This window comes from Vitis vinifera, chromosome 8 (assembly GCF_030704535.1).
Source record: "Vitis vinifera cultivar Pinot Noir 40024 chromosome 8, ASM3070453v1".
In the NCBI taxonomy this organism is placed as follows: domain Eukaryota; kingdom Viridiplantae; phylum Streptophyta; class Magnoliopsida; order Vitales; family Vitaceae; genus Vitis; species Vitis vinifera.
The window spans coordinates 5,770,257-5,842,345 of record NC_081812.1 but is presented as its reverse complement, the minus strand read 5'-3'; the positions used below and the strand labels follow the sequence as shown (position 1 = coordinate 5,842,345).

At 33.8% G+C, this 72,089-nt stretch overlaps 4 protein-coding genes across 6 annotated transcripts; 3 read left to right on the top strand and 1 right to left on the bottom strand.

The window, feature by feature from the left end:
• Positions 1–28,453: 28,453 nt before the first annotated feature.
• Positions 28,454–36,990, top strand: LOC100255650 (nuclear transcription factor Y subunit A-10). Of its 3 annotated transcripts, none has more exons than XM_002263757.4 (6): positions 28,455–28,721; positions 29,281–29,610; positions 33,168–33,286; positions 33,372–33,440; positions 35,357–35,497; positions 36,095–36,990. In XM_002263757.4, the coding sequence occupies exons 2-6, from the start codon at positions 29,349–29,351 to the stop codon at positions 36,494–36,496; spliced, it is 993 nt and encodes a 330-aa protein (XP_002263793.1). In that variant the 5' UTR covers positions 28,455–28,721; positions 29,281–29,348; the 3' UTR covers positions 36,497–36,990. The 3 variants fall into 3 exon arrangements, with proteins under 3 accessions (XP_010653263.1, XP_002263793.1, XP_019076993.1); XM_019221448.2 differs by lacking the exon at positions 28,455–28,721 and adding an exon at positions 28,822–28,952; XM_010654961.3 differs by lacking the exon at positions 33,372–33,440 and having other exon boundaries at positions 28,454–28,721.
• Positions 36,991–42,428: 5,438 nt separating this feature from the next.
• On the top strand, positions 42,429–42,842 carry LOC104880000 (self-incompatibility protein S1). Its single transcript, XM_010654981.1, has one exon. The coding sequence runs from the start codon at positions 42,429–42,431 to the stop codon at positions 42,840–42,842; it is 414 nt and encodes a 137-aa protein (XP_010653283.1).
• Positions 42,843–44,165: 1,323 nt separating this feature from the next.
• LOC100255531 (33 kDa ribonucleoprotein, chloroplastic) lies at positions 44,166–46,819 on the top strand. Its single transcript, XM_002264091.5, has 4 exons — positions 44,166–44,675; positions 44,764–44,865; positions 45,928–46,236; positions 46,333–46,819. Exons 1-4 carry the CDS (start codon positions 44,277–44,279, stop codon positions 46,456–46,458), a joined length of 936 nt encoding a protein of 311 aa, XP_002264127.1. The 5' UTR covers positions 44,166–44,276; the 3' UTR covers positions 46,459–46,819.
• A 455-nt stretch (positions 46,820–47,274) lies between these two features.
• Positions 47,275–54,712, bottom strand: LOC100260602 (uncharacterized). The gene is made up of 12 exons (XM_002264055.5): positions 54,624–54,712; positions 54,483–54,503; positions 54,296–54,396; positions 53,776–53,833; positions 53,604–53,647; positions 53,411–53,491; positions 53,032–53,102; positions 52,798–52,908; positions 50,793–50,875; positions 49,321–49,537; positions 47,918–48,001; positions 47,275–47,582 (listed from the first exon to the last, which is right to left on the bottom strand). Exons 1-12 carry the CDS (start codon positions 54,643–54,645, stop codon positions 47,513–47,515), a joined length of 963 nt encoding a protein of 320 aa, XP_002264091.1. The 5' UTR covers positions 54,646–54,712; the 3' UTR covers positions 47,275–47,512.
• Between the last annotated feature and the right edge of the window lie 17,377 nt (positions 54,713–72,089).

Here is a 72,089-nt window from a genome sequence, read left to right as displayed (position 1 = left end):
CCAGAACACACTAGACAGGGAGTTTGAGTTTGCTAGAGCCAAATGATTCATGGAAATAGAAGAATTAATCCATCGAATAGATTGAGTCCAAGAGTCCCTGAAAATTTGTCCAAAAATACCAGAAATTTCCAATGTCACAGCCCTATTCCAGTGGACCGAATGGGACATTAAGTATAATAGAGGCCAGGAATTTATGCTAACAATGGAAATAACACTGGAGAATCTGCAAATTAAATATGTAAGGGAAGTAATCATCAAACCTTAACTGTTTGGTGGATTGGATGCACAAATGAAATAATATAGTTTGGATGCACAAGCTATATATGTAACTGTTTACCAGGAAAAGCAGAAAGAAACAAAGAAAATGACCAACAACATAAAAAGAGACTAGCACTAAGATTGTCTCTATGGTTTTCTCTTGTGGGTGTCTTTTGTTAATAGAAGCAATAGTATATTTAGAATAATCTTTGAAGGACATGCATATATAACATCAGCAACCATGGATACCGTACAACAAGAAGAATAATGCTAACATTACACCAGCAACGAGAAAAAAGGGTGACGGAAGAAAAGCAGGTAGAAGAAATGAAGTTATGTAAATAGTCCTTCAAGGTTCAAACACGCGTACATACAGAGAATACTTGAGAGGCAATAATAGTGAGGAGACTCGCTGGTGATGATGTCTGAACCGACTTCCTCTTCTTGCTTGGTGAATTTCAGATTGAAGCTGAGAGGATGCTGCAATTCAACCACCATTCTGCTAATAATCAGACTCTAGCTCCTCCCGGCCAAAAGGGTATATGAAGAAGAAAGAGGCTTGGTGTTGGTCTCTTGTAACATAAGAGTCACAAGCTGTGATAGGTTGCATGCAACAGCAGTAAGCTTAATATTGAGCCAAGTGGATTCTCCACTGCCTTCCACTTAAGCTTTTGTTTCCTAGTGGACCGACACAACTCACCACCTCCCACTTCTCTCTGCTTCCCACTTGTCTGTAGCTTGCCACTCTTCCTCTCCCTTACTGCAAATATGAAGGAAAGAGTAAATCTAAAATAATGAAACATACTAGCTCTGTTTCCGCTCTCAACAACAATAATGTAAAACTGCGGTTTTCTCTCAATCTTCTGCTCCTTCCATTTTCCATTTTCTATTTTCCATTTGGAATAAGCCAGGCGGTAGGCGGTAGGCGGTAGGCGGTAGGGGGTAGGGGGTAGGGGGTAGGCGGTAATGCTAATGGAATTAGCTTTCCACTTTGGATCATTCTCAATTGTTTTAATTTTGACTGATAAAGCTTTTTGGTTTTCTAAATAAGAAAATTATATTTTTATTGTTTTAAAAATGTTTTTGGCGGTAAATTTAAAAAACGTGTTAATACTTAATAAATAAAACAGTTTCCTTCTAAAATCACCATCTTTTCAAATACTTCCCTCCGTTTATTTTATTTATTTATTTTTTTTTGATGTAATGAATTCTTTGAATTATAACGTTAACTAAAAAAAAAAGGCAAAAGAAAAAAGGATTATATATTTTTCTTTTTATTTCAGGAAATGTAACTTAAAAATCATAGAAATTTAAGTAAAGGTATAATATTACAAAAAAAAAAAAAAAAAGGAAAGTAATAACTAGCAACTGACATATGCCCTGATCATCCAAGTAAACTTAAAAAAAATGAGATACATAGAACATGTTTACAAATTACCTTTGAAAATAGTTCTCTTAAAAATAAATAAAAAATTTGTTTTTCAAATTTGAAGATATGTTTGATAATTTTTTAATAAAAAATATTTTTTTAAGAATAAATTTTAATTATTTTTAGTTGTTTTCATTTTTTCAAGAATTGTTTTATAAAATAATTATATAAATACAAAAAATGATTAAAAATAAAATTTTACAAATAACATTGTAGACCCTTATTTTGGGCTCCACTTTTTCTCACTCTTGGGGACCATCTTTAGGGGGTGTTTTGATAGCTAGGGAGGACACATGGCACAAGGAAGATATTCTGGTGGTTTGTTGAGAGTAGCAGAGAGTCTTTGTAGGTGAGGGCACGTTTCAAGAGGTGATTGCTACTTCGATTGGGTAGGTTAGTGAGTTGTGAGGGGAGTGCTGAGGGAGCAGGTGTGAGGTAGAGGAGAGCTTTTGTTTTTTGGCTAGTGTGAGAGACTTGAGAGGAAAGAAAAATTTTAGAGAGAAGGGAGTTTGGAGCTGCAAGAAACTGAGAAAGGGGAAGGTGTCTGAATGAGCAAGTAAGAGAAGGGAAGAACATTTTAGCGGAGTGTGGGTTGTTAAGGAAAGGAAGAGAGGGTTCTCTCTAGTGAGTGTGTCTTAGGCAACGAGAAAAGGTTTAAAAAGAAAATAGAGAGTGCAAAGAGTAGGCAAGTAAGGAAAGAAGAAATTTTAGCTTGAAGAGAGAGTAGATTCCAGGGAGTTGAGAGAGAGAGCAGATTTTAGGGAACTGAAAGAGAGCAGAGGCTTGAGAGGTAAGAAAATTGGAAGAAAATAGAGTGAAAGAGAGGTGAGCAGTTTAGCTGGTGAGGTTTGTCTGGAGAAAGGCTCATAGAAAAGTAGAAAGAGAGAAAACATAAAAGAAGAAACCAGAAAAATGAAGAGGATGACAGAAAAGCCAAGCCATCTTTGCTTCAGAGGATTTCACAAGTAAGTTTTCTATGTAATTCCTGTTATCTCCCATATCGCACTATTCTTCTTTCCTTCTTTATTGTGTTTGGGCTTTATTTGCTACATTGTTTGTGAGCTTGATGTTTTTTATCTATCTCTTATTCCTTTGGTTTGGTGTGAGAGTAATATTTCTTTTCAATTCCATTGTGCCTTTGTGATGTCCCATATTGAATAAGAGAGAAAGTTCCTAATGTTATATATGTAGAGGTTCCTCTCAATCTTGTAGACGCATTGTAAAACCGTGAGAACCCCTTTGGGCTTAGAGCGTGCAATATCTACATGGTTGGGTGCAGGTAATTACAAATGGTATCAGAGTCAATCGTCAAACTAGATATGGGGGTTTGTTTGGTCCCGTAAGGGGTGTTTATCTGTTTGACCCCGCAATCCCATAGGACATAATGAGAATGTTGTGTCTGCATTGGGAACGTTTGTGATGTCCCACACCGGATAAGGGAGAAAGTTTCTAGTGCTATATAGGTAAAGACTCCTCTTAACCTTGTAGAGGCGTTTTAAAATCGTGAGGGTTTCTTTGGGCCCAAAGAGGATAATATCTACACGATTGGGTATGGGTCGTTACAACCTTAATGATCATATCTCTATTCTTTTCTTTAAATTTGGATTTGGTTGCTCTCCACAAGCCTTTTAAGCATATGGATTGATCATGAAATGGTGTTTGGTTTGAAGGGCTTGTTTGTTATGTTTTTGTTAATTGCATCTTTTCTCTCTTTGTTTCTAGGAAAATGAGTTTGGAAGACTATGTGAGGGGGTTGTTGTTTATGATAAAGTTGGTGTGGTGTTATAAGTAGTAGTGTTAGCCACCATTTCATTATGGAGAAGCATGTATGAGTGTCTACCATGTCCAAATACATATTCTAGCAAGCTCTATAATTCTTTCCTAAATTCCAAATTGAGCAGTAATGGTGAAGAACTGCACTAAACTTCAAAGATTTACAGTCTCAGGTCTATTGATCGACCCAACATTTGTGTATATTGGAAAAGTATGCCAAAAAAAACCTAGCAACCATTTTAATGGTTTTTTTTATGTATAATTTTTAGCTGCATCCCCTGGTTTTAACAGTCACGATGAACGCATAAGTGCTTCAAATGATCCTGTGGATCATGTTGATAAGATAGTTGGTAGTGGTTGTGATTTTGATGTTTCTCAAGATGATCTTAGTCCTATAGCTAATATGGAAAAAAGCAAGTGAGCTTCAGATGGGACATGACTTTCAGCATGAAGATGGAGAGCTAAACGAATCAATTGAGTGCACTTTGGGAAGACCTTGGTAGTGAGAACGGTGAAGGTGAACAAGGGAATTATGGGTCAAATGACAAAGGCACGACTAACTTTGGTCTTTCTAAATGCCATGTCATGTTGGTTAAAGTCAAATGAGCATAATGCAAGAGATAGAGAGTTTCTAGCACTAAGAGTTTGGGTTTGTGAGGAGGACAAAAGTAGATTGTTGAGTCTGTTATGAAGTTGTACATTGAGGCTACTGATGGGTCTTCCATTGAAAGTAAAGAAAGCGTTCAGGTTTGGCAATATCAGGATGCAGACCTAGGCTTTGGATCCATCATGCAATAAAGCTTCTAAATTTGGTTCCTAAAAATCTTCTTGTAAGATTGTTGAGGGTCTTAGATCGTCAATTTCATCGAGTTGAAGGCTTGTTTATTGATGAATGTGAACATTCATATACCAATGCAACATCATCAGTTTCCTGTACTTTGGAGTCTATTCATGCAACACTAGCAGTGATGGCATGTGTGGTAGGAAGTTTAGAGACGAGCTTAAACAAACTTTATAGAGGTGTTATAGGGATCTCAACTGGGCTTGTGATTGGGTATTATCTCTTCATTAACGTCCAACCCACTGATGTCCAGGATCCTATTGTTCGTTCTCTAGTTTAGTCAGATTCAAAAACTCCCCAATGTTTGCTTCCAAACACACCTCGATAGGTGAAAAATCCGGAATATGGTTGAATTGATTGATTTAACTAATTTCTAGAAGAAAAAAAATGGTCTTATCTAGACAAGGCAACTTGCAAGACTGCGAAGAACATAGCAAGGCCTATCATTGCAGAGAAAATTCCAAAATACAAAATTAATTCAACTGAATTTGAAGCATCCACCTTGGTTTCTCTACCACCTATATTTCAAGGAATGAAAGTCTATGTTACTGATGAAAAGGTGTTGATTATGGACCTATACCAATGGAAATAGACAAATTGATCAGCATGAATTCAATGAGTGTAGGAGGAAGGTTGATGCTCGTTGACATGGCTAGTCCTAAACATATTGAGCAAGATAGTCAAACTAGATTGGAAGTAAAAATGCAAATAGGGCCTTCCTCCAATTTAAGGAATTGATGAGCACATTTCTAGAGTAATGTTTTAGAGTTGTTCTCACTCTAATGATAAAGAAAAGTTCCAAAGTAAAGGTTGGGTTGTGATAGATGGAAGGAATATTTGGATTAATAGGTTTGTCATTTCTCTTAATATTTTGAAGTCTCTTGGGCATAGATGCCACCCAGCTTCGACCCTCTAGCTCCAACCAATCTACGTCATCTCAGCCACTTCTCTATTGCCATTGGCACCGGTCCATTTGCATGAATACGCAGAAGCATAGTTTCATCCCTATGTGTGGTAGCTACTACATTGGTGGTAATTCCCAATCAACCAAACAAGAACAATGTGGTGATGATGACAACCTTTCCCACTATGAAGTATCTACGGAAGTGACGTTTAAGTTTGGCCACTCAAGGAGTCATTGAGAATAAAGTTGATCAAATGGAAATCAAGGTCCAAGGTTTGGGTTTGATGGAACTTGGTCGCCAACCTCGTCTCCATTGGAAGACCTTAAATCACATATGCCCTATGGGAGTCCCCATTACTCGAGCGGTTTCTAAATGGATTCAAAATCACTTGGTTCACCCATTGGAAATAAAGCTAATACCCTAGTTACTGATGAAACTGTTGATAAACAAGAGAGGTTGGAAAAAAAGGGAACTGAAAGAAACTACTAAAATGTCCTGTACAATTTCTCTAACCCTAGCAGTGATGCCCTAACTGGAGCCTACTCTTTGCAACGCTTTGAACTTTCTGAAAGTCTAGTGGAACTCCGCAATGAGAATGTGATACACGTGAAAACCTTGGATGAAATGTCTTGTAGGAAGAGTGTATAATAAAGTGTGTGTTTTTTGTGTTTTAGCTTGTCCCACATAGGAAAAAGAGGAACATCTTTAGTGGGTATAGTAACTAACCTACTTTCCTTAGCCTAATGGACTTGTGGGGAGGTGTAGGGGAGCCTCAAGCACCCAAGGGGCCCAAGCCCATTTCAATGAGGTTTCGCGCAATTTGGGTCAAAATCCCTTAATGCGTGTCACGTATACACACGCATCCTACGCGGTTTGTGCGTTAGTGGTTCCAATTTTATGGGAGAGACCCATTAAGACTCTGCGTTCAAATCCACTACAGCAACCACGTTCATCACTACACCTGTCTATACAAATCTCATCTATTGAGTGCACCTAAAGCGAAATTATACTGGTTGTTGAATTTGGAGGTAGACGATTGGTTCCCTAGTGCACCGAGCTTGTCTTTAAGGAGGGTGGATCTACTTTAAGGACAGTGCTATCTCAACCAACAATACTGATAAGTTTCTGTTTCCTTTTTCTGTTCTTTGATTACTTGTTTTAGGGTAGGACAAATTCACTATTTTCCTTATATCCATAAGACAACATGTCCAAGCTAAGAAAACAACTACTTCAATAGGTATTTACTCAAAGCACCATCAGTACTTTGCATGACGAATTTTTGTGACCTCATGGAACCATGGAGATTCTAGAAGTTAAGGACTATAAGCCTTAAAAATAGCCTATAGATGAGGAGAGAAAAAGTTGGTAGAGAATGCAGTCCAGAGGTGAGAAGCTGGATTCGAATGCATGAATTGCTTGGTTCATCAAAAGAGTTCCTAAAACTAGTATCTTAAGTCAGAGATGGCATTGGCGATGGTTGAAGATACTAACTCCAGACATGACCAACTTACTTCTATGTCTAGAAAAGGCATTATCATTGGTTCCTCACCCTTGTCCTATTCAAGAAGGAAAAGATGAATTTATATGAATTTGCAATGAGAGGTGCACAACCTGTTTAGTCTCCTCACTTGTCACTCAGAGTGCAATATCAGCATGCACGCACTTTTCCCCTCCTTTCCCCGTGCATGTGACCCATGCATGCATGGCCAACTTCCCCATCTTGGTTTGTTTTCCCTATTTTGGTGAGAATTTATAGGTTTTAAATTAAATTTTCAAAATTGTTTTCAATTGAATAATCTTAGCTTTCAAAAATTCATTCTCAAACTTTCCTTAGGCAAATAAAATTTTGATTTTAATAAATCATTTACTACCATATTTCTCTTTTCAACATGCATTTTCATATTTTCTTTGATTTTTAATCTTTTTATTAATTTTCTCTTGATTTTAAATAAACATGAATAAATTTTATGATTCTAAAATTAATGGAATTTATGGGATTAATTTATGAAAAATCAATTGGTGGGCCCAACATATGATTTTTCTCCTTTGATTATTAATTACTATGCTTGATTGACTAACAACTAATCTTTGCTTAGCCCTATGACTTGCATGAGTTGTTTTACACTCATCATTATACATTAACCATGTTTCTCATGTAGAATGTTATTGCTCGATGCTAAGGTACACTTTAGTTTCCATTTTATTTATTATTTTACGCTCTATGCATGATTTACCTTATCTCATATTTATTCATTGGTATCCATCGATTAATTAGCCAATTGTCATACTTGCCTCGACTTTATTAGTAGAGACCTGATTTTAGGGTTTAAAGGGGTGTTATGACTTATTATCATACTTTTTCGATAAATAACCTGACCCTTGGACCCAGACTCGATATTTCTCAAACATGCTTTTCCTTTCTAGGAGTGACACTTATGATTTTTCTTTCTTATTTTTTTTCCTTTAAAAAAAAACAAAAACAAAAAAAATCCAAAACAAAATCATTGGTTTTATTTATTTTCCCTCAATATATATATATATATGAACATTTTTATGTGAGCTTCAATATGCTTTGTTTTTAAAAACAAAATCTAACTTTTCTCCTTAATTTATAAGAAAAGTTCAATTTTTCATTTTTCATTTTTTATTTTATTTAAAAAAAATTCTAGAAAATAATTTTTTTTTATAAAAAAAATCTATTTTTTAAAACATTTTTCAACATTTTTTTTAATTTTCCCCTTTAAATTTTTTGAAAAAATTTGAACTTCTTAAATTTTCAAAAAAGAAAAAGAAATTCTTAAAAATAACTATTTTTTTTTACAACAAATCCAAAATAAATAAATAAATACACACACACACACACACACACACACACACACACACACATATATATATATATATATATATCAAAGGTGCATGTGGTGATCCAAGCGAAAAAAAAGAATCTTAAAGGTTCTTTTTTAGATTCCATGGTGGTTAAAAAAAAAAAAGTTTCTTGGAAATTTTTGTTTTGAGATCCATGGTTGAATAGTGATGTTAACTTTAACTTAAAATAGAAACTACCTCACAGTAGTTTCTTAGGGCAAACCACATATGGATTCGAATCTTATGAAGTCAGGAATCCAATGCTTCAAACGAATCACAATTCGGATTTGAAAAGAGGGAGATATGGCTAATTGAAGCAAGGTTGTGCAAAGTGCATGGCAGCAAAATGATGTCAATTTTGAGCCAAAATTGGGGCTACTTCCAGTAAGTTTCTTGGGGAAAATCACATATGATTTTGCATCTTAGGAAGTCAAAAATTCAACACTTCAAATGGATTGCAATTCGGAGTCGAAAGATATGGCTAATTGAAGCAATGCTACACAAAGAACATGTTGCTACGGGATTGCATATGGATCCAATTCCTTTTGGTTGTTTGGGCTAAATTTTGGGCCTCTCCTTTTGGGCTCTTTTTTGGTAGCAATTGGGCTTTTTGGGTTTTCAATTTTCACTAACCCTATCTTTGGTTGCAATACTATTTTTGATCATTTGGATTTTATGCAAATTTTAATTACCAAATATGCAACAAGATTCCTAAAAGCCATGAGAAATATTCTTTTTAATTTTTCCTTTGTTTTTGTTATATGCTCTTGATTAATTGCATATGTGGTCTTAAGATATTTGGTACTCTTTATTGGAAATAAATTTTATACATTTTCAAAATTAGAAAACTTATTTAAATTGAAATGTGCATGGTTAGAGAATTTTATTTTAAGAAAAAATAAGTTGGAAAAGGATTGAAGAGCTTTCTTTTCTTTTTAAAATTAGTTCTCAAAGAATTTAAGTTTATTTAAAATCTTCTCAAATCTTTGAAATCTCTAAGAATAAAATATTTCTTTTAAGGAAAAACTCTTGTTTTTTCCAAATCTTTATAAAATAATATTTTTCCTATTTTACACAAGATCTGGTTTAAAGAAAATAAGTTAATACTTGGAAATTCATAATAGATAATTTATAATTAAGAAAGTTACCAAAATAAGTGTTAAAATCTAAAGAAAAGTATTTTGGCATTCTTAGTAGATTTTTATGAGAATATTTTTTAAAAAAAAATTATTTATTTAAACTAGTTATTGTTAAGAAAATTGTTATTTCTTTAAAACTATCTGTTTATTAAGCTTTAGGAGGTTTTCTTGTTCTTTCTTGATGAGAGAAGGAAAACTATACTTATAGTTGGTCCTCCAAGCTCTCTCTCACAGAGAGAAGGAGAAAATTATTTTGTTTAGATTAGTTCAATGATAAGTAATAAGAGAGCAATTTTTTTAATATAGGAGTCTCGGTTTAAAAGATAAATAATGGATTTGGAAAATCTCATGATAAAGAATTTATGATAAGAAGGGTTATCAAAATAACTTTGGAAAGTTTTAGTAATTTAATGAACGTATAAAATATTTTGAAAATACTTTCCATAATGGATCATTTAGTTCCTTTTTGGAAATAAACATTTTTTGGAATTTTTCATAAAGAATATTTTATCAATTAAGGAATTAGTACAATGTTCTATTTTAGGTAGTATTTAATGGAATAAATTATTATAAAAATTCCATGGAAATATTTATTAAATTGGAAAATAGTAAGGAATAATAAAAGTAAATCTTATGAGGATCTTTTAATATGAGAAGCAAAAGTTCCTTTCTTGGATAAGGTGCTCTCAATATTATTCAAAATCTCAAATCGGCAATTTCCTTACTGTACAAGAGTTTCCAATTTGAAAAACAAATATTTCATAAATCTTCATTAGAAATAATTTATCATTAAAAGATTATTACCAAAAGGCTTAGTAATTTGATGGAATAAATTTCTTTGAAATTTTTCCTAGATAAAATATTTATTAATTAGAATTGTGTATAAAAGGAGAATTTTATGAAAATAAATTTTAAATTTTGACAGTGAATATTTTATCATTTTTTTTTTTTTGAAAATAACTCTCATGAAATTTTAATTTTTCATGTTCATATTTTTGTATTACACTATGTATCTAATTAGGAAATAAATATTTTTGAAATTTTTCAAAGTAGATTACTAATGGTTTTAAAATACTCTTATTTGTCTCAAAAGATTAAGTGGGAAAGGGATTTAGGCAAACCCATGGCCTCCACTATTGAGTCCATCTTGATTTGGGTTCATCACCACCCTCACAATGGGTTAGCCTTAAGAATAAGAAGATATGAACTCTCCACATGGATGAGACTAGATATGTTTGTAGTGGGAGCAACCACCCCTATGGTGGGGTTCTTTACTAGGTGACATTGATAGTTCAAGGACAACGATTATACATTTGACATTAGATATGAAATAGTAAAATCACCTCATGTGGTCCTATTTACATATTCTATTGGCCAAATAAAAGATATGTTATCTTGCCTTTAGATGTCTTTATGGTTAAGGCAAGGAGATCAATTTGAGAGGGTCTCTAACTAGTTATAAGGTCATGACCTACCCCACATAGGCTTGATTCTTATGATACTAGGATACCTTGCAAAAGGGCATGTAATTTGAGAGTGCTACATTTTTGTTAAATTAATTACGAATTGCTTTGAATGTTTAATTATGACATATGCTTGGTTACATTCTTTATTACAGATATCATGTTGGTTTTATTATCACTTTCTTTATCATAATAGGTTAAGCTCAACTAATCAATTGAACTAATTTTATTTTGGATATAGTAACTAATTGCAAGCAAGTTAATTTAAGAAGTAATCAATTGGACTAATTTTATTCTGGATATAGTAACAAATTGAATATAAACTAGTTTAAGAAGAGTTTGTTATTCCTTATGAACTAACCTATCAAAAGGAAAGAGTGGTATATCAAGGTGGTATTAGACAAATCAAAAGACCAAGTGTCTAATACTTTGATCTTTGGATAATATGTTGCAATAGCAACACATGTCTATGACTAGAGACTTTGATATTATCTTTCTAATTTGCAATAGTTATTTGGTGATAAGGTTAGGTAAGCTTTGACAAGCTAATTTTATGACTGTTATGAACACTAGTATTCATATGATCTTAGAGACTTTGTCATTTTCCTTCAAAGTGACTAAGGGGATTCTTAAAGATTATAGGGTGTTCATATGGAAGTCAAAGGTTCTTCAGGTTCTTCTGTCAAGAAGAAGAATAAGAACACCAAATAAAAAAGTTCAAAAGAAAGAATAAGAGAGCAAGCTCAGGGATAAGTGATTCCTTTGTGACCTTTTAGGACACTAGAAAAAAAAATGTCTAGTCTACCTAAAGGAAAAAAAGTGAAGTATACATCATTTTCTCATTATTAAATATTTAGTGGTGGATTTCACTATTTATGGTGGATAGATTTTAGGCCCACTATATGTGAGTCCTTATAAGATATTCAACAAGTGAAAAGGTTAAATGATGGGATTCTACTTTTCTTAGCTTCAAATGTGAGGTTAGTTGTGCAAGTTAGTGGAATGTAAGATTTTCTTCTTTTATATGTATTCCATTATCACTTTGCCAAATGATGAGAATAGTAAGATCTCAGAATTAAACCTAGCACTAATTAAACATTTGGCACCTAGTCTTAGGCCATATTAATCTAAATAGGATCCAAGGATTGGTAAAGTTTGGACTCTTTGATTCTAAAAGATCTTCCAATTTGCAAATCCTATATAGATGGTAAAATGACTAAAAGGATTAAAGCCAAGGAATGTTTGGAGTTAGTGCATACTAACCTGTATGGAACTTTTAGTGTCCATGCATGAGGAGGGTATGGGTATTTCATCACTTTTATTGATGATTACTCTAGGTTTGGATATGTACATAGAAAATTCGATGCCTTAGATACATTTATTGAATTTAAGGCAGGATTGGATAACCTAATGGGTATACATACCAAGTCACTTCGATTAAATCAAGGTGATATGTCTATTAAGTTTGATTCTCTTCATTGGAGCACGAGATTATTTCCTAGTTATGTGCACCAAGGTCTCCATAGCAAAGTGGAAAGGTGGAAAGAAGATATCAAACTTGGATGTACATAGTGAGATCATGAATAGATTTCTCATCTTTTCCTAGATTTTTTGGGGATATGTCTTATATACTATGTAATACTTTTTTTTTCTTAAGAGATATATCAGTTTATAAGATATCTAAGAGGATTTTTAGGTTATTACCCTTATAGTCAGGATCATTAAAAGATATTTGTTAACACAAATGTCAGATTTTTTATGAAGACTATGATAAGGAATAAGGCAGAGTGATATAGATTGAAGGATATATTAGAAGATATTCTCACATTTGCATAGGTTACTATAGATCTAGAGGGTTAAAGACATACCATTCCTATGATTTCTAGTACACCAGTACCTCATCATAGTGGGAGGTTTATGTCCCATAGATTATGATGAAGCAATGAGTAGTGTTTGTGCTCACTTAAGGTAAGGAGCTATAAAGAGGTAGTTATAATCTTTGTGGTCTAACATAGTTTGGGTTCCTGTAGAAGCACCAAAATGGATAAAACTCATAAGTGTAAGTTGGTCTACAAAAGAAACACAAAAATAGATGGAAAACTTGAGTTTATGTGGCTAAGACTATAGTTAAAGGTTATAGTTTGAAACTTTTTTTCAACTATGGAAAACCTTTTCAACAGTAATCATACTCAAATCTATCAGATAACTCATATCTATTATAGTGTGTCTCATTTATGAGATATAACAACCAAACATTTTCATAGCAAAAGGTCTTGTGTGTACAAGAAAGCATAAGGGAGCATGGTGATGCTCTAAGATCTTGTAGGTAGATGACAATCTACTCATTGGATATAAGGTAGGGTGTAGACCCTCAATTTTGTCACTTGACACTTACATTTTATCCTATGGGTGTCACATGCACCCATGTTTTCATATGACCCCACCATGGCCCCCTTTTGGCCTTGATCGGTTTCTAAGCCTTGTGTAGGTTCATTTGCGGTCCAATGTAGTGCGAGTGTGTAGTTCATTTTGGAGTTCCGTCATGGCCAATTTCCCTAGTTGTTCACATCATGCTATAGGGAAGGAAGTGAGGCCCCCCAAAAATTTCAGTTCAGGCAAAATTCATTGAAGCTGGTCCGAATTCGGAGCACTTTAGCTTGTTTTGATCATATCTCCCTCATCCAACCTCAGAATCCCACACCATTTTTTTATGGACTCCTTATTCTTCAAGGAACATTATGTCAAAATTCCAAATTTTTTCTCAACCGGCTCGATCGGTTCCCAAAGTTTCAGTTTAGGCAGAATTCATTAAAGCAAGTCCAAATTTGGAGCACTTGGGCTTGTTTTGATCATATCTCCCTCATCCGAACTCAGAATCACGTACTGTTTTTTTTATGGACTCCTTATTCTTCAAGGAACATTCTGTAAAAATTTTAAATTTTTTCTCAACTGATTCCCAAAGTTTCAGTTTAGGCAGAATTCATTGAAGCAAGTCAGAATTCGGAGCACTTGGATTTGTTTTGATCATATCTCCTTCATCCGACCTTGGAATCGCACACCGTTTTTTTAATGGACTCCTTATTCTTCAAGTAACATTCTGTAAAAATTTTAAAATTTTTCTTAACCGGCTCGACCAGTTGGCATCTGGTTCAATCGGTTCATCGAGTCAGCTTGTATGGAGCACTGATTTTGGTGATTTTTTAGCCCAATTCCTACATGGCTTGGGCCTATGGGCTCCAGATCAGTTTTGGGCTGTATTTTGGATCCATTTTGGGCCTTATTTCGGATTCCTTGCAGCCCACCATGAATCCATATGGATCCTTGGTGGGGAAGCAAGTTGAAAACTTAAGATAGTCAGCTTGCATGGAAAATGAGGAGGGGAGTTAATGGAGAAGCTGATTTCGAGACTGACTGGAGCTCTTTCCAGAGCTTAAAGGAGAGAAAAACGAAGAGGATTTGATGTCTGGAGGTCTGGGACTATAAAAGAGGAAAAAAATCAGATTTGGAGGGACTTCTTTTTTTTTTTGAGAGGAGAGACTCTGTGGAATCGTGGGGGAGGAATTTTATAAGAGGTTTTTGGAGGGTTTCTTTTTGTGAGTGGTCTGAGGGAGTGGAGTGAAGAGATCCTCAGACTTTTGGGGGTCTTAGATACGTTTGGAGAAGCTTTGCAAGTTAAAGGAGCACCTCTGAAAGGTTGGTTCTTTAGGTACGTTTCTGGTTCCTCACAGAACTTTTGCTTGCATTCGGTTCCTCTTTCTGATCATTCTAGAATGCTTAATGCTTTATTGCTTGGGGTGGACGAAAAGGGCCACAAATTGTTATGTTGAAATTGGTTCTTTGTGTGTTTACCATGATCTTCATTTAGTTGATTCCATTGATCCCGTTTGATTTCGTTCATGTTAAAAATCTATTTTGAATCATTCTCCCGTTTTATAAACACATTGATTGTTTTGGCCGGTTCTCCCTCATCCGGGCTCGGAATTGAGCATCATTGCTTTTTTTTATTATTCTTTATTATTTTTGGAATCTACTGTTAAAATTTCAAAATTTTTTTCAACCGGTTGAACTGGTTAGGAACCGGTTCAACAAGTCCTGCATGTCCAAGCCTTTTTTATAAACGCGTTGCCTTGTTTTGACCTATTCTCCCTCATTTAGGCTCGAAATTGAGCATCGTTGCTTTTGTTGGATTCTTTATTCTTTGGGGAATCTACTGTTAAAATTTTAGAATTTTTCTCAACTGGTTGAACTGGTTGAGAATCGGTTCAACAGGTCCTACATGTCTAGCCCTGTTTTATAAACGCATTGCCTTGTTTTGGCCGGTTCTCCTTCATCCGGGCTCGGAATTGAGTGCCGTTGCTTTTTTTTGGATTCTTTATTCTCTGGGGAATCTATTGTTAAAATTTCAAAAAAAAATTCTCAACCAATTGAACCGGTCCAATAGTCCCTGCATGATCAGCCCCGTTTTAGTATGTTTTGACCCTTATTTTTGTTATGGCTTGAGCCCTTAGGCTCCGAGGCACTTGTGGGCCTGATTTAGAGTTTTAAATGGGCTCTGAACTGAATCAGAATAGACCTGCTTCAGAGCTAGAGGCATTAGGGGTCAGGTAAGTTTGGTTGCTTTGATGTTAGAGATTGGTGAATTGTTGTTTGAGGGAATGTGTAAGGAAATAAATAATTAGGTGTCGTCATTTCCATTCACTTCCTCTTTAAGCATGAACTTTGATGCATGATCATGAATGCCTACTACATGCTTGTGTTTTTTTGCCTCATCTTTTCCTCGCAGCGCATGATTGAGGACCTCAGGTATGCACTCTGATTTTTACTTGTTAAGTGTATGTGCATGCTAAATACTAGGCGAGTCTACGTGATTCATGTCATTTGTTTAGCCTAAGGTTTGTTTGATCTTTGAACCATATGCTCCCATATACCCAGTTCATCAGTAGAGACTGAGTTCTGAGCCTAGACGGGTGCTACCTCACGTGAGGTACCTTCCCGATAGGTAACCTAATTCCCAGACCCAGAATCTAGTTTTCGTAGACCATTTTTTCCTGATTGGAGTCATGCTGGGGTTTTTGTTCTTACTAAAAATTTTCCCATTTAAAAATAAAAATAAAAAGTAAGTGGCGACTCCAAACAAAACCATTCTTCACCGAGGACAGATTTTCCAAAACCCGAAAACACACTTACTTTCTTATTCTTTTAAAAAGCGAGTCGCACCGGCCCGTGGATCGGGTGAGGGTCCACATAGGGATACTGTCATTTTTCAAGATCTAGTTATTTAAAAAATCTAGAGGTAAACGCAATATATTCTTAGGGTTAAGGTCCTTTAGGACTACAAGAATAGGAAACTTGTGTTATATCACCTACATTGATGAGCATTTGGTCAAGTACATGATGCAAAACTCTAAGAAAGGGTTTGTTAGGTTTTGGATTTGGAGTTGTCTTTCTTAGGATCAATGTCCTTGGACATCTATGGAGAGAGATTGAATTAAGGCAATATCCAATGTCTCTACAATGGATAGCCTTAAGTATGCGATGCTATGTATTGGACAAGATATTTGCTTTGTTGTGAGAAAAATGAGTGGATATTAATCCACTTCCTGATACAAGATTTGGGTGGATGTCAAACAAATACTCTACTATCTTTGGAGAACGGCATATTATATGTTTGTGAGTCTTTGCAATGAGTTGGTACCCTTTTTGTACCATAAAATTGGACTTTCAGTCTAATGAGGACTCTCGTAGGTCTACCTTTAGGTATGTGTACATTCCAAGTGGTTTTTATTGTTTTTACAACAACAAAGGAAGCCTTTTTTGCTTATGGGCAGTTCCCTTGGCTATATCGTCTAAGATCCTATTATGTGATAATAGTGAGATGGTGACATGGTCTAAAGAACTAAAGTACCACTAGAAGAGAAAACGTATAAAGAGGAAATGTTACCTTATTGTGAGATAGTATAGAGAGGTAATAAGACTATGGAGCAGAATTTTTTAGTGGTGCCTAGTTTTCTTTTGGGGGTGGTGGGAGTTTTTTGGGATTAGGCCTCTAAAAGCAAGACATGATGTAACAAAGTTAAACTTAATTGTCCTTTTGTTATCCTATTGGTGTATTGACATTGATTTACACATTCAGCCCATGTATCTTACATTGTACATGACTTAGGTGTACTAAAAGTTGCACAAAAGATACAAGTCATGGATTTATGTAAGTAGATAAGTTGCCCATAGTCGGTTCATGAATTTCAACAATCTAGTAGAGACTTTAGTGTATCATCTCCTAATTAGAGGGATAACTTGTCTTGGTCGTCAGGATGGGTTTCCTATGGTGAGTGCACTAGTGTATGTGATGCACATTGGACGTGACCTACAATGAATCATAACACAAGGCTATCAAATATCATGATTCATCAAGCTACTATACAACATGGACTTTCAACCTTGAGAGGATATTGAGCTTATATCAAAATCAACAGGAGGCTTTGACCTATGGGTGAGACCCTAAAGTGGCTATATATCCCTATGGATTGGGCCACTATTGATGAAGGTTGGTGACAATAGGTATTCTCAATAGAGGTACCATGATATCTCAAGGGATTGAGATAGTGTGTCCCCTTAGGTGATCCAAAGGACATGTGATCATGAAATATGCAGCCACAGTAATTCCTTTAGTGAAATTTGACATATGCTCCTTGGAACTAGAGTATGTCAATCGATCACATAATAAATAAGATTTGTAATTCAAGGATTGAAGAGGTAATCTTGATAGGTGATAACATTACCTTGTTAGATTATGGACATCAATTCATGGAGAGTTTGTATGCAGTGGATAGTAGGTCACAAACCCAAACTTCATCTCATTGGTTTTTACATAGGGTACTAGAGTGCAGTTGATTCTCTTTAGTAGAATGTTAAATCAACTTCAAAATCGGATTATGAGGGAGTCAATACTCTTATGGGTCCTAATGGTCTCATCTCTAAGGTCATATATCATGATGTCATAGTTTATGAAGGTTTGATTGACTCTAGGTTCATTCTTGTACATCAAGATGTTTTGGTAATTATCCAAGCTTACAAATAGGATAATGAACAAGGTATTTGGATTGGACTAATTGATTAATTATATAACCTTATATGGTTAATTAATCAATTAGGACCTATTTTGGGGTAGACTAAGTGACCCGAGCCTTGATGGGCTTAAGTTACTTAAGCCTAGTAGGTAGCTCTATAAACACTCTCTTATGGGTTAAGGTTTCCTAATGACTTTTAGTTAGTCATCTTCCACCTCTAGAGAGAGAGAAAGAGAGAGAGCCAAAGCTTCATCCCTTCTATTACCCACATTTTGGTGTGTTAAGATCGTGGTTCAAGTCATCAAGTGGAAGACCTTGGGTGTACTAGACCTTCAGACTCTTTAGGCTTCTTCTATCAAAAGAATTTATTACAAAATTTCAATTTGGTAATAAAAAATGATTTTGACTTGCTTTTACTAGAAAAAGTATGATGTTTTACAACTTTATTTACAAAAGTATTTCAATTTGATTTTATTTACAAATGAATTCATTTCTTTACAAATTTTATTTACAAAAATATTTTCAATCCAATTTTATTAAGAAAACGATTTCTACCACTCTAATTTGCAAAAATAACTCTCATCCTATTCTCATTATAAAAAAAAAAAATCATTTAAATCCTTTATTTCTAAAAATTACTTTTAAATCCATTCTACATACAGAGAGAGAATTTATTTAAAAATCATTTTTTGGACAATTTTGTTAAAATTTAACATTTTAGGGAATTTTATTTAAAAATCAATTTTTTGAACAATTTTTAGTAAATAGATAAATTTTCAAACAATTATTATTAAAAACAAATTTTCGATTATTGTTAAAAACATTTTTTTTTCCTAAAAACATTTTTTAAAATTTATATATATATTAAAACATAATTACTTAATTATTTTTTTTATTAAAACAAAAATTTTAAACTAACAAGTGTTCAATTCTATATTTTCGGAAACTAATATAAATAAAATTAAATAGAAATGAGAAATAAAATGTATACCCTAACAGCCTTGCAACAAGTTTAATGCTCCATTTACAACCTTCCTGAGCATCATTTCCTTCCATGAAATTCCATTCATTATGCCATAAATTCATACTCAGCCAACAAAATGTCAATACAAGTAGTGGAATGGGTCCATGCAAAACAAAAATAACCCAAATGCCAATATTAAAAAATATACAAAGTCCAAAATAGATATTCGAGCCCAAATTCAAACTTAAAATTAGTCCAATAAATTTCACCAATTAAAACGGGCTTAAATTAGCAAATATAACCTAATAGGAATACCCCTCATGGTATAGGCCTTAGCCCAAAATTTTCAAATTAATAACCAAAATACAAGCAAAATTAGTCAAGCTCAAATATACCAAATCAAATTGAATTCAATTAGGCATAAAATTAATTTCTCATAATCAAAGTCTAATTTAATATACGAACCCAAAATCCACAGCCAAAATCTAGTCAAATTTAATATACAGACCCAAAATAACATCCAAAATATGTCACAATTGACTCATGTCAAATTAAATAATTCAAATAGGCAAAGCCCATACCAATTATCAACCAAGCTAACAAATTTCACCCACAACAAATGGCCCAAAATTCATATCAATTAACAAGCCCACATTAACAATAATGTCTCAAACTCAATCCAATAAGCCCAAATAAATAATCAATAAGCAATAGGCCCAAGTCCAAATAGGATAAATAATATGCAATTGGCCTAATCCAAAGATCCTAAATTAATCAACAAATGCAATATATTCACATACCCAAATTCTATATGCATAAACAATGCAAGATCAAGAATTAATAATAAGAAAAAAAAAATAATAAATAAAGAAATGAGGACTTACCCAATTTCCAACCCTTTGGAAGAGAAGAGAGTGGCATTGGAGGTGCTTGAAGATGGAAGAAAAGAAGAAGAAAAATAAAATAAAATGAAAAACAAATAAGAAAAAAGGAAATAAAATGGGTGAGGTGAGAAATAGAGAGAAAGTAAGAGAAATGGAAGAATGAGAGAGGGGAAAAGAGAGTCGCCAACCGGTAATGGCTCGCTGGTGGCAACTAGCTGATGGTACTACCAATAGCAGTGAGGGTTGAGGGCTTTGGGGGGGTGGGAGGAGGAGAGAAAATTTCATGTGGATGTCTCTGGAAATAGGTGGATGGAAAGAGGAAGAAGAAAGGAAGGGAAAAAAAAGAGTCAAATCATGGGAAGAAAAAAAAAAGGAAAAAACTAAGAAAGAGGGGAAAAAAAAAGATGGGAATAGGGGGAGTGTCTCCTGACGTGGGGGCATGGGGGTAGGTTGGAGTAGGTATGAGAGAGAGCGGAAAAATGGAAAGAAAAAAAGAAAAAAAAAAAGGAAAGGAAAACAAAAGAAAAATAAAAAGAAAAATATAATATAAAATACAAAATACAAATAAAACAATAATAACAAAAATTAATATTTAGAGGGTATGAATGGGTAAAAAAAAAATCAAATGTAATCGGGTTTGAAATTTAAGGATAAAATTAGACTCAAAATTAATGTAAAAATAAATTTAGGAAAAATTTTGGGATCTACATAAGTAATGAAGAAAGGAAGGGACCGAAAGTTACAAATAATGAAACATGGTGTGAGAAAAGAAAGGTGATAGTAGTAATGACAACAATATAGAAGTGTCACAACAAAAGGTAAAAAATAGTGCCTAGACACACGACATGCCTACTAAGTCCAAGGCTCATAAGGCTCCTAAATCAAATAATGTAATACAATAAATGACCCTTGACCTAGTATAAAAAGTGAACACAACAGTGAAAAGAAAACAACACTCTATTAGGAATCAAATTGAATGAACTAGAAATTTGTGGACCCAACAAAACTTCATTAATCTCGAAGCTAGCTCTCATCTAGTATTATAAGCTCCGACTCAGTGTCCTCCCAACTCAACATATGCATACTATCATCATCCTTACCAATATCAATGAAGTGAATACCACCTGTAGGAAGAGGAACTACATGAGTAGGTAAGGAGTTAACGATTACACTTGGCTAACCCAAGTTAACCGAACCCGAATCAATGAGATCTTGAATAGCATAACAAAGATTAGTGTAGTGGTTTATGTCATGTCCTAGTCCCCGATGATGTGAACAATGGAGGCCTAATCTGAAACTCAATGGAATAGGTTGAGGAAATGTCCCGAGTGCCAAAGGGGTTAACAATCCAACATCCATAAGCTTCTGAAAAGCTTGGATAAATGACATACTTAACTTATAGAACTATCATGACATTGTCAAAGCAAAATGAAGGAATAAGGTAGACAACCTCTTTGTAACCCAAGTAGTATAACACGATTGTAATGGAGCAAGATATAGATATGTATGAGGAAAAGGTTGTGGGGGAACTGATGGTCTATACCGATGCTAAGGATAAGGAAAATAAGCTTGGACAATCTATGGGGTTAGCTAGTGATGCTTAGAAGGACTCTGACTAATAAAAGAAATGACACTAACATCCTTTGATTTTTGTCCTCTTGTTGGCTTTTTCCCCTTAGGATCAAAAGAGGAAGAGTTAGACCATAATCCTCGAGAGATACCCTCGTCCACACTAAAAAGGGTCAAAACCAAAGATCTAAAATTTACGAAAGCTACAATCATCAAATGTTGGGTGATCCTGGGCTATAGACTTCTCACAATCATATCGATTTTATCTCTCTTTGTAGGCTAATCTATAATTTCAACAATCTTCCCCTCCAGCAAGAGATAAAAGAAGCAATCAACTTGTCAGACCTTTACCCTAAAGACTCAAGCTCTCTTTTAGAGACATCAATAATAGTGTTAAAAGCAAATTGTCTAAAAAACTATCGGGTTAGATCCTCCCAAGTCCTAGGCTAAATCCTCCCAATGTGGATTAATTCAATCAAAGGCTTTGTTTGCAAAAAAAAAAAAAAAAAAAAAAAAAAAAAAACAACAACAAAACAAAACAAAAAGCTATGGTTTTTTATGATAAAGATTTTTGTTTTGGTGAAATGCAATGTTTTGTGCAAAACATAATATTTTGCACCTTGTCTTAGTGAGGGCATTTTGACATCATAAGCCACCATTAACAGATACTAAGTGACAAGTACCAACAAAGGAGGTCCATGTAATTTCATAAAATAGGAAGAAAGTCCTTGTAATTGTCACAATCCTCAATATAGGTAGGTGTAGTTTTCCCAATTATTTTAAACATAGGTGTTAGAGCCTAAAAGCAATTTTCTAATTTAGAATCGTTTATCTTATAAAAGTTAGGTATTTGAAAAGGTTTTAAAAATCGATATAAAAAATTGAGAATGATTGTTGAACTAAAACTTGATTGCTTTGTCCAAAAGTTATTTATTATTTATTATGCAACACATTATTAAAAAAATTATAAAAACACCTTCTTTTTATATCCAAATACTAGCTAATTTTTCATAAAATTGTTTATCATAGCAGTATCATGTACAAAAATAGTATAAACTAAAAAAGCTTTTACCATGATCCCTCTCAAAGAAGCTCTTAATTGCAAATGTTTTGTTTGGGCCTTGCCCTTGGATATGTTAAGGGTTCTTCAATTGAGTTGCATTTGGGCTTCTGTCCTTCTAAGTCCAAAAGGAGCCTAGCCCGGCCAGGCCCACAAATTTCTTGGCTTTGACTTGGATAAAACATTTTTCAATTTAGAAAAATAAAAAATGTTAATATTTAAATCATTTCGAATTATTTAAGTATTTCAATTTGATTAAATATCCAGTTTGAGAGTAGATTACCTAAACATTATAAAAAAGTCCTCCAACATGAGTAAGATATGTTGCTATGTCCGTACGTACCAACATAGATTCTTTTTCAGTTGGAACCCACCAGACTCCCAAGAGCCATTTTGAAGCCATTTGCAGTGGCATTTCTTATTCTTATTCTTATTATATTATTTAAGTACACTGCACTCTTTAAATGGCAGCAATATGGAAAGGGATAGACTTCAATATTCTAAATATTTATGCTAATTTTTTAATTTTGGGCCATTGGAGCTAGGTGATGCACTTACATCTCAAAGAGATGGAGGGAATGATCAAAATTAATATATTTGACTGAAAGATATATAAAATCTTAATTATTTTTTAATTAAATGTATTAAGTTTAAATTTTATAAATTTAATTGTTTTTTCATTTTCTTTTCAAAAGTGCGTACCAAAACACACTTTTTAAAAAATTAATTATATAGTTTTTTTTGTTTATCATATATTTAAATTCAGATAATAGAATTTTATGGATGTTTCTATTTTTTCTTTTTGCTTTTTTATAAAAATTTTTTGTTATAGAAAAATAGGGCTAAGAAGTCATTCCTGAAGGAATTGAAACTCTATTTGCCTTATTATTCAAATAGCTTTCTTCCACCATTGTATATTGTATAGTTGAAGCAATTCCAATGTTACTTCATTCCCCCTTCAAAGATAGGTGAGGTGATTATGCATAACAAAATTTACGAATTACAAAAATGATGAAAATATATTGAAAAACACAAAAATTATACATAACATATGAAAAATAAGGTTTTCGGGTTATTTTTTGAGATGTCTAAGAATTTTCATTAGTTATTTCATTGACCAATTTTCTCGTCTCAATTCCTAAATTGAACCATAAAACAAAAGTCATTCTATTTCCATAATACAGGTGTCTTGATCTTCATTTTCATTGAGAAAATAAGAAAAAACTTCAATAAAAAAAACAAAAAACTTTTGTTTTTTATAAAAAATAATTGTATTGTTCCTGTTTTTAGGGAGAGAAAAGAAAACATATTATTTATTCGATTTGTTCTAAGAGAGAAAGAGCTATCATGGAGAGAGAATAATAATGACAGTTTTCAATCGATTTAAAAACTCCAAGAAATTGCTCCATTTTTTTCTTATTTATTGGGTAGAGTTGGGTTAGCTCACTTGGACACTTAAACCTAATTCAAACAATAACAAAATAAAAGTATCAATGAAGCCAATTTTCAAACAGTTTAAAAACTCCAAGAAATTGCTCCATCTTTTTCTTATTTATTGGGTAGGTTGGGTTAGCTCACTTGGACACTTAAACCTACTTCGAACAATAACAAAATAAAAGTATCAATGAAGCCAAGGAGTCATAGGCGCTTGAAATTGATTTTCCATTAGGATTGCAACGAGGGCAACAAATCAAAAGTAATAAATGCTGGGATGTCTTTCTAAGCTCTTGCCAGCAGTTGAAATAAATCAAATGGATCAAATCCCTTTTTGCATATTCCTTTTGTAGTGATAATAGTTTGTGTAAGACAATGACAAAGACAAAGACAAATTTTCAAGTACTCTTTATGAGGTTGTAGTACTAGAACTGCCAAATATCATCCTCTTATGATTTAGAATCACTTGTATATCATCCCACTCATTGATGGTTTACCCACTATGGAAATATTGTAATTCATGATCCCTGATATTTTTATTCAGCTATACATACCTAGGATAAGGTCTTCACTTTGGTGTGTTGTAGTGGAATCCTCAACTGTGTTGAGAGTCGAGAGATGCTCTCCTAATTAATAGTAGTACTTCATATCCTAACTTTGCCCTCCTTAATTGTGTGAGACATGATCTCCTAATTAATAATACTTGTAATCCTATGGTTGTGCTCCATATATAGTTCTAGCCAGCAAATCCATTCATCAATCAAGATTATTGAATGATCATGACAGTCTATATATAATAAGATCGAACCCCTAGCATGATCCAGCTTAGCTCAACCACTTTTAATCCCATTGCTTGGCACGATTAATAGTATTTTAAAGGTACTCGGTTTCTTTCCTTTATTCGCTTAGGCTTGCCAATGAAGCTCGATCATTCGATTATTGCGGGGGGTGCAGGGGCAAGGGTTGGATTATCAGTCATGCACCCTAGGCTATCAAGTGCCCTCATTGCTTGTAGTTAAGCTAAAAACCAAGAGCCAAAGGAAGTCAACTCCATATCATTGAGAGTGCTAATTACGATATCCAACAATGTATGAGCTGTCATTAATTGATTTAATTCACCTAAGACTGCAATTATAGTATATATGCATTAGTAGCATTGTCAATACCATTATTATAACTACAAAAACAATAGGAACTTCCCACTTGCTTGTTGCTCTCCATCACAAAAAGGAATCTCATATGCTTTTAAAATATGTTGGGGAAGATTCTAATGGATATTTTAAGTTTGAGCCTTCCATCATATATGAGATCTAATCACCACTAAGTGGAAATGCAAATCCACTTGCTTTCTTAGTGGCAATCCTATTTCATCCACCCCTCTTCTGCATATTACTTTTAGGTTAAATTTTCTATTAAAAGCAATTAAAGAAAACCATTATTGATATTTTCTAATTAATATTTGTTAATTAACATTGTGAACATCCTATTGAAATTTGATGAGTATATATACCCAACATGCTTTTCACAGGTTTTGGTTAAATTTGTGTCGATCTGCATAACCCATTTAATAAATAGGTAATTTTTGGATCAACCTGCATAACACGAATTTGATCTAAATTAGTTTATCTAATAGTCTCGTTATTAGTTTAATTATATTTTTAAACTATTTAACTCATATTTATCTTATTTTAAATTTACTTTTAAATAAATAGGTCAATTGAATCATAAATATATTTGATTGATACATTAATTATATAAATATACATAAGAATTAACTCAATCTAATTATTAAATAAAAAGATATGATTATTAAATGAGTTGTATGATATATTTTTTGTTTAATAACTATGAAGTATTTAGGTTTATGTTTTTTGACATGATCATTATTTATGTTGGATTTGGGTTGAGCTATGCAATAAAATACCTAGGTTTTGACACGAAGCAAACAGACCTATTAACACAAATTCTCACCCCTATCTATCCATCTATAATATATATGTCAACAGTCTTAATTAACCTATCTAAAAAATATTGGGTCAGCGGTCTTAATTAACCCATCTGAAAAATATTGTACTTGTGTAATATTGCATCACTTGTTTTACCAAAAGGGAAAAGTAATGAGCATGGAGCGAATTCCCTGGTTCCCTCGTAATTAAGCTTACTCTTTTCTCTTGTAAGCAAAATCTTGAATCCACTCACACTGGATCGAATAAATCAAATTTTTTAAGCATCACTTTCACAAAAGCAAATAGGTTAAACATATCCACATATTGGAAGTCACTGCTGATGTTAATAGAGCTAGCTAGCTTTTAGAGATTTGAACCTATCTGCCTATCTTACATGCTACTCTCTCTTTCAACATATATATATATTCAAACACACGAGGCCAGTATTAATTAAACAAGTGAAAGATTGGGAGGATCTGATGTGGAATGCAAATCTAGGGGGGGGGAGATAAAAGCAGACCTCTTTTGTTCTACATGGTATATCTGCACTCATGCATCCCCTTTGCATGCGAGGGAATTCCACTCGGAGGCATCTGCTGGCACGCCACCAGCCACTCGATCCTCTAGCCCAGCAACGACACGTGGTTCACGTCATTCCCCACAGGAGTTAAAGCAAAAGGGGCATGCATGTAGAGGGAGTGAACGGCTTGTTCTTTGTTGGACCACCTGACTTTGCTTGAAACGGAGGAGGCAACTTGGGCTACTTCTAACCACCAATGCTACCATTCCTTACAACCTTCAATGATGGAGATAAAAAGAGGACCCAGTACTTTGTTTGATTCGGGCCACTTTGGGAAACTCATCGGACAATGCATACATAAATCAATGATTAGGCATATTGTTTATTTTTCTTTGTATATACATATGTATAGAAAAACCATTTTTAAGGGAAAAATTCCAGTTACGTAACAAGGTCAAGGTTAAAAGTCAGGTCATGAACTAAGATTGACTGAAGAGGAGAGGCTTACCCACCAGTCTTTAAGGAGATCAGATGTGATGGAAATAGAATATATATACCCAATACCCAACAAAGGAGCCTTGATGTCTAAAACACTTGTACATTGTAGAGTGGGTGATTTGAGTATTATAAAATCTAAGGCTTTGTTTGACGACTACGGAACGATTTTCTGTTTTTTTTTTTTTGAAAAGAAAAAAATGAAAACGTACACGTTTTGATAACCAAAACTATTTATTGTTTTCTATTATTAAAACTGAAAAATAAAGTGTTTTTAGAGATTTTTTTTAATTATTTTTTAAAAATTGTTTTAAAAATAATTATATAATAATAAAAAAGAATTAAAAATTAAACACTAAATATAAAATTTATTTTTAAAATATATTTACAAATATTAAAAATATTTTAGATCCTCATATAGATTTTTGTTTTATAAAATATTAAAAGTTAATTTTAAAAACTATTCTCGAAATTTATTTTCTAAGTGATTTTTTTTAAACATTTTTATTATATAACATATGTATTATCAAACACACTATATAAAAAAAATATAATTTTAAAAATAAAATAAAATTATATTCAAATATTAACTCATCTCCATAATACTTAGAATAAAAGAATTTATAAAAGTGTTATAATTAAGCTAAAATTATTTTGTTGCCCGAAATAGACCTAACTACCTAATATAAAATTTAAGTAATATTAAATTTTAGAGAGAGAAAATATCTATGAAGTGTTTAATCAAAACTAAAGGAAGGATGTTAAAAAGCTTCATGGGAATTTAAAGAGGATTAGTTGTACTCAACCTTAAAAAGGATGCTGACAAGGACCAACCATGAGTGACAAGGACTGCTCAGACTACTTGTAATCATCCAACATTAAAAAAAACAAAAGAAAAGTTTTAGTGAAGCATTAATCCACTATAAATACTTTAATTGCTTTGATGGGTAAAGTTGACCAAGCTGCCCTCTAACTGTTGTATTCTAATGTTTGTAATAAATGGAGAAGCACGAAGCCCAAGGTCCCGGCATCCACTTCAATCGCTAAAATCCAAGGGCCACAGGTTGACTTCCCCTTGATTTCACCCCAAAGTACACAAACACTTACTTAAAATCACCGAGGGCAATACCTTCTCATTTCTCCTCTACTTCAAAATCTTTGTTTTTTTTTTAAATTTAAAAAATATAGTTTTTTTATTTCAAATTCAATGTCACATCCTCTTCAAATGACCATTTCTTAAGATTATATAAAAGAGTAGGAATACGTACGTGATAAGTATGATTGATCAAAACGAAGAAAATTGTTTTTTAAAAATAAAAAATTATTATATTTATATTTTTAAAGTAGTAAGGCCATGACCAACTTTGTAGGGACAAGGGTAGACATAGACCTAACAAGTTGGGAGAAATAACTGTGTGTTGTGAGGCTTGGGACAAGGGTAGACATAGACCTAATAAGTTGGGAGAAATAAATGTGTGCAGTGAGGCTTGAGGTTATGATATCTTAACAATCAAGACTTTGATATCATCTTTTAAATTATTAATTTAATTAAAAATCTTAAATTGTTAGATATTTATATATCCTAAATAATTTTATCTGAAAAAGGGCATTGGAGGTGGGATGATGGGCATGGAATGGAGTAAGAAAGGAGCAGACCAGGGTCCAATTGCAACTGTCCTAGCTCACTCTAAAGCAACAGCAATAATGGACTTACTATATAGAGGGCATAGACACTGAGCATTTCCTTTATTTATCAGGCCACCTGATGCGTGAAAATGGAAATAAAAATGCGAGTTTCCATAAGAAGCCATAGAGCGAATTTTAAAATGGAGATGGAAATGAAATCCCGAAGTGGAGAAAGAAAGCGGTTTTATATAAAGTTTTTATCTTTTCTGGTATTTTCTACTTTGGAAATAGTACAAAGGCGAGCATGAAAACAAGACCCCATTGGTTGTTGCCTAGTAGTTCTGTTGCTCTTATAGGGTATACGCATTCCTCGGATCTTCTCTCTCTTCCTCTCTCTCTCTCTGTTGCTTGAAAGTGTTCCGACACAGCTCCTACCAAATGGGGTTTCTTCTCCGTGCAGTCTAGGATTCCAAGCTGCTTCAGGTACTCTCTTGTCTGTACTTTTTTCTCTTGCTTCTTCATATGGGTGGGTTGCTGGGTCTTATCAGCATCTGCACTCCTTTTTCACTTTGTGCCTCTACTCTTTCCCCTTTTCCGTTTGTGGTTTTGGTTTCTGCTGATATCATTTGCGTTATCTTTCTGGGTTTTGTCCCCTCACTTTGTTTGTCAGGTTGTTTGAGTGCTTGTCTGTGCCATGTGAACTGCGCTTTTCACGTGGGTAGCTAGAATTTTCCAATTTTTTGAATATTTTGTTTCCAATTTTTTGAATATTTTGTTTCAAATTGTTGGTGGTCTCAAGTTTGGGTGGTTTTAACATCTGGGTGTTTAAAACTTCCTTCTCAATAATTTTGATGTAATTTAGTTTGTTCATTCTCCGGTTCTATGAACGGATTGCCAGATCGAAAAAATGGGCATAAACTGGTTTCTTGAACATCTTTGGTGGAAATCAATGAATTGGTTTTTTTCTTCATTTTTCCCCTTTTCTGGACGTGAATTGAGCAAAATTGTAATGGGAAATTTTGTTGTAAATTCAAAATTGCAGGAGTTAGATTGAAGAATATAGAGAAAGGAAGTTATAAATTGTTGCTAGGAGTGGTGTAGAGGGTATATATGACAATGCAAACCACCTATTTCAAGGAACATGCGGGAAGTGCCCATAATCCCACTGGGCAATTATCGTCCGCTGCAGCAGTGCCTTGGTGGAGTGGGCTTGGATCTCAATCAGTTTATGATGAATCTTTTGCTCAATTGAAGTCTTTATCAATGGAACATCCCGGTAAAGGAGACCAACTCACTGCCATTAAACAAGTGGAGCTGGGTGCAGAAGATGGAACGGATAAGGGGAATTCAACTCAGTTCACTATATTTTCCGGTATGTCCTCCCTCATGCTCTTTGATGCCATTTTAGAGGATTGTTTTTTTGTTGGATTTGTTATGCACTGTTATTTAGGGCTATGACTATGAGTATAGCTTTAAAAACTCTGAAGTTTGTCTGCATGGAGATATGGTAGTGACTAGTTGTCTCTTGCACTATAAAGATCCACTATGTTTCTTTAATAGCATGTAGAATTTGTCCAGAATCCAATGGTAGGATGAGAATATAACTTACTGGAGCTACATTACATTTACAAAGGAAATATAGAGATCTACTGGTAGCAAGTTTGTTTAGTACAAGTGTTGGCAGATAGGAGATGATCCAAATCCTTGGTTTAATTTCTCCCTCCATTTCGTTCTTGCTTGTTACTTGATGGCATCAAAGAAACTTGGAAATCTTTAAGGAATGAGTTGCTTGTGGTGATAATAATATCATAGATTGATTCTTGTTCAGTCTTTGAACTATGAAGATATGGATAAACTTATTGTTAGATCCAATTCAGTTGGTGGGAAGCTGCACCGCTTTGGAAGGTTAGAAGCAATATGAAAGCTTAATGCTGAAAGATATCATAGCAGTGACTCAGAGTATGTTTTGATGAAGAGATGTGTTGGCCTGTATATCAATTTTGCTCCCTTACTTTTAATTGGGGAAGAAAAAACCTAGATGGATGGATTAAATTAGACAATTATTGTGGAATAACCTATTTTTGTTAACATGAATGAATTATAAATGTATTTGTTTCTAACACTTAGTTGGGTGTAAATAAACTTGGAATTTATTAATTGGATTTAGCTGCTCTTATTTGATAGGCCCATATATTACAAACTAGAAGGGAGAATGTGTATGTGGGACAGGTATTATGGAATAACCAACCATAAAAACATTATCTATACAGTTACCTTATAGGTACAGGCCGTGGACTCAAAACTCAACAGTTCCTGAAAATGGCTACCCAAAGTGAGAGCAGAAAATTGTTAACTGGTATGTGGTAACTAGGTCAACATGAAAACCCTGAATTAAGGACATCGGTCGCATGGCTAGGGAGTAGACTATTTTATCATACATACTATTCTGTTAAAGAGAAGTCATTTTGCTACTTCTGTGTAACCAATATTGTTGTCCTTCAAAGACAGAAGGGTAGCCATGTAAATCTGTCTACAGTTTGCGTCACCATGCTTTAAATAGACACACTGTGTCCATGCTGCATGTGGTGATCATTTAACCATCATTTAGTACTAGTTTTTTACCTGCTGAAGCTTCCCCCCCCCCCCCCCCCCCCCCCCTCCCTCCCTCTACCTTCCTATATTGGCTCTTAAGAAGCCTGGCATGGTTAAGGCTAAAGCATATTGCACTAAAACTCCAAATGAACAATTGCCTGCTGATTACTGATACTTGTGAAACTTATGCAGTCTGTCAAAAGGAAAGAAATACAGACTTGAACATGTGATCTTTTAACTATTCTCTCATCACTCAGACCAACTGAGTGTTTCTTTACTTGATATTTGAGACAAAAAAAAAAAAGAAAAGGAATTTGATATTTTTGTCTTACTATATGTTGCATTAAACTTTTGATCCCTTTTTAGGAGACTAGTGTTCTTGGTCTCTTGAATATTTTCGATTAAGCCTACCTGAGATGAAACTAATATGGTATCTGAGTCAAAACACTGGCATGGAAGATATGCTAGCACAATCTGATTGGGAGTTACCAAGGTGCATGGGAATAAGACTATCCAATCCAAGCATGTTGTGAGTGTTATGGAAAACTTTGAGGTTCAACCTCTGCAGTATATCAATAATTAGGATGTCACAGTTGCCCTCCCCCCACAAAATAACGGAAAGGGAACAAGTTTGGATGCCAACTAAGGTAGTGGGTTAAATTTCTATCTTCACCTCTGAAATAAAAGGAAAACATATGTCTAAGAAGGAGTTGAAATTAAGAAGACAAGCTTCTTAACAGCAAATAGTTAAACCATTAAAGTGGTCCAAGTACCACCATACTGATAAAACTCTAGAACCATTCCCATTTATTTATTTTCAATAATTCCTGAAATCCTCTCAATTAGGCTACCACTTAGTGTTCCATAGTACAATGAACAAGAAAGGTGACAATGGATTGGCGTGAAGCAAACCCCTGGAACTAAAAAGAATCTGGGTGGAGATTTGTTGATTAGGACATAAGAACCAGAGTGAAGAAATGCAGGCTTTCACCCGACTAACCCATCTATTCCCATACCTCATATGGGAAGCAGATACAAGAAAAATCTAATTGACATGATGATAAGTTTTATTATATATATATATATATATATCCACCTTGCACGCTTCTTCTGGAATTCCACATTTCAACCATGAAATTACTGCCTCATCAGCTAGGAATGCTGCATCCAGATATGATGGTCTTCTACAAAAGCATTCTGAGATTTTAAGGTTATTTTACTAATTACATTTATAATTCTTAGAGCTAGAAAATTAGCAATTGTACACACTTCCACCAAGCCAATAGGTCGGAAATGTTTCAGTTCCCCACATCTCCCATTTGGAACCGACAGCATGAAAATATCATTCAAATTCCTCTCAAGACCTTCCTGAAACATGGAATGGGGGCTTCAAAACCAAGTCACTCTTCAGAGTTGCCCAATTCTAGAGCAAAATGGCCAAAGTAAAGGCATCTGGACCAGCGGCTTTATCTCCATTCAACTTACTTAGGTAATTTATTCACTGGCTAGTTGAAAAGACTTTTGAAGTGGTTAGGACTCCCTTTATATCATTTTCTTCCATCTGCTTAGCATGCTGGGGGAAAAAAATGAGCTCTTGTTGCAAATTGCTTCTGAGGATGCCTTGTATGAACCCTGATTTTTAATTAGTCAACATTTTTGGCGAGGAATGTCATCCTTAGACTTGGGAGAAGATGAAATCATCATCCAGGATTGAGATGTAGTAGCCCGTGAAATGAAAATAATTTGACAAATAAGTAGGTTGATGGGAGGAAAGTGACTCCTAAGGAACCTAGAGCAATCAGTTTATTAATGATGTGATTGGCCGGGTGATGTTATGAAAGAATGAATGAACTTAAATTGTGTTGGATGGATTAGTGGTTATATTTGTGTTTATATTTCATCTTTCATGGCTTCAGACTTCCTACAAGGACAAGTTGGTGATGCTGATAATAGGTGAGACGGGGCAGAATGATGCTAGAAAAAAGTTAGCATTCAATGTGTGCTCTTGGTTGCCACAGATTCTCTCTCTGTTAGTCCCCACCTGATGAGAAAATGAGCCAAAAATTTCGGGAGAGTAAACAATTTTTTGCTGTTTGATGATTTTTCTTTCCTTGTAGATTTAATCGAAAACCTCTTTATCAAGCAACATTTAACACTAGGATGGAAATATCTGAACCTGTAAAGTTTGCTAAATTTAGCCGATTCATGGTCATAAAGGTAGCTATTGCAAGCAGTTTCTGATGCTGAACTAATCTATACAAAAATATGCATATACAAATTATTTCTATGCCAGAGCCTTTAAGTTTGATTATGATTAATTGACTGATTTTTCTTCAGGTGAATGCAAAAATTCAGAGGATGCACAAAAGCCTCAGCCACTCCAGGCAACCATCTCTATGCAATCAACTATCCCAGAATATCAAACTCGTTTTGAGCTTGGATTTGGTCAGCCCATGGTAAAGTTTTTTCACAATCAACTCATTACCCAAAGTGACTGAATGCTTATTGTTTCTTCTTGGTTTCTGAACCACAAAACTGTAGGTCTGTGTGAAGTATCCTTATGCGGATCAATGTTATGGAGTCTTCTCAGCTTATGGACATCAAGTTATGGTTGTTCATCTCTCTTTCCTTCTAACTCATAAATTGATGGGAAAACAAATTATAATTATATTGTCTACTCAAAGTTCTTGTCGTACTGTGAATCATCTTACATCTGGGGCCTTTTTTGTTAATATTTTGTCTAATTGAAATTCTTCTCTTTTTTCGCTTTCTTACTTTGGGGTTAGAACCCATGCTCACGTATTTGAATGGAAAAATGTGCTATACAATAGTTTAAGGGTAAAGTTATATGCTTGATTTTTGCTGTGAAGCGGTCCCATTTTTTCTTTGAAATCTAATGTCTGGAAAAGGAATTTGAATTTATAAGTTTTGATTCACAATTGTGAAGAGTATCAGTTGTTGAAATTGAATATCAGTTAAATACACTCATTCAAATTGCATATGAATTTACACCTGGAAAAATATATGGATATTTGAGGATTCTCTTCTAGTTAGTTAAGTTTGCACTACTTTTAATAGGGAGACAAGAAAGATATATGATTAAAAAAGGTGCCCAGAAAAAATGAGGTGCAACCATGGTACTTGGAAGGAACAGCCAACACCCTAAAGAATCAATAAGGAAGATGGGGTAGGACAGAAAAGACTGATCCAACCCATAGAAGAGAAAACACACTATATCAGCTGCTGCCACTTCTTTATTGGAGGAAATGTTGACCAAATACATATATTGGCCCTTGAATGTAGACTCCCCCATATCTAACATTTCATCAAAAGCTTGTTTTTTGTTAGATTGTATGGAGATGATGGTTAGAGAATGGAAATCATTTCATCCTTCTCTAATAGCCTTCTAAAGCCCCCAAAGCAAAATCTACCCTACTCTCTCTAGAATACCAGCCTCCTTCCTCCTCAGCAAACTTGCCCAAAATGACCTTCCTCTACAATCTACCGCTCTCAGTGGCGAATCTCCATAAACCAGTTCTGTAGCAAAGCCTTATTAAGGATGAGCAGGCTCCTACATAGTTGACCAATTTACCAAGCACATTTTTCTTTCAGGAACCCTACTCCCCACTGAAACTATCTATAGAATTTCTTGAGTCTGTTATAATTGATACTGGCATTAAAAAGGTAGAACATAACCTAGACTGATAAACAGGATAGACAGAATTAGTGTCAAACAACCTCCTTTAGGGAGATATTACCTCTTCCAAGTGGCAAGCCTGTTCTTGAAGTATTCCTCAATTTCACATCAATTTCTACTCAAGTATTTAGAAATGACATATCCCCATATTCCAGCAGAGATGCTAGAACCTCTCACATTCTCTGCATTCCCTATAGAAATAAGTTGCTCTTTTTAAAATTAATTTTTAGGCTAAAGATTGCTCCCTCCCACAAGAAAGGGGAAAAAGTAATATCAAACAAACAAGATCAAAACAAAAGATGAAGAATGCACTTAAAATGTAACCATTTCCAAGTTATGCCCATTCCATCCCCTGGCTTAGGACCATGTATACCCAAATGTTTAGTTAGAAACAAGATGTTGTGTTTGAAATGTACTGTCAGGTCCCACAATATAGAATCCTGCACTAGTAATCTCTAAATGCTTTGTATTAATTGTAATCCTAGGTGATGAATTCAGCTCGGGGTTCAGTTTGTCCCAGCCCATGGACCCACACATGGAGTTTTCATATTTTCTTACATAAGTACAGCAGAGAATGACCTATATAAATCCCAAATATTCCACAACTACTCACTTTGAGCATAGGACAAATAAGAGGCCATAAAAGACAAAGGGTGCAGCTCAACAAAGATACTTCATTGTGATAAGGGTTTTTATATCTCTGTGGCATTTTCTATATGCATCATATGGACATCTTTTGTTTATCCTATTTATCACCTGTGATTGGCTACAACTCTTAAGTCTAGGAACAGATTCTGATTCACTTTCTTCCCCTTTTACAATGAATTAGGGACGTATCATGCTGCCTCTAAGCTTGACAACAGATGATGGACCAATATATGTAAATGCTAAGCAGTATCATGGAATCATTCGGCGACGGCAGTCCCGTGCAAAGGCAGAACTGGAGAATAAACTGACAAGAGCTCGCAAGGTATAATTCCTTAATTCAGTATTATCTTGAGAGGAAACATAATATAAGTTAGTTTTGTTGTAGGCTATGTGGGAAATAACTTTTTCTTCTTTACTTGCCCCATGCCTGGAGCTCATTCTATTGAAGCTTGCAATTTAAGGCCCACCTTTGAAGGGTTTCTCTATAAAACATAGCCTAAAGTCTGTCCCATCAAATTTTCTATTGGCCATCCACCAGACCCAGTAACATACGTAAGGATCTCAGGTTTTGGTTTTGGGATCATTTAATTCAGTTTGCCAATTGGATTTTAAGTTGAATGTATTGAATATTAAAATTCGGTACCTTGGATCCTTATTATGGTTTTAAATTTCTACAAAATTTTCACCTATCAAAAAAAAATTCTACAAAATTTCCAAAAATTTCAAGTCTTCATTCCACTTTTAAGCCAACTAAATTTAGATTTTTTTTCATAAATTTTAGTCTTTTAAAATATATTCGATTATTTAGGATTTTATACTGTCCTTTTATCAAAATTTGAACCTTTTTTTTTTGTTTCTCTTGAAATGGAAATTCAACTTCTCCTATTTGAATGATTTATTTCTGGTTTTTGTTCCACAGCCATATATGCATGAATCACGCCATCTCCATGCAATGCGTCGACCAAGGGGGTGTGGTGGCCGTTTTTTGAAAAAGAATCTGAATGGTGGGAAGTGTGGAACTGACATGAAAAAGGTTGATAACAGGCAACTTTCTCAGCCTACTGGATCTCAGATTTCTGAAGTTTTGCAATCTGATGGTGGAAATATGAACTCACCAAAGGAAGCAAATGGCAACCTGTCAAAACTTTTGGGATCAGAGGTGACTAGTATGTATTCAAGGCGATATCTCCATCAGTTCCCTGTCAATAATGTTCAAGCATCTGTTGACACTCTTGTTGACATGATGGACAGAGGACATGGTATAGTTATGCCCAGTAAGTGGGTTGCAGCAGCAGATAACCGCTGCAACCCCAAAGCTTAATAGCAAGGAAGACTGTGGGTTTGGTGTTAAGTTGCTAGCACCAAACCCCATCCTTGCTGCAACCAAATAGAGAGCTCTGTTGCATTTGCTGTTATGGTTATTGCAACAGGTTTCAATTCAAAAGTTTGCTCCATCAGTAAATGGTTGCTCTTTGAATGGTAATTCATCCTTGGCTCAGTGGCACTAAGTTCATCTTCACCACTCAGTGGTAAAGAGGCTATCTTAGTGCCCCCTATAAAAATAACTAGACTACTGTAAGTGGGTGTGTCCTATTGACTGAATAAGAGCATGAACTCTGGATATCCATGTTTGTGATCCTAAAAATGCTGAGGTTTGGTGTGGTTGAAGTTAGTATCTACTGTGTGAATTTCTGTCTTTTTTAGTGAAGCAACATCTTTGTAGAACCTTTTGTTTGTGGTTGTACTCAGTAACTTTGTCTGCATAATGCATCCCTGCTGCTCACTGTTTGCAGATTATAAAAAACTTTTTGTGCATAGGCAGGCAATTGATCATAGACAGGGCTTTTTTTTTTTTTACTTACTAATTATGGTTGTGGGGCCAGTTTATTGAGTCACTATTTGAAGTTCACAGTGAAGGAGGGATGCCTGTGGAATCTTCCTAGAAAAATAGAGCAGGCAAAGTAACACATCTTAGCTTTCCATCCTGACTACAACAGTGATCCTCAAGCAAATGTGCAGAGTTGATGTTATCACCATGTTAATTTTTTTTTAATAAGCTTTGTCGTTACTTGACTTGGGTTGGTATCATTATGCTTTAAACCAAGAAGCCCTCTTCTATATCTTTTCTTTTGTTAGAGAAAGTAGAGCTCAAATTAGACTTGTTAGCTATTATTATGAATATTGTTTGTAGGATGACTTTTAAGGCATGGAGTTGGAAGTTGTCACAAGCATGAAATTTACCTTCAATTTTTCATGTTGTGTGGCGCTTAGAAGCCCTCAACTCTTTACAAGCCCCACATGAGACACAAGCAACAACACGCAAACAATACAACTCTTTGTAGGGAAAACTCCCCAACTTGCATTAACTCTCAAGCAATTACAAGAAAATTACCTAGGTCTTTTCTGAATAAGACTTCACAACTTTCGCTAGTGGGAAGGCTTGATAAAGCACATTACATGAAGGCAATAATTACACTCATGTTCTAGGAATCAACCCACTAACACAAACCACATTTTAGGTAGTGGGTCAGCTCATGCTTCAGTGTAAACACATTACAATTGCATTCCATACTCCTGCTTTTGTTAGATTTCACAATAGTTACATTGTTTGCTTTTGCTCATACGACCTGTACCATGCTCAAGTGCCCACTCTCTTGTTTATGCCACATTTTTTTGTTCTTATTGCACCATTGCATTCTACTGATTCCATCATAGTAGAAAATCACTTGGCTTGTGCCATGTGTCAAATGTTTTGCAACCCTCATACTAGGTGTGATTTCCTTGATGTACTAACATCCCCTTGCTTAAGCTTCTCCCGATGTCAAAAGTGTCACATCCTTATATCTCTTGATGTCATGTGCTTGTTATGCCTACAACTTGCTTGGTGTTTCACCAACGTCAAGTGCTACATTATGTTGAGACCATGCGTGTCATTCAACCCACTAATGTATGTATAGAGGTTTCCATGTATGCCAACCCTCCTCTTAGCCCACACCCTTGCTGCAACATGGCCTATGCATGCCAGGTTTCCTTCTTAGCCCATGGGCTACATCTCTTGCATTGTTGAACTATGCCTACTAACATTACTACTTTCTTCCCTCTTAAGGCATGCATGATTCATGTCATATGTTACAGTCGCTTCTCATGACATTGCACTCTGCATATGTATTAGCAAGGCTCAAAATTCACACTATGCTTATGTTCAAGGCTCCATGTCGTGCAATTGGAGTGGCATATTCATTGCTACCCATGTTCCTTGCCCCCAAAAAGGTTCTTAAAGTTGTTCTCACTTTCACAAAAGAGACATCATGGATGCGTTCACAGGCATGGTAGATTTTATTTAATTATAGAAAATTCTAAAAAAAAAACATTTCATTACTTGGGAACTTCCTCTCGATGCATCTCCTTTGAAAGGAAAATTTCAACCTAACAAAATTTCACACCCGAATTTTTACCAACTCACACACAAAAGACCTTCGTCCTATATGAATATAGTCAATGCTAACAAAGGGCTTATTATGTAATACCCCAAACCCAATTTAGGGGTAAATTTATAATTTAGAAAATAATTAATTAAATAAATTTAATAAGGGTAGAAAAGTCTTTTCGTTTTAAAAAGTTTTAGGTATAAATTAAAATTTTCTTATCTTCTCTATTCAAAAAACCTTTTTTCACAGAGATAAAAAATATAAGAGAGTATAAGGTTGAAGATTTTGAGGTTTAGGGTTTGAAGATAAATTTTTTAAGTAAGATTTTAATAATCGAATTAGTATTTTATATTTGTTAATTAGATTTGAATACTTTAGAAATCACAATCTAAATTAGGGTTTGTTTATTTAATTTTTTTAGATCAAAAGATTGGAAATTTATGAATGCAGATTAATTTATTGATGAAAATTGAAAAATTTAGATGTGGCGGCTAACGACAACATTAGGGAGTTCGAAGATGTTGTCGAGGGTCTTGGGAAGAGTTATCTTTTCTATTTAGCAACCCACCCACCTTGGAAATGGCTTAGTCGGAGGTAGGGTCCAACGACTCAGCTAGAGGTAGGGTCCAACAACCAAAAGAGCACCACACGTTGCGTCGTGTTCGATGCACCCTCGATTGCCCCTGAAAAACCAAAGGAATGAGTGCCTCCCATCCTCGATTGTACTCATAACTGCATCATGTCTCCAAGGTGAACAACCTCGTAGGTTGCTTTGAGCACTCTAATTTCTTCAAAGTAACAACATCAGGGCACAATCCATAATTGAATAGAAAATAAATAAATGAAAAATTAGTGGAAGATGAGAAATTTTAGATTTAGAAAATAAATCAATAAATCATTTGTGGAGGCTTTAGATTGAAAAAAATAAATTATAAAAAATAAATTAAATTAATAATAAGAAGGATATTATGTTTCTGAAATTTGGAATTTGAGGAACTATGTCGAGCGGTAATTTGAGAAAAAATAATAATAATAAAAATAAAGAAAAGAAGAACGAATACGTGCGGATTGTTGAGTGAAAAAAAAAATCAATATGCAACCGTGAGGCAGTAGGGTGGTGGTTTGTAGGTTTGAGGGTGGAATAAATTAAAATAATAATAATAGCTATAGTTGGTGGCTTGGAGTAATGGTGTTGTAGGTAATTGAAAAAAATATAATATATATAACATGGGTGAAATGATGAAATTGTGGTCAAGTAAATAATAATAATATGTACAAGTTTTAATCTAATTTAAGTATATATATAAAAATAAATAGTTAGGATAAAATATGAATTTTATAAAAATTTGAAAACTTATTAAATTAATTTATTATTATTTAGAAAGTTGAAAATAATATTATCTCTTATAATGTTAACATAGGAAATTAATTAGAATGACTGAAAACTATATAAAATATTGTTAGGATTGTCAAATTTATATCTCTAGATAAATAATTAATAACAAATGTTGTTTATAATATTATGTTAGGTGAGGAGTAAATTCTTCAAATTAAATTCTTTAATATTTTGAGTGCTTTTACAAAGTAAGGGAAATTCATGTAGATTTTGTAAAATAAATTTTTTTTTTATATTGTATTTTAAAATATGTAAAAATATTATTTTTATTTCCATGCATGGATCAAATATATGTTTTGCATGAAAAATATGTTTGAGCATTTTCTTTGTTTATGAAAAATGAAAATTGTGGAGATATAATATTTCTTTTATAAGTTTGAATTTATGAAATGAAATGTTTGACTCTAGTTTTTATGACCTTAGTCAACGGATTATAATTGTTGACATTTTTATGGCCTTAGTCAACGGATTATAATTGTTGACATATTCAATCCTAGTCAATAGGTTACAATAGTTGATCTTATGACCTTAGTCAACATGTTATAATTGTTGACGTTTAGTTTTGTTCACCTTAAATGAAACAAATTTGAAACTAGTCACTCATTTGTGGAATCTCACCTAATTGGGCACCATTTGTTATTCAACAACCAAAATAAAGATATTTTGAATGTATTTGATTTGGTTTTGATGTGAAATTATTTTAAAATAGATATGAGAAAGTTTTGTAGAAAAGATTTGAATATATTAGCATGTTTAACTCAAAAGTTTTTATGAAAATGAATATATGTTATGTCTCCTATTTGTAATTATAATTAAAAATGGTTGATTCATAAAATTGTATTGATGTTCCTTATTGAATTTTAAGCTTATGTCCCTTTGTTGATAATTTTTTAGGTACTCTCAGTTCAGGTGAAGTAATGACTAGGTTGATGAATTTTTCTTTGTTAGGATTTTGATTCAAACTTTATTTTGGACATTGTTTAGATATTAAAATTTAGTTCTCGTTTGGAATTATTTGAATTAGTTTTTAAAGTTGAGAATTAAGGATTATAGAATTTATTTATTTTACTATTCTGAATAAAAATTTGGCAATTGGTAATTTCAAGTTATAAGATGAATATTGTATCATTTTCACTTTGAGTCTTCGAGTTTGAGGTATAAAATGATCATCATGCCCTTGAAGTGAGTTTTGGGACGTGATATATTACACATACAAGACCTTTGTCCTAAATGAATACAGTTGATGCTAACAAAAGGCTTATTTTTTGAAATGAAGCATACTACTTATAAAAGCATTGTTATGTGAATGAAAGCCATAATTTGATTTGTTGGTATAATAAAAGGTACATGAAGTCAACATGATCCGGTCAATCATTGTTACACCCACAAATATAAGAGAATTAATCCATTATAATTTATACCATAGAAAAATTACAAAGGAACAATAAAGTAGATACAACTCTTGAGTTTCAAAACAATATCAAGCTTCCCGCTCTTAGTGTTATCTCAACTTACTATAAATTTTATATGTTTATTTTCGTTTTGTCACCTATTCTTTCAAATATTTTACAAGAACATTTTAAATAATTTTCTTGCTCAATAAATATATCTATTTTTTACAAGAAAATATTAATATTGTTGAAATCCAAAAAAAAAAAAAAAAACAAAGAAAAAGAGAAAAAAAAATTTAGGATTTCTCATTATAAATTCTCTTTCAAATAGGTACAATATAATAATAATAAAAAATTAACTTACCCTTATTTCTAAAAGAAAAAAAAATAATTTCAATATAACAATTAAATAAATAAGAGATATAATAACTAAATATATTAATAATTTCTAATACATATAAATGTTTTGACTATCTACTTAGACATGATTGACAAATGTTTTTTTTTTTTAAACACAAATACAATAATTAAAAATTAAAAATTTTAAAAATTCCATTCTCCCAATAATATTTAAAACTATTCCAAATGAAATCCACATGAAAATTTGTCTTTTTAAAAGACAAGTTCCAAAGAAAAAAAAAATCAGTTTGCTTTTAATACTAAACCAAATATAAACTTATTTTTTGAAAAGTCTTTAATATAATATTTTTTAAAAAAAAAATTCCTTTGGCAAACACACATGCATGTATTTTAGACTAATATTTTAGTTTATAACTATGTTGATGACCAAGAAAAAAAAACCAGCTTTACCCATTTGGTTTGGCCTCATAATCTTTCCTTTGAGCAAAATCAACAACAAAAATAACATGTTCACATAAAACAAAGATTGAAAGAGAGGTAGCTAGTCATGTGCTTTGCTTGCATGTTAAAATGAAGTCTATATAATAATGCAAAAAGTCATCTTAAAACCCCAGCAATGAAAAAGGAAAACGCAGTACTAGTAAAAGAAGCAAGGAAAGGCCAAAGAAAATGAGAAATATGACTAGAATAACCTTTGTCATCCTCTCTGTACTTTTGCTGGCTAGCTTGTCGTCAACCTCAAATTTCGTCCTAGGAAAGGTCCATGTTAGGGTGATGAACAGGTTGGGACATGGTAGGAGCATGCAGATCCACTGCCAGTCTCAGGATGATGATCTTGGCTGTCTCACAGTCCCTGATGGCCGGGAGATTGAATGGAAATTCTATGTGAACTTTTGGGGCACAACGCTTTTTTACTGCGCTGTGCAGTGGAATGGCTCGGTATGGCATCATTTTGATGCTTATTCATACAAACGAGATGATAATAGATGTGAAGCACGATGCAACTGGATGATATCAGAGGATGGTAGATTATTTGGTTTTAACCAGAAGCATGGAACATGGGATGTAGTGCAATTTCAAGATGCACAATGAAGGACATGTGATAGTCTTCTGGCTGAGGTTGAAGAGGACAACCAGTTGATGGACAAAAATGGAGGGAGAGCTAGTTTTTTAACCTTTTTCATTCCTCTTCTTCCTTTTTCTCCTCTACTAGATAATGCTATTCTCATCACCCTTGATTTTATATGCAAAATAATTAATTATTGATAAAAAATTTAGATGCCTTACATATATATTAGCCTTGATTTCCTTTTGCTTAATGGGTCTTTATGTTTGGCAAGTTTTGGCAATTGGGATTTGGGTTTGGAAGAATTAAAAATAACAGGTGACAATGCGCTTCTGCAACTCCATGAAGACCAGCACAGCCATGAGCCATCTCCATGACAAAGGAGATCCTTTTCTTCTCCTGGGTGGCATGAATATTAAAAGGAAATTCTCACTTGCTAACAAAAAATGTAATGAAGTGTTTGACTCTGCCAGGCAGCATACGATCATATGACCCACTTTTCTAAAATCAGTTTTAAGAGGAGATCTAAAGTATTCAACTACCCACTTATTTTAATCGACATCATCTTAGAATTATGTTAGAAGCATTTTCCTCTTTAACAAACGCCATAAATTGTTGTATACCTAAAAAGAGGCTCCTCTAATAGGCTAAAGGATTAAAATTTTTGGAAATTTCCATATTTCAGGATACTGATTTGATATTATGACAAAAAATTTCAACAATTTATTGTGATCCTTAGCATGGAGAAAGTTTGATCTTCTCTGATTTGGCTACTTGCCCTTATTGTATATACTTGCATGTACTTAAGGTAACATTATGAAGGTAACATTATGATATATCTATATGCAAATAAATTAATTTTAATTGCCTTATTTTCAAATTTAATTTAACTTTTCATTAAAAATATAAAATCATCATAATCATTATTTTAATAAGTTTTTTACATGTTATTTATAATAATTAAGTATAAGAAAAATATAAAGTTATAAATATCATATATATATATATATATATAACATTTTTTAGTCTTATTAATATTTTTTTGGTCCAAATTTCCATCCAATTTTGATATATTTCGATATTTTGGTAAACTCCAATCACTAATATTCTCATAAATTTCTAACAATCTACTTGAACACAAGGAGTAGGACATTTTCTGGCTTTGTATCATCAATTTATCAAAAAAAAAATTGAAAGAGTGCAATTGGAGCACAAATCATTTTCCAAACAAAAATATTTTCCTTGATAGCATTTTTTATGAGTAAAAATCAATGTGTTAGGTGCAACTGTGCAAGTGTAACCAAATCCAAGATCTTCAAGCCCAGGCACGTTGGATGATGGGCCATAGAAAAGCAACCCCCAAGCCTAAATCCAACCTACAACCTTATCCATCATTTTTCCCAGACCATTCATCATTCATTCAAGCATTTCTTTTGCAGTTTTTCCTTCATCCCACATCCATGTCAGCCTCTTCCCTTAACATGGCCGCTGCTGCCGCTGCTGCGGCGGCCTCTTCTTCACCTTCACTCCGTATTCCCTACAGAATCTCCAAACTCTCTCTCATCCCGATCTCCACCCACTTCCCCTCGATACCCAAACCTCTCAAACTCACTACCCAATCCGCCCACTTCCCACACCACCTCTGCAGAACCACCCAACACCAAGATCCACAACTACAAGAAGAAGAAGAAGAAGAAGAAGAAGAAGAGGAAGAGGAACAACAAGAAGAGGAGGAGGACCCAAAGGTGTCAGACTCAGCTGAAGCCAGCAGGCTATATGTAGGGAACTTGCCATATTCTATGACTTCTTCCCAATTGGGTGATGTCTTTAATGAAGCTGGTAGTGTTATCTCTGTGGAGGTATAAGCCTTAATATTTTCTCTTGGTGTTTGCCTTTTGTTTCTCCAATGACGAGTGTAATTTTTTTTGGTTGAATTTTTGTTTTCAGATTGTTTATGATAGAGTCACAGATAGGAGCAGGGGGTTTGCTTTTGTTACAATGGGAAGCGTCCAAGAAGCCAAAGAGGCTATTAGAATGTTTGATGGATCTGTAAGTGCAAATTCTCTTCACATTCTGCAAAAATCATTTACACCCCCACTCTTGAATATGCTATAATATGCTCCATTTTGCCTGATTGCTTTCTCAAATTACTAGATTTTGTGATAATTTCTGCCCAGAATGTAGCCAGTGTAATTGATTTGCTTGTGAATTGCACCTCTACCAGAGGGGTGGCACATTAAGTATTTGTCAATATGTTAATGCTGACCCTGAAGAATCCGATATCTACTAGTGTTCAATTCACTTCCCCCTGAATTTCTGTGTTTTTTCTACAAGGTCTTTGATTTTTCTAAACTGATATACAATAGTTCTTGTAGTGTCGAGGTGTTAGATGAGTGTTGTTGGAAGTATATAAGGCTTGGTCTAATTCAATGGCATAGATGCAGCTTACTGGTTCTCTGAATAATCTCGGTAATACTTGTTCCATGCTAATGGAAAATTAGGTACACATTCTTATTGTCAGCTAGCTGATAAACACAGGCATGGGCGACCTCCATCGCCATTACCAGTTGCATTCAATATACAACTTGGAAGATTATCTAAACTGAAAATTGGATTTCAATCTGCTGCCTATTGTTTTGGGGAGTAATATAAATTATTTTAGTACATTAATCAGTAGAGTTACAACTTGAAACTCAAATATTGGATGTCTATGTTAAAATTAAACAATAATGATTATGACATAGACTGTTTATGTGTTTTACCTAGAATGTCTGAGTGCATACCTTACTCATCCTGATCCTGAAGAGAGGGGTGCCTCTTATCTTCTATAGTAATGAAATTTTTTGCTTTTCTTCGTCTTTTTGAAGTTGTCAATTGTGCTCAAGTTTCTGCATGCCCAAAATTGGAATTGATCTATGGAAATGTAAAAGGAAACTTAAAGAAAAAAAAAAGGTTTATTTAGCCTTTTAATCTTCAATTGGAGTTGGATTTTTTCACCTCTAAAATGGAAATAATACTTGAGCTGAGGATAGTTTAGTACTATTTTAATCAAATGGTTGATTAAGTTAATTTAATGTGTTATGGGTGATGATTGTTATTATGGTTTGACAGCAAGTTGGAGGCCGAACAGTGAAGGTTAACTTCCCTGAAGTGCCAAGAGGGGGAGAAAGGGCAGTAATGGGGCCAAAGATTAGAAGCAGCTACAGGGGCTTTGTTGACAGCCCTTACAAGATCTATGCAGGGAACCTCAGCTGGCGTCTCACATCGGAGGGGCTTAGAGATGCTTTTGCTGATCATCCAGGCCTATTGGGTGCCAAGGTCATCTATGAAAGGGAGTCTGGAAGATCTCGGGGTTTTGGGTTTCTCTCGTTTGCATCTGCTGAGAATGCAGAGTCTGCCCTCAATGCAATGAATGAAGTGGTGAGATTGACTGGAAAAATGAAACTTTTGAATGCAAATCTTTCTAACTTGTCTTGGTGTTTTTAGTAATCTGCTTCTTTTTCAATATGCAATTAGGAGGTGGAAGGGCGGCCTTTACGATTAAACTTAGCTGCAGTAAGAGCCCCTCCTGCCCCTTCTCCAGGACCAGGACTGGAAAGAAATGTTGACAACAGCGAATTGATTTCTAGCATCAGCACATAACACAAACATGTTTACAGAATGGTGGTTTGGATATGATTTCAAAGGGATATTGCAAAGAAAAACTGCAGCATTTCAGCTTCTGTATGTTGATATCCTTTTTGCTTTTCCGGATGTACCAGTGTTTTCAAATGGGCATATGCAAATCAAAGCAACAAGATGGAGCAGTAAATAGTATGGGTCTCTTGTTGCATTTTTATTTTTAGCATATGCATGGTATGAATATTTAGACATAAAAGGCTATTTCAAAAGCACACTCAGGAAATGACCATTATCAGCCAATTCCATAATGTTCAAAACCGAAAGCTGTAGGACTGCTCACAATATACTGGATTCTTGAATTTCATTGTTTCTTTTAAAGGCATTCTGAAGGAGTGGACGAGAATAAGGCCACACAGGTTGTCATGGAAAATATGAGTACCTTTCTGAAGGATGGAAGAAGGTGAATTTATCGATCTTTTGCTGCAAATTGCATTGACCTGATGGTTGAGGACATTGGAGGGGATGTCCTGAAAAATGAGATAGGTGGTGGGGAACTGGGCGCCACTCAGTTTGGGACAGACGAATAAGAAGGCTGTCTGAAAGTAGTATTTCACAAGTTGATCACACATGGGTTGGAATGTTGAAAGCTGAGGTTTTGATCACACATTTTCTTTTCCACCACACTTTCCATGATTCAAAACAAAGCATATGAAGACCTGTGGTTGAGCCAAAATTTGTCATGCAGAGCCACAACCACTGTGGGTTGCTTTGCTTGCAACGTATACCAATGGGTGATGTTATTCAATCTTCAAAACAATCTCTGTTCATGCCCAAAAAGAATGGAAGCTCCAAGAGAACTTGATTTCAAAAAACTGCCAGTGTACCATTTTTAATTTAGAAACAGAATACAATATCGTTACACATTTCTCTCAGAAACATTCAATTTTCAATGCATTTCCCTTCTATCCAAATACCAAACGACAGAAACTTATGGCTTTCCTGGTAGAATGGAGGAACTGATCAAATCATTCAGCAAGAAAGAAGCCATATTTAGCAAAATTGCAAAAAGATTTGTTCACTTAGTGCCATGACTGCCAGCAAGAAGAGCATCTGCCGCAGAGTCCAAATCTTGAGGAAAGAAAACTCTGAACATAACAGAAAACAAGTTTTATTCAGAAGAGCTGTGGTAATCATGAATAACAGAAATTAGGAACCGCATTGGTTAACAAAGCCAGAAGAGAGAACTTGTGGACATCCCCACTTAATATCAATCTAAACTCACACTAGAATGAATTGGTGAGGTTAACGTAATATAATTGGTTCATCCTAATTATCATATGTTCTTTGAGAGAATCATCTATCAACCCAACATCCATTTGTAAGCATTTTTGGACCTCTATCAAGTATTTCTCTTAGACAAACAACTGAATGGTATACAAATTCAAAAGAACTTTAAAAAGAAAAATACCAACAAAATTACCTGCAGGTGTTGTTGTACAAAGTCTTGCTTAGTTGTTCTATGTCACTGACACCTTTACAGCCAGCTACAACCTCAAGAACTTGCCTGGAGACGACTTAAGGAACAGATAATTAAAGTATTATAAATTTTGAGGAAAAACACACACAAAAGGAACAAGTGACTTAACTTAGAGACCTTAAATATAAAGTCGTTTACTAAATAAATTGAGGCCCTAGTAGCAGAAATGTGGATGGGATGAAACCCATAAAGCTTATAGTGGTAGCAAAGATTCTTAATGTTAGGTTTAGCATATCAATTAGCAAACTGCAAGATTTAGGCAACGGTGAAGGTTGTCTTGACTAGGAAGAAAATGCTAATATTAACAGTACTATTGAGGTTTAAAGATACAGGGATATCAATAAATAGTTCAGCATGCTTGATAAGCATATGCCAACCATTTTGACAATATCAACCATAGATAAGATGTTGCAATATGTCAAAATTGATGCTTTAAGATTCCAATATTAATGTTGAATATCTCATGAATCAACATGTCAACAGATGTTTACCTCCCTGGTTTCAACAAAGACGATCATTTATATAACATAAACTTTAAGCATCAGAGATTGTGGTCAAAAGTTGTTAGTTTCAAAAAGTCAAGATTTACATTGCAAGAGAAAACCCCATGTCTCTATATAGTAGGAAGAGAAAACCAAAATAGTGCAATATATTACAACTTCAAAATGCAATATTTGAACACTAGCTAAATTTTTTAGTACATAATCTTGTTATGATATATGTTGCATAGGCTTCAGTGTGCACATCGGATGCAAGTATATATGTCCAAGTGTCTAATCCTTCACAACTACAAATTTTAAAGTATAAGGACTCATCCTAATAATGGGTATGGACATTTGGATATGACATAATAAAAGCAAAGAAAAGAAAACGTGTTGTTTTGACACGGGTGTGCTGGGTACAGTTGGACAATCCTGGTTCCATAGGTTATAATATATCATTTTTTATAGGCAATCTATTTATAATATATCATAAACTCTTCTAGCAATTTATCAAGGGTAAAGTACAGCATATGATGGAAAAGCAGCCATGCACCTACTGCTAACAAGCTGCCAATATTGCGAGGAAAGATCACTCAATCTTGAATAAACCATGCAAGTCAAGTCCCTATAGAGGTTTTTACACAAGTGTTCAAATGGGTTTCAGACGAGGTTGGACAAGACTGTGGTGTCAACAAGTGCCCGACATGCCAAACATAATAACAAATTTCATACACGCCACAAAGAATAATAATATGTACATTGAAAAATAATAACCAAAAATGAGTTTATATGAAGCATTTCTTTCTAAGAAATTATATTAGAACCATTAGTTTATATGAAGCATCATGAGAAATTTCCACTCACCGAACCAAACACGGCTCATTGCGGCCCTTAACAATGCACTCCTGTTCATACTTCTCCTTCTTCTTAGAGGGCCACAAAGATTTCACAAAATTAATCCCAGCATGAGTGTTTTTTATTTCACAATATGGAGAATCTGTCTCAATCATCAGTCTCTCAACAGGAATACCCCTTACAACTTCAAGATTTTCAGCAGTCTTCAGAGAGCAACCATTTACACCTATTGGGTACAAAGAAAAAAGAACAAAGATTATTAAGATTCATCTGACATCTAAGTGAAAAGTCATATACAAGAAAACAAAAACCAAGCAGAAAATTATTCTCATATACAAATTGCTTTAAGATATTTAAAATCTCTAAATTTCAATTTCCAGATGTTTAATATTCTACAAGGAGCCATATAGCTATACAATATACAATAGCATTATAATAACCAGCAAAAGCTAGCTTCATCTACATCATGCCAATCCAGGGAAGCAAGATATGCCACTAAAGATATATCTGATTCCCACTAGTAGAGTGCTGGAAAAGCCAATTCTTTGATAAGGTACTGAACTGTCAGTGGGTGTCATCTCTGTTCTTTACAAGCATGTGCTTCTCCTCAAACTAATTTAGTTAATGGTGCTTAATGATTTTTTTAATCTTTATTACCACTAAATGACATGCTGTCCCTCCAAAACTGACACATGATGATTTGCATTCCTTTAACCAACACACTAATAAGAAAGTTGTCAGGAATGCCAACGTGAGCTGCATTTCTCACTTGTATAAACCTTTCAAGCATTTGATTAAAATCTCATCTGTAAACAATACATGCAATGTTTTGAACAGAACACTTCAGGGGCCTTATCTGTGTTATAATCTACATCAATAAAATGGAGAATCAAATAACCATAATGATCAATCTGAGCAATGATGCAGGGTATGCCAAACAAGAGTTAGAATTGAGTTAGAACAAAGGGAGGAAAAAGGGGAAGAAAAGTAGGCAGCAATCAATGAGTTTAATGAATCTCCAGAGCTGATTTATTATTCACCGTGAGTGGCTTTTATATAGGCAGTCCAAAGTACATATGGATAAAACAAATCAACTAAATTTTAAAACAAATCCCAACAGTAGTAAACTTAAAACATGATAATACTATAAAAAATAAAAAATAAAAAAATAAAAATCATGATAATTTGATAAATGAAAACATAACTAAAATTCTAATAAAAAGATAAATCCCATATGCCTATACCTGTAATCAGTCTGAAAAGGGTGTGTTTGGCATGTATGCTCTGCAGCAAGTATCCTCGAGACAAATAGTCCCAATGAAATTTTCAATTATGTCAACAGAGATCTTCCAGACAGATTAATTTTGGGAGAAATTGATTCTTATATTAGATCCATCCAACAGGTCCTATATAATTTTATATGTAAAATCCTAAAGAAAAGGTGTTAAAAAGCTAAGAAGTAAGAACAGGAGTTTATTCACCTATAAACAGATTATTGAATGAAAGAAGTTTATTACAATCTTCTGCACTTCCAGTGAATGAATGTGCAACCCCACCACCAAACCTGTTAATCAAGAAGAGAAAATGTGTTGAAGTCCATGCACATTGTGGCCCAAGTCATCAGGCAATGCTGGATTTTCATCTACAATAACCACAAGAGGGAGAGAGAGAGAGAGAAGAAACAGAAAAAAAAGGATTTGCAGAATTTGATTTAGCAATTGTTACAGATTACTTCTTATGTTATTTCTCTTATGTTTTTGCCCTAAGACATAGATATCACTGTCCCCCTTATCATTCTTAATAAGAACTTGAGAGATAGGGGTTATTCATATTTTAAGGCAGCCCATACTCTGTCTCTTCAAACTTTTTTTTCTTTCTTTCAAATTCTTGTGATGCCTTTTCCATTTTCTTGTTCATTGTTTAGCCTCCTTTAAATAGTATTTAAGAGCCAACCTGTTCTTGTTTCCTTTCATTCAAGAAACCTAGTTCTTTGGGGTGTTTGAAGTGGATGATGGGAGCACACTGTGGTTACATTATGCGAAGCTTTTACCAAGCAGCTTCTAGGTTTTCCTTAGTTGTGAATAAAAAAGTGAATATAAAGGTATACATCCTATGTAATAACAAGTGCAGATGAGGATGAATCTCTAAGATATACATTAAGAAAGGGAATTTGTATTAGTTGCGATTAGAGTCAGATTATTATTAGTTGGAATTAAATGAGGATTAGTATTTTATTAGAGTCAAGTTAGAATTAGCTAATTAGGTTATAAGACAATTAGAATTAGGGTTATAATAGGTTATTAGAATCTTAGTAGACTTCGAATGTTATAATAAGAATTAGAGTCATAATGGGTTATTAGAATATTAGTAGACTTTGGATTTCTTAGAAAAACCTATAAATAAGGCTAAGAATTGATTGATGTTAATAATGTTATGTTTTTTTTATTGTAAGTGTTGCAATCCTCAATGGTGAGACTTCATTGATTTTTTTTTAGGTGAGACTTCTAAAAGGCGTTAGTGAGACTCTAAGGTTTCCATTTTTTCTTCATTGTCTGTCTTTTCTTCCGACAACCCAGACAATAGAAGAGATGATCGGGTGAATTCAATAACAGACGCTTGTTGGTTTCTCTCCATTTTTTTAATTTATTTTCTCTACCATAAACTTTATACCTTGTTCCTCTCCCTACACCCTAAAAATAAAAACCCCAGCCCACCTACATTGAATGTAGGCAACTGTCCTAGGGTTGTCCTACATCACTTCAACTGTGGAGTCAAACTGTTACATGAAAATTCTGATATTTAAGAAGCAACATGGAAGAAATTGAAGATCAAATTACAAAATTTGTGGAGAAAGTTTTAGAAGCTTCAGTTGGAACTGAAGATTTCGTGACAAGCCCAAAATCAATTAATTCTTCCATAAAATGATGTTCAATAATTACTGATTATATTGGGGTTGAATTTTTTATTTTTTATTTTCAATTCTTAATTTGGTGAATCTTGTCAATTTATTGCAGATCAAAAAGGAAGGAATTTTGCAGTTGCCAAAATTCTGGAGAAGAGGTCTGGAAACATACGGAGAGGCTCATATATCCCAAGTGTTATTCACTAAAAAGAAAGACCGCTTTCTTTTTTGATAAGTGAGGAAGATTTGAATTTTTGTAGGTTCATCTAGGAAGGATGATGATCACTGTTGATAATGAAGCCGATATTTAGAGAGCTAACAAGCAATGCTTGATTGGAGACAAAACCCACAATAGATGACAACAGACCACTTGTATCCTTCAAAAAATTTGAGGATGAACCATGTAGTAATAACAAATGACAACAATGATGAAGATGATTATGATAACAATGATATGTACTACTGTAAGTGCATATACTTCAATTCCAAAAAGATGACGGGGCAAAATAATATAAATTAACTTTGGTAAAAACCTTCAGCCAGAAGAATCTGGTTCTGGTTTTTATGTAGCCCAGCAATCTCACCTGTCCATATTTCGCCCTAAAATATCACAAAAATCTTCAGCAGCAGCACGCATATGCAGAAACATAGGCAGCTTCATGGCATATGCTAACTCAAATTGCTTCTCAAAGTACCTAATGTAACAAACGAACAGTGCAAACATGCCTTCATTTGATTGAAAGAAAAAGAATGAGAAACTAAAACATACTAAGAAAGGAACATATGCCAAACAATTTTTGTCTGAACAAACCACATACTTCTTCTGAACCTCAGATGGGCAAAAGTGAAGCCTGTCGTAATCCAATCCACATTCACCAATTGCCACCACCTTATTTGAAGAATATAAACAGAAGATAAAACAGTTTGGAATATCCTCTGAAGCCCAGAGATGTGACACAAGTACTTTTCTAACATTCTCAAGACTTGAGATCAAGACATAACATGGACGTGGTATTCAATTATTATTGGCATGCTTAAAAGATATAACATATAAGAGAAAAAAACCTCACTTATTTTCCTAGTAGCCAACAAACATTGACTAGATTATATAATACAAACTGATGTTGTGTAGAAGAAATTGTTCATAGCATATCTAAACTTAAAATGCCGTATAGTAATGAAGCTGATAAAGCTTACCTTGCCCTTTGCCACTCCCTCTTTAGCTAATGACATAAGATCCAGAAAATGATTGTCTGGATCCCCACTGTCTTCAAATTCCTATAAAAGAGCAAGAATCAACAATCATAAACATCTCTAACCAAATCACATCATGGGACATATATTTAAAGTACAATCAAGAACTAAAGGAGCTCGAAGGAAAATGATCAACTTTGCATCTGGTTGGGTGCACCCCCACTGTACAGAAAAGCCTTCCTGAGACAAACAAGAAACCAACCAATGAAAACCCATCTCTAGGAGAAAATAATTTAGAAAATTAATCATAAAGAACAGTACAGAAAGCAAGACAAATATTGGGAAGACAATGAGGTATAGGCAAACACCATCTGTTTCTGCAATTGCAAGAGCTTCCTTTGATTCCTCAAGTGACCCACCAGTCACCTACAATGATAAGCGTAACCCAAATTATAGCTCTAAAAAACAAATCAAACACGAAATAACAAAATATTGAATCAAAATGCGACCAGTCTCAAGCAGGAAATTCCACCTAAGACAACAATTTGACTCGATGGAGTTTTTTCTACCCTTTTTCTGAAAAAGGAAAGAACCATAAAATACAATAATATTAAAAAGTCCGTGTTCTTTTCTTTTCCTCAGTTTTCCCATAAACCCAAAAGGGGTAAGGGTTTTTCCTGATTTTGAAACTGCTCTTTATCATTCCACTCCCTTTGTTTGGTTACCAAGAAAACAAAATCACGAACCTCAAGCTCCCCGTGCAACCAACAAATTTTACTTTCCAAATATCCCAAATAATTAAAAAGCGAAACGATTCTCTTTTCACACATTTTTCCAGCAAAAAAAAGCATTCACAAAATCAAACAGAGAAAAAACGGAAGACTTTACAATAATTCTATCAACACCAGCACTCCAAGCTCTGCTCAACACTGCTGCAAGATCAGACACGTGGCACTGCTTGCCATTGTAGATTCCCTTGAACATGTTATCTGTCAGAGGTTGAATTTGCAGATTGAGAAGCATAAACAAAATAGAGAAGCATATGGGCCACCATGTGTTCGAAGAAATGCCTGACCTGTGAAGTTAACTGCAATGTCTATTGGGTTTCACAAGAAATTTACAAAAAAAAAAAAAAAAAAAGAAGGAAACGACGAGAAATTGGTTAGTGAGCGAAAGAGGAGAAATTATTGAACAGGAGTGACATTCTTTCACTTGCCTATCATCCGTACAGTTGCCATGGTTGAATCTGCAGCTTGGTTAGTGAGCGAAAGAGGAGAAATTATTGAACAGGAGTGATATTCTTTCACTTGCCTATCATCCGTACAGTTGCCATGGTGGAATCTGCAGCGCTGCAGAGAGGAGGAAGGACGGAGAATTTTTTTGACAAAAAAAAATTATTATAATGGGTAGTTGAAAACAAATGGGAGAATTAATAAAAAGTCATTCAAACACCATCATTAATTACAAGATATAAGAAAAAAATATCCTTTTAACTTAATTTTTATCTTTATATCACCACTTTATATATCACTTTCATAAAATTCTTCATTATTTAATATTTTTAAACTCTTTTAAAAATAATTAAAAAATCGATATTATTTTCTAAACAAAAATTATATTAATGATTTAAAAACTATTTTGAAAAAATAATAATTTAAATAAATAAAAATTATCTTTTACATTTTAAAAGTAAATAATTTAATGATTAAAACACTATTTAAAATAAATATATTTACTATTTTTTTTCTTTTATACTAAAAAAGTATTTTAAAGTTTATTTTTTTACTATTATAAAATAAAAAAATTATTTTTTTTAATCTTCTTCCTTCTTTATTTTAATAATTTTTTTAACATAGACTTTTGATAATTAATAAGTTATATGAAATGTTGCAAATTTGTTTATTAAGGAATTTTCTTAATAATTTGACTTAATTGAAAATTTATTGAAATAAAAAAAAAGAAAAAAAATGGATGAAGAGTTTTTATTTTAAATATCCAATTAAAATGTTTTCTTATTTAGAAATGGATTATATTAATACATAGTATAACATAGATTAAATTTTTTTCATATAAAAGGGTTGAATGATATATTTACCAATTTTAAATGAAAATAGTAGTTAAAAATTGTATAGATTATGTTTGAGTTTGGTTTTAAAATATTTTTTTAGTTTTACTTCTTTTATTTTTAAAAATAATTTTTATTTTCTATATTGTCTCTTTTTAAAAATATGTTTAATTAAAAAAAGACAATTATTTTTAAAAATGAAAATTGTTTAATACTATTTTTTTGTATGAAAATATAAAAAGAATTAAATTTTATTTATTGATTATTCTTTTTTATTTTTTTATTAGTTATTTTAATAATAAAATAAAAAATATAATATGTTCACAATTAAATAAATGAATCAGTCAATTGTATATTTTTTTCACAAAAATATAATATGTTCACAAAAAAAATTGGATTTAAGTTTTCCGCTCTTTTTCTTAATCAAACTACTGAAATCATATTTAATTTGTACCATTGTACAAAGGTATTTACTAATTGTATAAAGGGAAATGCACTAAATGTACAAGGGGTGTAAAAGATTTTAATCGATTCTAAACCACTCATTTATCTTCCTTGTCACCCATGAATTGCATACCCACATCATGTACTTTATTTAACTCTCACATAGAAATTCCGATACTTTCCCCAGTAATGATGTTTGAGGAAAAAAATTTAACCCTAATTCATCCACCATTTCTTAGCTAAACCATTAGAAATATGGTGAACACATGTACGTGAACACATTACTTAGAAGGGATATATTGCGTCATTGTACAATGGTATTACACTAATTCTACAAGGGAAATGTACTAAGTGTACAAGGGTGTACAAGGCTACCATTTGTTAAAGATTTTAATCAATTTTGAATCACTTCTTCATTTTCCTTGTCACCCATGGATTACATACCCATATCATGCACTTTATTTAACTCTTACATGGAAATTTTGATACTTTCCCTAGTAATAATGTTTAGGGAAAAAAATTAGCTCTAATTCATCCACCATTTTTTCAGCCAAACCATTAGAAATATGGTTAACATACCTACGTGGATGCATAACTTAAGAGGGATATATTACATCATTGTACAATGGTGTTACACTAACTGCACAAGAGAAATGTATTAAGTGTACAATGGTGTACAAGGTTACCATTTGTGAAAGATTTTTAATCGATTTTAAATCACTTCTTTATTTTTCTTGTCACTTACGAATTATATATGAAATTTACACTACTGTACAAGGGTGTTATACTCACTATACAAAGCAAATGTACTAACTGTATAAGACAAAAATACTAACTGTACAAGGGGTATACAATGCTACCTTCTATGCAAGATTTCAATCAATTCTGAACCATTTTTTTTTCTTGTCACTTAAGGATTAGACACTTTTTCCCCACACATTCCTTCACCCAAAAATTGTTACAATTTGAATTTTTAAATTTCATCATCCAAAATTTGTAATTGCATATTTCATTTGAGTAGTTTTAACAATTTTTTTTTAGTACATTTACATCCCATATAAAGGAAAATTAGCCACAATATTTAGGTACTACCTTTTTTGTGAAATCATGTATGAGGAAAAAAAAAAAAAGAAGAGAAAATTATGATACATTTGCTTGACTTGATGACATTGTGTTTTAATAATTTAAACCATGTCAAGTCCACATCTATTCCATATTTAAAAGAATATTTTAATATTTTTCAAATTATTAAATTATAATACATTATTCAATTAAAAATTAATTATCACCATTAGTTAAAAGATTACCATGTTACAAAATAATATATTAAGACAATATCTATGTATTATCTATAAAATAGAGATAATATTCAAATAATTGTCTATAACCTTAAAGATATTTATATAAAAAATAACTTATATATATATATATATATATATATATATTAGATAAAAAAGAATAATACCATTTTTAAGGTGTTTAAAAAATATTTATTATATATTTTGTAAGTTTGAAAAAAAAATTTATGAGGTGTTTAAAAAATATTTACTTAAAAAAATGTAGTAATAATCATTTTTAACCATTGATTTCTAATATTTTTTTGAGAGAAAATTAATTGGTGGAAATAGTGACACTTCCTTAACTAGGAATTAATTTACATGGTCCCACCAATTAATATGTGAGAGAAAGGTAAAGCGAATAAAGAGAGAGAGAAAAGGAAAGAGATAATGAGAGAGAAGTGGGAAGCCTATTGTTTTTTTTTCATTTTTGACAGCCAAGGGCATTTTAGGAAATTTTGAAAAGTAATGTCCTTCAACTTAATTTTCACTCTTTCATTAGGTCTTGGGCTTAAATATAAAAGATATAAGGATCTTGGGCCAATTTTCAAGCCCAATTGGGTGTAAAACATAATTCTCCCGAAACAAATCTACTATAGCGTACACCAACGACTTAGTGCTTAAAATTTCAATTTTCATGAGGAAAATTCTACAGTACCGATGGGGATACTGTACCGAAACTTTTGTTGTTCATTAGATGTCCAAGATTAGATCTTGACCATCCATTTTAAATTAAAAAAAAAAAAAAATACAAGTTAACTTATTAAGGAAGTAACTGGTTCTCCCATTCTCTCTTCTTCATTTGTCTTTCTTCCTTCGTTCTTTCTTCCTCATGACTTCATTTTGTGCATCTTCTTCCATTTTTTCTCATCAAATTCATCGTCATAACCATCGTGGAAGATATAAAAAAACTTCGACCACGTCTCACCATGTCATAGCCGTTTGATCCATTATTTGGCAAGAAAGAGTTGTTCCAATAGTTCACGCTCGCCTCACTCTCAATCTAGATCCTTGTCGTCTTCAACCACTTTCATCATCCAACTCCAAAGTTGATCAAGCAAGAATTTTTTTTTTTTTTTATATTTTGTTTTGATTTGTTTATGGATGCTTTTTTTTTTTTTTTCCATATTTTTAAACATTTTAGAATTCATTGTGTTTGGAGATTATTGGGCTCTGTTTTTATGGTTATTGGCTTTTTCAGTCTTGATTTTATGGTTATGGTGGGGTAATAGTTTAATGCATAGAGTCTATCAAAAAAAAAAAAAAAAACAATTCAATGCATAGAAGACCAACGTGACATTCATTTTTCAAGATGAGAAAAATGGGTTTTAAAATGGGTATTTGGCTACAGAGATGATACGATGACCCAAAAAATTGGCAGTGTGTGTCGGTTGATTGCATGAACTCAACCACTTCATTACCAGTCGACCTATATGAAATGAATCATACATTTTTGCAAACTTGCAATGTGTAGCGGTTGAGAAATTTTGTTTACCGGCAAACACTGGTGGTTCTGCACTTACATAGATAGGAAATTAAGGGAATGAAGGGAAAGCATGAGTCCAAATTAAAATTTTCCTATTAAGAACTATAGTTCAAAATTCACATAATTGAATAAATTTTCCAGCATCTTCCATTAATTATATTCACATGTGCAACTATAGTTTGAAATTAATATAAATCAATCAATTAATCATTTTATATTAATTAAATAGAAAATAGGGGACATTGAATAACATTTAGATTCCCCATTAAATAGTTATAACCAATTATTTATATTCAAACATGAGACTATAGTTCAAAATTCATATAAATCAATCAATTTACCACTTTTAAATAATTAAATTCAAACTAGGGGATATTGAATTACATTTCAATTTCCCATTTACCATCTATAACTTTTTAATTATACTCAAATGTGTCACTATGGTTTTGAATTCAGACTAATAAATAAATTTACCACTTTTAATCCATTAAATTCAAATTAGGGGATATTGAATTACATTTCAATTTCTCATTTACCCCTAATAGATTTTTAATTATATTATAATGTGTTACTATGGTTCCAAATTCATACTAATCAATCAATTTACCACTTTTAATCCATTAAGTCAAATAGGGATATTGAATTACATTTCAATTTCCCATTTACCACTTATAGATTTTTAATTATGATTCGTGCCCAATTGGTGTCTCAGCTGATTCATGTCCAGCTGGTGCTCCTTGATTGAGGGAGTAATCAACAAAATTTATAACCTATTACACCATGAACTAGGGTAGCAAAGACAAAGCTACTATAGCATAATGGCTCTAGGATCGTTCACTAGGATGAGTTTTCACTTCAAAAATGATATTAATTCAAAGTTGAATTGGTACCTTTTCATTTCAAGGTTAGATTTAAAAGAAAACATAAAGATGTTTGAATGAAAAAGGTTTGGTTTTAAACTAATCAAAAATAGTAACTGATTTTACTTACAAAGAAAAGTGTTTCTTGGAGTTCAAATCACTAGGCTCAGGTTCCTCATACAAAAAGGAGAGTTCCAGTCACTTGTTTCTTTTCCTCGCATTAGAGAATTAACATATAGTTAATTCTCTAATCGGTGTTGTACAGATGTAGCCCATTTATGAATTTCAGCATTAATTCCCTCTCACTGATGCATCTCGCAATAGCTCGTGCCTCTCACCTAGCATTTGCCATTCAAGGTGATCTTTAACATTGGATTACCCGTCAAAAGCTCGCAAGAGATAACTAATGGATGTCTCCTTGGAGTCTAAAAGCTTACCAAGTGTTGGCTATTCTAGAAAATCCTACCTTCAAACCACCTACCAAAAGCTCGCAAGAGATAAACTAGTGCATCTCCATGGACGGAGATCACTTGCCTTACCAAGTGTTGGCTCAGGTGAATTAAAGGTGTTTTAAGTTAACTAAAAATATAAAAACCATTAACGGGTCACACTTTCTCTTCATTAAAAACTAAAACAACAAAACTTCCAAATTATGCATGTGGAAGCTTACCCGGATTTCTTCACTCCAAGAGACGAAGAGCCTAGCCTCTCATCCTCTGAGGAAAAATCCTCAGAGTTTGGTTGGCTAGAAATAAAAAGTAAATAATATACAATACAATCAAAACGAGAAGGTAAGGCAGAGCAAAGGCTCTGTATTTTACTTTCTTTCAAACTTTTACAAAAGGTTCGTCGTCCTCCTGAGAGCTATTTTATATGAAAATTACAATAATAATTATTACATGGATATTTACTTTTTTTCCTAACTTAATAGCTAAGGAATCCTATAATTGGTGGCTTACAAGGAGAATTTTGGGATTTAGAAAACAAAAATCTGAAGAAAAATATCTCAAAGTGTCGGTCGCAAATATCGGGAAGCACTAAGGACCATTTCGCAGGTGAAAACGAGGTCTGTGAGATTTCGCAGACGCACAAAAAGGGCTGCGAAATCACTTCGCAGCAAAAGGCTGATTTCGTAGCGCTGCGAAGTTGGCTTTTTAGCTTGCAGTGTTCGGCTTCCAACATGTCGCAAATATCGGGAAACTTCAGGAGGAATTCCACAGCACTATGCAAAATGGCTGCGAAATCATTTCGCAACAAAAGGGTGATTTCGCAGCTGTGCAAAATTCTTCCTTCAGCTTGGAGTGATTGGCTTCCAATGGCTGTAACTCCTTCATTTTAACTCCGAATCGCACACCGTTTGAAGCATTGGATTGTTGACTTCCTGAGATTCAAAACGACATATAGCATGCATAAATTGACCTCTAGGAGGTGTTCCAAAAGTGCCTGACATGACTGTCATCAAGAATGCTTCATGGCAGATTTCTCTTTGCTTCCCCTCCTTGCATTCCGAATTTGCTTATGGCAAAGGACTTCAAAGCTTCGGTTCTTCATGTCTCTAAGCTTTCCATTGCTTTGCCATGGATTCCAAATAACTCTCCTCAATCTCATATTGCTTTGGTGATCAAAAAGCTATCAAAACACCAAAACTTAACACAAATTGATTAGAATTGATTGCAAGGGTCCTTAACATGCCAATTGAGTTAAAAGGTAATAACTACTACTCAAAAGTGTTTAAAAGAGTTAATTACAAGCTATGAAATAGCACTTTTTGAGTAGTAATCAAATTATATTCAAATGTGTTACTATGGTTCCGAATTCATACTAATAAATCAATTTACCACTTTTAATTCATTAAATTCAAACTAAGGGATATTGAATTACATTTCAATTTCCCATTTACCACCTATAGATTTTTAATTACATTCAAATGTGTTACTATGATTCCAAATTCAGACTAATAAATCAATTTACCACTTTTAACTCATTAAATTCAAACTAGAGGATATTGAATTACATTTCAATTTCTTATTTACCACTTATAGATTTTTAACTATATTTAAATGTGTTACTATCGTTCCAAATTCATACTAATCAATCAATTTACCACTTTTAATCCATTAAATCAAACTAAGGGATATTGAATTACATTTCAATTTCCCATTTACCACTTATAGATTTTTAATTATATTCAAATGTGTTACTATGGTTTTGAATTCATACTGATCACTCAATTTACCACTTTTAATTCATTAAATTCAAACTAGGGGATATTGAACTACATTTCAATTTCCCATTTACCACCTATAGATTTTTAATTATATTCAAATGTGTTACTATGGTTCTGAATTCATACTAAATAATCAAAATACCACTGTTAATCCATTAAATTCAAACTAGGGGATATTGAATTACATTTCAATTTCCCATTTACCACCTATAGATTTTTAATTATATTCAAATGTGTTACTATGGTTCTAAATTCATACTAATCAATCAATTTACCATTTTTAATCCATTAAATCAAACTATGGGATATTGAATTACATTTCAATTTCCCATTTACCACCTATAGATTTTTAATTATATTCAAATGTGTTACTATGTTTCTGAATTCATACTAATAAATCAATTTACCAATTTTAATCCATTAAATTCAAACTAGGGGATATTAGATTACATTTCAATTTCCCATTTACCACCTATAGCTTTTAATTATATTCAAATGTGTCACTACGGTTCCTAATTCATATTAATCAATCAATTTTCCACTTTTAATCTATTAAGCTTCAGGTTGAGGACATCCTTTGAAGGTTCAAGTACTATATCCTAATGTTAATGCTATGGAAGCCTAGCCTAATATTCACTAGATATCAGATCTATACTATATTTTGGTTAAGGTAACATTGAATATTTTAGCATCCTGTTAAGCACTGATTTAAGTTCACATCAAATCTAGGTCATGCTAAAGCAAAATAGCTCAACCTAGAATTTCTATAAATGTTAGGAGTCATGCTGTCGTTTTTGGTGGGAGTATCGAATCATCTTAAGATCTTGCTAGCTAAATAAATAACTTAGTTTGTTTCTTGCAAATAGTTGCCCATATGTACATATGTAGAAGATATTATTTTAGTGAGCAGTCAATTATCTATCAAAATTCAAGTCTGCATCCGCTTTAGGTATTTATATCCATGCAAAGATACTTACTTGCTCATAACAAACCCAAATGATTTTCAGATGCCTTTTTTGCAACCTTAACTATGGATTTCTTATATAGCCTTAATTATGGAGAGTTTCATTTTTCTGAAGACTATTTTATATATATGCCTTTTGGTGTGCTTGTTTTGAAGCTTTTTGTAAACTACCTGTATGCATAGGGTGTTGTCATTTGTTTGTCGCTCTTTAATAGATGCTCTTATTGTTTATATAAAAAATAATACTGAGGAACTGCTATTTGTTAATTGAGTTTGGTTTATTATAAATTTGTTAACTTTAAGCAGTTGGTTTTTGAAGTTTTTATTTGATATTAACACGTAAAGATAACAATCTTTTCAATCTATTGAAGTGGTCAATGTCTTATGGAGGCTATATATGCCATAATATCACTTTGGCAAGTATCTTATGAAGGTTATTTATGCACATTTGTTCTTCTACATGAGGGGAAAAAGGCCTTGTTGGAGGTTACAATTGTTTCCATAACATTAAGCGAGGTTAATAATATGTTTAGAAAAATTGAGGAATATTCCTGATAGTTGACTTGATAACTATTAGGGTGCTACTATCACTAAAATTCATTAACTTATTTAAACAATATCCAAGTCATATGAAGTACAAATTTTTTTTGAAAAGTTAAAATAAATGGAAAATGGGAAGGGTACGAAGAATGTGAGGATTTCTCACATTCTTCGTACCCTCCCATTTATCCACTTATTTGATGCTTAAAATTTTTTTTGGGACTTTATATGGCTTGGATATTGTTTGAATGGGTTCATTACACTTAAGGGGTATTACAATGATGCCAAAAAAAAAAAAAAAAAAATCATATTTCAAAAATACTAAAAATTTGGCAAGGGTACGAAGAATGTGAGGAATCCTCACATTCTTCGTGCTCTCCCCATTATCCACTTTTTTTATACTTAAATTTTTTTTTTGGGACTTCATATGGCTTTGATATTGTTTGAATGAGTTCATTACACTCAAGGGGTATTCAAATGATGCCCGGAAAAATCATACTTAAAAAATACTAAAAAATATGGAAGGATACGAAGAATGTGAGGAATCCTCACATTCTTCGTACCCTCCCCATTCTCCACTTCTTTGAACTTTTTAAAAATTTTTGGGACTTCATATGGCTTGGATATTGTTGAAATAGGTTCATAAAATTTAGGAGGTGTTCAAATGATTTCCAAAAAAAAGTCAAAATACAAAAAAATTAACAAGGGTACGAAAAATGTGAGGAATCCTCACATTTTTCGTACCCTCCCATTTCTCCACTTCTTTGATGCTTAAAATTTTTTTTGGGACTTTATATGACTTGGATATTGTTTGAATGAGTTCATTACACTTAAGGGGTGTTAAAATGATGTCTGGAAGAATCATACTTCAAAAATACTAAAAATTTGGTAAGGGTACGAAGAATGTGAGGATTATCCACTTCTTTGATACTAAAAATTTAGTTAATCATATTGATAGATTGATTTCCATTAATTTCAGATATATCCCATAAAGATAAATGGTGTGGCAAGCAGTGTAGTTGATAAAGTTCTTGCTTTTTAGTATATAATATTTATGCAAGATTTATGCATAACTGCATCATCATTGGATCACATACCTAAATGAAAGCAAAAGGAAAATCCACTTCTGGTTGACCATCAAATGAACCGGTTGAATTTTTTTTTGCTACATGTAGCCACTGCCCATTTGGGTGTTGCATCAACACATTGGTAGTGTCAATCGGTAGAGATAATTAGTCTATCGGTAGCATATAACCGGTCGACCAGTTCATGTTTACTTTTATAAGTTGTAAACTGATTGGCTTCCTGCATAGATTGTTGTATTGATACTCAATTGGGTATTTTTTTCATAAGATTTTATGAAAGTGTTTAAAACTAGTATTGCCGGGATACTAGTAAGACCCAATATATGGTGTGGAAGGTTTTACTTCTTAAGGATGCTAAACTTCTAGTTGTACGCAATAGGATTATCAACTTGGAAGCAAGCGTGACAATCTTTTTGAATGATACACTTGTTTCTTTTGAGCTATAAATGTTTTTTGATCCAATTACCTCAAAGTGTAGAAAGTATAGTAATATGATATTCTTACTTTTTCTATCATTTACAACATTTCTTCATTTTTAGAAGATCAATCAAACGTATATATCTTTTTCTATGGAAGTTTGTGGACCCCGCATTTCGATCGCTCGAATGCGTTTCCCACTCGAATGGCGAGCTCGATTTATTATTTGAAAAAAATTGATTTTTATTGATTATTTGAAAATGACTTGGAGTCGCCACTTATTTTTGTTTTATTTTTAAAGGGTAAACAAAATAAGAAAGAAAAACCCTAAGTGTGACTCCTTATTTTGGAAAAGGTGGTCTGTGAAAAACCGGATCGGGTTCGGGGGTCAGGTTACTTATCGGGAAGGTACGGTAAAGACCGTAGCACCCCTCTAAGTCCCTAAAATCGGGTCTCTACTACTAAAATGAAGCTGACATGACAATCAATGAGAAAATCAATGAATACTCGAATCAATTATGCACATATGAGAAACAAAGCATGTATAAAGAATGAGCAAAATATGAATAGATGCGTACCTGGGCGGCAATCACGAATGCGCTATCATGAAACATGGTTAGTGAACAATGAACATATATAATTAAGCGCATATCAAGGAATAGAGTAAATCAATCATGCATGACAAATAAATCGATCAATCAATCATGGAATCTCATATGTAGGGCCCCCACCAAGACCCAATTCATTTTTGCATGAATTAATTTCGTAAATTCTATCACCAAGAATTACGAAAAATAAATTCACACTTATTTTAAAATATTTTGAAAATCAAAGAAAATTCGAAAGTGGCTCGCCAAAAAGAAAAAGGCGACCAAATTTTATTAAAAATGAGATGTTGGTATCTAAAAACCCTAAGGATGGAAAATTTGATGACTTGAAGTCATTTAAAAACTAGAAATTGGAAAATCATTTCAAAACGGGATTGGAAATTATTATTTTGAAATCAAAGGGAAAGAGTTTGAGGGATGGCACGTGGCTCAGAAAGGTGGCCATGCTAAGGTGGCCATGCAATGCGCATTTTCTCATATTGCTCTACTTTGCATCTTTGAAGCAATCAGTGCACTCCTCGTATTGTTCCCTTCACAATGAACCGCTTGACCATTACTCTTTTTGTTTGTCCAATACGATGAATGCACATAACAGCTTGTTCCTCTACAGCTGGATTCCACCATGGATCCAAAACAAAGGCATGGGACACAGCCATTAGGTTTATTCTAACTCCACCAACCTTCAATGACATTAGCAAGACCAGGATGTTGCTTTCCTCTGAGAATTGTTTAATTACTTTTTCCCTTTGCTGCTGATTCAGAGTTCCATCCAGACGAACAAATGAAATGTCACTCCGAGAAAGGGGAATCTGTAAGAGGTCGAGAAAGGCAGTCCACTGGCTAAATAAAATACTTTTGGAGCCTACAGAGCAGAGATTTTCTAGTTCAAGCAAGAGAGCAGCAACTTTGGATGATTCCACCCAATTTCTGTTCTCATGATCATTTCCAACCGAGCGTGAGTAGCTAGGTGATCCTGTTCTAGGACCGGAGTTGGAGTTAATGCAGGAGGGAGCGGACTGAAGCTCCTCGAAGATTGGAGTTGTAGCCAATCTTTGGAGTGATGGTTTGAAAGACTGGAGTGCGCTCAAGCAGAGGTGAGAGGCTCCGTCCCAGGCCATGAGATTTCTGGTCGTCCGGTGAGTGGATGGACGATTGATGCTCGCGGCGGTGACGGCAGCAGTGGTGCAGACGGGGTGATTCTGAAGAGAAAAACATTGGACTTCTTCTGTGGGCGTCGCCGGAGACGAAACTCGCGACTGTTGCTCCTCTGAGCTTCCTTAGCGCCACGAATGGTATCAGTCAGATCTAGGAATCTCCTGCAGCAGCGAATAAGGCATCCAAACTTTTGCATCCTTCTCAAATATGTCTTCTGAATGGTCCAGGTCAGCTAGACATGGCGCTCTTTGGACATGGACGACTAGAGAGTAGATGATCCCAATGAAATAAAGTAGGCAAAACCAATGAGGTATTTGGTATTCTCTCTTTATAGTGTCTCTGTTATAGCCTTCACCGCATCAGAAGCATTAAAACCCACCCCGTCAATGACATGAAATCCTAAAACATCAAGATGTTCATCATCTGCGGTCTCATAAAGTGTAGTGCTCTCTTGTGAACCCTTTGAATATGAAGAAAAACCTGTGGAATTTGTGATTTTAACAGAGTCGATGTCATGTCCAGCAACTTCAAGCAAGGCTTTCTCATTCGATCTGTCTCCTCTTTGAATCCATTTTCTAAAATTCCTTCTCCAGCTTAGGATTTCACAACTTCATCTGGCGAAAGACTGCTCAACATTTTTTTATTCCTTGCATCCTTGGTTATTTCATCTCAATCTCCACCAATTCATATTCTCGTTTTCTATTCGTTTTCAAGCTCTGTTTGATCTTTCTCCTCCAGAAGCAAGTCTGAGACCAAACCACCATAACCCCATTCCCTGCTCTTTCATGGAATCAACTTTTACCCTCTCAAAAATCTCAAACCATGTAAAACACTAAAGAAAACAGTCAACATGAGACTGGAGTATTTTCTTGAGCCAGAAAAAAAAACAAACAGTGAAAGAGGAAAACAGAGGACGAGGAAAATTACTATCATGAAAGATAAAAGCCCAATGAAAATGTATCACAAGATGGATCTAAGGGCTCCAAACAGGTGGGGATGATCTGGAGATCCTTAATACTACAAGCTTAAAACCAAACTAGGCTCAAGGAAGATCCAGCCATTTACAGAGGAGAATATCAAGAGTAACAGAAAGAAGCATAACAAAGCACCATATTCAAATAAGCATGTTCAAAAACAATCCTGTGGCCCTTGACGTCCACAGCAAACAATAAAACCTTGCTCACGGATCAGCAGAGAATCAAACAGAGAATGATGCAAGACATCAAGAGATGGGAACATACCAAACTCAAGGTAGATTTATCTGAAACTAGCAAAAGACTTCTTCACCAGCAAGCTTTTTCTCCCAAGCTAGCTCCTCTCTCTGAATATTCCTCCAGTAGCGAAAACTTGACTCTCAAGCAAGAAAATCATCTCTGAATGTGAATCTCTCCCCTCTCCAGCCAAACTCCGGGAAGGAAACCACACTCCTCACAGCAGAAAAAATGGCTATCACCCTCACTATCAGTAAGAAAACTCTCCCAAGAAAAAGCTCTCTCCCCCTAGAAAATCTCATCTCGCAGCCCAAGCACCTCACCTTCTGAAACTTAGAACTCTCTGAAAAACCCCGCCCGGAACCCCCACTCTCTTGACCTCCAAGCCAAAGGAAAATCCCCCTCACCTCTCAAACGGCAATGGAAGCTCCCCTGCTCTTCCCCTCCTGCTAGCAGCCTCCAAAAGCAGCCTAAGCTCAAGGAATACTCTCCAGAAAAACCACCGGAATCCCTCTCTTTCTCCCTCTTCTCTCAACAACCAAACAAAAGCTCCTCCTGCTCCCCCGGCAGCCAAAAGCCTCTCTCCCCCTCTCAAAACTCAGTCTTAGACCAGCATCCCCCCTATGCAGCTGGCAGCCTCTTTTTCCCTACCAAAAAAAAAAACCCAACAAAAGCTCCCCCCCTCCCAAGATTTCTGCAGCCCCCTCCTCTCTAATGGAAAAGCACCACCTGAAAAACACTCCACCTCCAGCACCCACCTGCAGCTGCCCTGCTACCCCTCAACAACCTGTAGCTTTTGCAGATTCCTCCTTGCCAGGTGTCAATCTCTGATTGGCTTTCAAAAACACTGTTCTGATTCCATGATAGCCAATCAGGGATCGACACGTGGCCTCCTAGAAATGCTCCATCTGGCCAAATAAGCTGCAACAAATTCAAAAAGAAAGTGCTCCCAAAATGGGGGTCTACAAAGTTGTAATTTCCTTCACTTACCTTATTTTTCAGGTTTCAATAGGGTAAAGTGGCAATAGGATTAGAATGTAGTTCATCTCGGGTAGGTGCCAATGCCTCTTGATAATATATTTGCTCAGTTTGAAAACTGCTATTGGGTACATGTCTCTGTTATGGGTGTTAATAGATCATTATGTGATATACTGGGTTAAGTCCTGAATCTTATTACTGAAAATGTTTGTTACTCTATTTGACAATCCCTATTTTGACATTGTGGTTTGATTAGAGGTTTTACTCTTTTGTTAAAGCTTTGAGGTAGGCCACTGTTTATGTACTCAACCCCATTTGTTGATAGGGAAATTTGTCTTATGCATTGAATTGGACCATGGCATTTTCTCGAATAGTTAAATTTTTTTGCCTGATTACAAAACTTGTGATTGAGGTGTTGAAAGTAGTTGTTTACGCCAATTTTTTTTTTTTTTTTACCTGCATATCCGTACTAGTGATTGCAATATGAAAATGAGTTTATTTCATTTTAATTTTTCTGCCCTGTTGGTGACAATGGACTAAGGGTGTGGCTCTTGTGTACTTTATGTATGAAGACAAGTTTATTTCATTTAAAACAAGTTTATGAAGATTGGCACCACAAATTACTTTGAACTGGGTTTTCGATCTTGTCATTATTGATGACCCCAGTCACTTGATTTAGGCTGTCATTTTATTTTATGTAGAATTAAGTTATGTGTGATGGCGTGAGGAGAAAACCGTTTGACTCAATTGGTTTGGGATCATAAGAAGTAAAGAGGAGGATACAAAATATAGTAAAAGTGAAGTAAAAGGTCTTACGGAGCAGAAGTTAAAGGCGAGATGCTTGACATTTAGTTAAATTGAATCAAGAAAATGATCCATTTACTCGCCTGGACTGGTTGGTTCTAGTACCTATAGCTATTCTATTTTTCTTAGCAACCAAACAACATATTTTGGCTATTGTTATTATTATTACTACTATTTTTTAGGATACTTTTGGATTTTGGAACGAGTTTTCAATTTTCTTTGTTTAAATGTTTTATGTCAGCCATTGAGGTATGATTTTCAAGACATTTAACCCTTTATTTTATAATGAAAACACAAGATTTACACTACTCTTTCTTGTAGGATTTTTGAATGTGGGTAATGGATGAAGGAAATCCAAATTGTTATTCCATGAAATAATGGAATTCCAGAGTGGATAAGCCAATAGAAAAAAAGATCTCATATAACAACAGAGCTTCCTATGAATTGGTACCAAAATAATGACTTATTGGGAGTTGCCTTATGCTCTGTTTATGTTCCATTTCATATTGAATAAGAGGAAGATCCTTGTAGTTTAGAATGTGAATTGAATTTCCATGGTCATATATTAGAATTTATATATGATCTCCCATCTCACTTGTGCTCCATGGGTAGTTTCTCATTTGAATGTACCGGTCGACCACCATAACAAGCGGTTGCTATTTTGTTTGCAACCGGTAGACAGCGGCCATTTTGATGCTGCAGCATAAGAAATGGCAGTGTCTACCGGCTGAGCATATAGGTAAACCGGTAGCAGTTACCCGATCGACTGCTTATCAGATATTGAAGTATGATGTCAAAGTGATGCATTCATGCATAGATTGTTCTCGACTTATTAAAAAGTAATTTTTTAGGGCCTGTAATTAGGTAACCCTCCATATGGATTGGATATTGTTTAAATAGGTTCATTACACTTAGGAGGTGGTCAAATGATTTTCGAAAAAATGAAAACGAAGAATGTGAGGAATCCTCACACTCTTCGTACCCTCACATTTCCCCACTTCTTTGAACTTTTTAAAAATTCTTGGGACTTCATATGACTTAGATATTGTTTAAATAAGTTCATTACACTTAGGAGGTGTTCAAATGATTTCCAAAAAAATCAAAATCCAAAAATACTAAAAAATTAGACAAGGTAGGAAGAATGTGAGGAATCCTCACATTCTTCCTACTCTTCCAATTCTCAACTTCTTTGAACTTTTCAAAAATTTTTAGGACTTTATATGGCTTGGATATTGTTTAAATAGGTTTACTTAGGAGGTGTTCAAATGATTTCTGGAAAAATCAAAATAAAAAATACTAAAAAATTAGACAAGGTACGAAGAATGAGAGGAATCCTCACTTTCTTTGTATTCTTCCCATTCTCCACTTCTTTGAACTTTTCAAAATTTTTTGGGACATCATATGGCATGAATATTTTTAAATAGGTTCATTAAACTTAGGAGGTGGTTAAATCATTTCCGGAAAAATAAAAATCCAAAAGTACTAAAAAATTAGACAAGGTACGAAGAATGTGAGGAATCATCACAATCTTCTTACCCTTCCCATTCTCCACTTGTTTGAACTTTTCAAAATTTTTCGGGACTTCATATGGCCTGGATATTGTTCAAATTGGTTCATTACACTTAGGAGGTGGTCAAATCATTCTAATAAAAATCAAAATAAAAAAATGCTAAAAAATTAACAAGGGTAGGAAGAATGTTAGGAATCCTCACATTCTTCGTACCTTTCCAATTCTCCACTTCTTTGAACTTTTAAATTTTTTTGGGACTTCATATGACTTGGATATTATTTAAATAGGTTCATTACACTTAGGAGGTATTCAAAAGATTTCCGTAAAAATCAAAATCCAAAAATACTAAAAAATTAACAAGGGTACGAAGAATGTGAGGAATCCTCATATTCTTCGTATTCTTCCCATTTTCCATTTCTTTGAACTTTTCAAAAATTTTTGGAAATTCATATGACTTGGACATTGTTTAAATAGGTTCATCACACTTACGAGGTGTTCAAATGATTTTTTAAAAAATCAAAATCCAAAAATACTAAAAAATTGGACAAAGTACGAAGAATGTGAGGAATCCTCACATTCTTCATACCCTTCCCATTCTCCATTTTGAACTTTTTGAATTTTTTTGGAAATTCACCTGGATTGGATATTGTTTAAATAGGTTCATTGCACTTAGGAGGTTTTCAAATGATTTCCGAAAAAATAAAAATCTAAAAATACTAAAAAATTTGACAAGGTATGAAAAATGTGAGGAATCCTCACATTCTTCATACCCTTCCCATTCTCCACTTCTTTGAACTTTTCATAATTTTTTGGAATTCATATGGCTTGGATATTGTTTAAGTAGGTTCATTACATCCAGGAGGTGTTTAAATGATTTTCAGAAAAATCAAAATCCAAAAACAATAAAAAATTAGACAAGGTACGAAGTATGTGAGGAATCCTCACATTCTTCCTACCCTTCCAATTCTCAACTTCTTTGAACTTTTCGAAA

What these genes read in the sequence shown, in the direction of transcription:
- LOC100255650 (XM_002263757.4), top strand. Translation starts at nt 29,349, where the DNA reads ATGACAATGCAAACCACCTATTTCAAGGAACATGCGGGAAGTGCCCAT. An exon ending in CTTATGGACATCAAGTTATG is followed by an intron (nt 33,441 to 35,356) that starts GTTGTTCATCTC and finishes ACAATGAATTAG; the next exon opens with GGACGTATCATGCTGCCTCT. An exon ending in AACTGACAAGAGCTCGCAAG is followed by an intron (nt 35,498 to 36,094) that starts GTATAATTCCTT and finishes TTTGTTCCACAG; the next exon opens with CCATATATGCATGAATCACG.
- LOC104880000 (XM_010654981.1), top strand. Translation starts at nt 42,429, where the DNA reads ATGACTAGAATAACCTTTGTCATCCTCTCTGTACTTTTGCTGGCTAGC.
- LOC100255531 (XM_002264091.5), top strand. Translation starts at nt 44,277, where the DNA reads ATGTCAGCCTCTTCCCTTAACATGGCCGCTGCTGCCGCTGCTGCGGCG. An exon ending in GTAGTGTTATCTCTGTGGAG is followed by an intron (nt 44,676 to 44,763) that starts GTATAAGCCTTA and finishes TTTTGTTTTCAG; the next exon opens with ATTGTTTATGATAGAGTCAC. An exon ending in TTAGAATGTTTGATGGATCT is followed by an intron (nt 44,866 to 45,927) that starts GTAAGTGCAAAT and finishes ATGGTTTGACAG; the next exon opens with CAAGTTGGAGGCCGAACAGT.
- LOC100260602 (XM_002264055.5), bottom strand. Translation starts at nt 54,645, where the DNA reads ATGGCAACTGTACGGATGATAG. An exon ending in CATTGCAGTTAACTTCACAG is followed by an intron (nt 54,397 to 54,482) that starts GTCAGGCATTTC and finishes AACCTCTGACAG; the next exon opens with ATAACATGTTCAAGGGAATC. An exon ending in TGCAATTGCAGAAACAGATG is followed by an intron (nt 53,648 to 53,775) that starts GTGTTTGCCTAT and finishes TGTTTGTCTCAG; the next exon opens with GAAGGCTTTTCTGTACAGTG.